Source organism: Salmo salar, chromosome ssa25 (assembly GCF_905237065.1).
Source record: "Salmo salar chromosome ssa25, Ssal_v3.1, whole genome shotgun sequence".
NCBI classification, from domain to species: Eukaryota; Metazoa; Chordata; class Actinopteri; order Salmoniformes; family Salmonidae; genus Salmo; species Salmo salar.
The window spans coordinates 39,357,979-39,418,832 of NC_059466.1; the positions used below are offsets into that span (position 1 = coordinate 39,357,979).

A 60,854-nucleotide genomic window follows, 5' to 3' on the forward strand; every position below is an offset into this window, starting at 1 on the left:
TCTCTCTAGGACAAGGTAACCTTCATCAATATATTCACCTATATTTACCCCCCAAAAAATGTAATGCTAATTAGCTGCTAATATGGCTATAATAAAGAACTACAAATTCCATGATGATCTGGACGGGACTGCCGAACCGAGGCAAAGGGAAGAATCTCTGGATTAACTATCTAATGTTAACAAAATATAGTAATGAATAAATTGGCTACGTTTCTTTAAATGGGAAATTCTGTGAACTGTCTTGTGCAAGTTTTAAATGGACACAAAACCTGTTAGCAAAGGTGTCAGCTAGAGATGACGTGCAGGAGCTTGCAGGGATTTACAGTTTTGTATGTCTACTTTGATGCTAATTAGCATTTTTTTAATCTGCGAGTGAATATAGCCGAATATATTGATAAAAGTCACCTTGTCCAAGAGAGATTTACATGGTTATCAAAACGTCACGCCAGGGTAAGCCTACACAAAACATTTCCCTGTTTTACCGCTAGGTTTTATGGGTGTTATGACACCTCTACTGTGGGGCTCTATAAGGCACAAGATGCAGTGCTGTATCATGAATACAGTCACAGGTAAATGGCGTTATTTGGCCGACACAATAGCGGCCACCGACCACTACCCTAGGGTCTGGCAAATCACTGTTGAAGGTAGTGCACCACATGATGCAGTCCACACCATGTATCATTCACATCATCAGCCCTCATGTGCTGAGAGTTTGGAGCTTCACCAGCTACACTGCCCACCACACCACCATCCTCAACCTCCCTCCACAACCTCCCTCCCAGGTTAGTTTTGGTTACCCTCCCTACTCCCATCCCCAGGACAGGCCTGGGACCCTCCTACCCCCCATGGCTGCCCCAACCCTACAAGAGGAGCCACACCAAGGTCTCCTCTGCACACCCAGAATGGAACATTGGCAGCAACTCTGGTCCCCTGCAGCAGCTCCACTCCTTTGGCGGGAGCTTCATCAGGGTGGACTGAGCTCGGTCAACACTGCTCTCCCAGTTCCCACCCCAGCCACTGCATCCAGCGATTTGAGGGAAGTCTGTCAAATGCTCAGTCTGCTCTGCTCTCACGTGGTTGGCCAGGGACCTTGGAAAAGTCTCAACTCACTCAACAAATAGTTGCAGATGACCCTATGCCTGTTAGCTCTTATGGCAATGAGGTACATTTCATTTATTTAACATTTGTTTAACTAGGCAAGTCAGTTAAGAACAAATTCTTATTTATTGTGTCCATAAACCAGAATACACATTTATTTGTTGCTGGGATTTACCCCCCTCTGCTGCCATGGTGGATGCTATTGGTGCTATATCTGAGTGTTTAACACCTTTTCTGTCTTCTGAGTTGGTCATTTTAGGGGATTTGAATCTGGGTTGGCTATCCCCGGCCTCAGATCAGTGGAAGAGTATATGCATTGATTTTAATCTGACTCAATTAATCTCAAAACCCACATGGCTAAATGTGAAAACCCCTGTTAACTCTTCATTGCTTGATTTCATTCTTACTAATAACCCCCATAAATATTTGTCTAGTAGAGTATTTGCATATGATCTCAGTGATCATTGTCCCATAGTATGTATTAGAGATATGAAACAGCAAAATACTAATCTTGTTTAATTAAGGAGATACATTTTTTTGGTTTTCTGCTCAAGGGGTTTTCCATGCCATTTAGCCACTGTCTCCTGTATTACTGACCCTGAGTTGGATCTAGAACATTTCTCCTTTATATTCATTCCTCTGGCAGATAAACACGCCCCTTTTAAACAATTCCGTGTCAAAGATAGATCTAACCCTGGGTTTTCTTCAGAAATATCTAAGCTCATTCAGTAGAGAAATCAGGCCTGGGCCAAAGCAAGGAAAACTGACTCTGTAGTGGACTTGCAATCTTTCAGACAATTGAGAAACAGATGTACTATCTTGATTATGAAAGCAAAATAAAGCTACTTTTTAAGCGCCATCTTTGACTCTGCTGGTGATCCTTCTACATTCTGGAAAAAAGTAAATGCACTGACAAGTACAAATTCAACTTCTTCCCTGTCTAAGCAAGTTCTGTCTGACTGGCATCATAACTGAGAAGAATGGGATAAGTGATTATTTTTAATAATCATTTTTTATCTCTGTAGGGTTTCTATTTGAGAGAAACGGTGGTGTAGTTGACCCGGGTCAGTCAATCGACTACTCTTCCCTCTGCCAGCCTCTAGCTGACTCGACAGTTAACCTGTCAACTTCTAGTGAAGCTTTGTTTTCATTTCAACAATTTACTATCCGTGATGTATTAGATGCCCTGCTTAAGATTGATGTAAAACAAATGTGCTGATATGCTTGATCCATTTTTGCTGATGCTCTCTGCCCCTCAGATTTTTGAATTATTAACCCATATGTTTAATCTGCCAATTATATCTAGTACTTTCCCCAAGGTTTGGAATGTGACCCATCTACTCTCCCTTCACAAAAGTGGTGACCCTTGTGACCTAAATAATTATCGGCCTATTTCGAAACCTTCTTGCCTAAATACAATTTTACAATCTTTGATTAACTCTCAGCAAAGATCGTTCTTATCTTTGAAAAATATTCTAAATGTACATCAGTCGAGTTTTAGACCAGGTCATAGCACTATCTCTGCTGCATCCCTAGATAATAAATGATGTGGTTAACTGTATGGATAAAAGGCAACATTGTGCTGTCCTCTTCATTGACCTGTCAAAGGCTTTCCATAGTGTTGATCACTCACTGCTAATTCAGAGGCTTTCCTCAATTGACCTGGACCAGGCTGCATGTAACTGGTTTAAAAATTACTTGACAGATAGAACTCAATGTGTATCTACTGATGGTATTAAATCAGGTTTCCTGGATATTAAGAAATGTGTCCTGTAGGCGTCGATTCCAGGTCCTGTACTTTTTACTGGTTACATTAACAATATCGACTTGTCTGTAAAAAAAAAACTGTAACCTGCACTTGTATGCCGATGATACTGTTGTATCTGTTATTGTCCCATGGTTGACCAGGCTCTATCTGAACTACAGCCTGCCTTCATTGTATTATGATACTGTTGTGTCTATTGTCCCCATGGTTGACCAGGCTCTATCTGAACTACAGTCTGCCTTCATTGTATTATGATACTGTTGTATCTGTTATTGTCCCCATGGTTGACCAGGCTCTATCTGAACTACAGTCTGCCTTCATTGTATTATGATACTGTTGTGTCTGTTATTGTCCCATGGTTGACCAGGCTCTATCTGAACTACAGTCTGCCTTCATTGTATTATGATACTGTTGTGTCTATTGTCCCACGGTTGACCAGGCTCTATCTGAACTACAGTCTGCCTTCATTGTATTATGATACTGTTGTGTCTGTTATTGTCCCACGGTTGACCAGGCTCTATCTGAACTACAGTCTGCCTTCATTGTATTATGATACTGTTGTGTCTGTTATTGTCCCCATGGTTGACCAGGCTCTATCTGAACTACAGTCTGCCTTCATTGTATTATGATACTGTTGTGTCTGTTATTGTCCCATGGTTGACCAGGCTCTATCTGAACTACAGTCTGCCTTCATTGTATTATGATACTGTTGTGTCTGTTATTGTCCCATGGTTGACCAGGCTCTATCTGAACTACAGTCTGCCTTCATTGTATTATGATACTGTTGTATCTGTTATTGTCCCACGGTTGACCAGGCTCTATCTGAACTACAGTCTGCCTTCATTGTATTATGATACTGTTGTGTCTATTGTCCCCATGGTTGACCAGGCTCTATCTGAACTACAGTCTGCCTTCATTGTATTATGATACTGTTGTGTCTGTTATTGTCCCCATGGTTGACCAGGCTCTATCTGAACTACAGTCTGCCTTCATTGTATTATGATACTGTTGTGTCTGTTATTGTCCCCATGGTTGACCAGGCTCTATCTGAACTACAGTCTGCCTTCATTGTATTATGATACTGTTGTGTCTGTTATTGTCCCCATGGTTGACCAGGCTCTATCTGAACTACAGTCTGCCTTCATTGTATTATGATACTGTTGTGTCTGTTATTGTCCCCATGGTTGACCAGGCTCTATCTGAACTACAGTCTGCCTTCATTGTATTATGATACTGTTGTGTCTGTTATTGTCCCATGGTTGACCAGGCTCTATCTGAACTACAGCCTGCCTTCATTGTGTAACAGAAAAACTTTATTGACCTGAAATTAGTATTGAATACAGGTAAAACTAAGTATAAGTTGTTCTCTAGAGCGCTTAATTAAAAGTAACTCTGATGATTTTACCATATGTACTCTGGCTGGTGTCCATATTGATCGTGTCTGTGCTTACAGATATCTGGATAGATGAAAAACTCTCTTTTAAAAAGCATATTGACGAGTTAGTTAAGAAGCTGAGAATAAAAATGGGCTTCTATAGAAATAGGTCCTGCCTCTCGCTAAATAGTAGAAAGCAGATTATTCAGTCGACATTCCTATCGGTCCTAGACTATGGCGACATCGATATGAACGCAGCTGCCACTTAATTTAAGCCGTTAGATGCAGTTTATCACACCTCACTGCGCTTTATTACGGGCGACAATTTGAATACTCATCACTGCATTCTCTACCAGAAAGTTGGTTGACCCTCTTTGCAATGTATGAAACCTTTGTGACATCAATGTTTTCATTTATAAAGCCCTTTTACAAAAGGTCCCACATCCGGTCTCAGGCTAACTCTGGAAAATCCTTTGGTCTCTACGGAGTTAGGTAAATCAGCTTTTAGTGTTCTTGCAACTTATTTTTGGAACAATCTTCAAAATGTTCTTAAATGTGATGTTCTGGGGCCTCTAGGGTAATTCAGAAAGACGATTGAGGACCTTATTACTGATGAATGTGTTTGTTTTGGTGCCTCTAGGAAGCTGATTGAGGACCTTATTACTGATGAATGTGTTTCTTTATGACCCTGTTTTTGATGTGTGTATTTTTTGTAATTTATGTAATTCAGGGCTCATCTGTAAAAGAGACCATGGTCTCAGTATGACTCCATGATGAAATAAATGTGAATATATACACACATACAATGCCTTTGGAAAGTATTCCGACCCATTGACTTTTTCCAATTTTTTTAGGTTACAGACTTATACTAAAATTGATTAAATTGTTATTTTTTCTCATCAATCTACACAATGCCCCATAATGACAAAGCAAAAACAGGTTTTTTGAAATGTCATGCCAGTTTATAAAAATACAAATAACAGAAATATCACATTTACAATAGTCTTCAGACCCTTTACTTAGTACTTTGTTGAAGCACCCTTTGCAGCGATTACAGCCTCGTCTTCTTGGGTATGACGCAACGAGCTTGGCACACCTGTATTTGGGGAGTTTCTCCCATTCTTCTCTGCAGATCCTCTCAAGCTCTGTCAGTTTGGATGGGGAGCGTTGCTGCAGCTATTTTCAGGTCTCTCCAGAGATGTTAGATCGGGTTCAAGTCTGGGCTCTGGCTGGGCCACACAAGGACATTCACCCGAGACTTGTCCCAAAGCCACTCCTGTGTTGTCTTGGCTGTGTGCTCAGGTTCGTTGTCCTGTTGGAAGGTGAACCTTCGTCCCAGTCTGAGGTCCTAAGAGCTCTGGAGCAGGTTTTCATCAAGGATCTCTCTGTACTTTGCTCCGTTCATCTTTGCTGAAAACATCCCCACAGCATGATGCTGCCACCATCATGCTTCACCATATGGATGGTGCCAGGTTTCCGACAGACGTGATGCTTGACATTGTAGCCAAAGAGTTAAATCTTGGTTTCATCAGACCAGAGAATCTTGTTTCTCATGGTCTGAGAGTCTTTAGGTGCCCTTTGGCAAACTCCAAACGGGCTGTCATGTGCTTTTTACTGAGGAATGGCTTCCATCTGGCCACTCTACCATAAAGGCCTGATTGGTGGAGTAATGCAGAGAGGGTTGTCCTTCTGGAAGTTTCTCCCATCTCCACAAAGGAACTCTAGAGCCCTGTCAGAGTGACCATCGGGATCTTGGTCACCTCCCTGACCAATGCCCTTTTCCCGCGATTGCTCAGTTTGGCCGGGCGGCCAGCTCTAGGAAGAGTCTTGGTGGTTCCAAACTTCTTCCATTGAAGAACGATGGAGGCCACTGTGTTCTTGTTGACCTTCAATGCTGCAGACATTTTTTGGTACCCTTCCCCAGATCTGTGCTTCGAAACAATCCTGTCTCAGAGCTCTACGGACAATTCCTTCAACCTCATGGCTTGGTTTTTGTTCTGACATGCACTATCAACTGTAGGACCTTCTATAGACAGGTGTGTGCCTTTCCAAATCATGTCCAATCAATTGAATTTACCACAGGTGGACTCCAATCAAGTTGTAGAAACATCTCAAGGATAATCAATGGAAACAGGATGCACCTGAGCTCAATTTCGAGTCTCATAGCAAAGGGTCTGAATACTTATGTAAATAAGGTATCTGTTTTTTTTATACTATTTTAAATTATTCTACAATGTAGAAAATAGTAAAAATATAGAAAAACCCACACACACACACAAACCTACACACACACCCTACCGGTCAAAAGTCAAACACCAGTCTCAACGTCAACAGTGAAGAGCCGACTCCGGGATGCTGGCCTTCTAGGCAGAGTTGCAAAGAAAAAGCCATATCTCAGACAGGCCAATAAAAAGAAAAGATTAAGATGGGCAAAAGAACAGACACTGGACAGAGGAAGTCTGCCTAGAAGGCCAGCATCCCGGAGTCACCTCTTCACTGTTGACGTTGAAACTGGTGTTTTGCGGGTACTATTTAATGAAGCTGCCAGTTGAGGACTTGTGAGGCATCTGTTTCTCAAACTAGACATTCTAATGTACTTGTCCTCTTGCTCAGTTGTACACCGGGGCTTCCCAGTCTTTCTATTCTGGTTAGAGCCAGTTTGCGCTGTTTTGTGAAGGGAGCACTACACAGCGTTGTATGAGATCTTCAGTTTCTTGGCATTTTCTCACATGGAATAGCATTCATTTCTCAGAACAAGAATATACTGACGAGTTTCAGAAGAAAGTTCTTTGTTTCTGGACAATTTGAGCCTGTAATCGAACCCACAATTGCTAATGCTCCAGATATTCAACTAATCTAAAGGCCAGTTTTATTGCTTCTTTCATCAGCACTGAAGTTTTCAGCTGTGCTAACATAATTGCAAAAGGGTTTTCTAATGACCAATTAGCCTTTTAAAATGATCAACTTGGATTAGCTAACACAACGTGCCATTGGAACACAGGAGTGATGGTTGCTTATAATGGACCTCTGGACGTCTATGTAGATATTCCATTAAAAATCAGCCCTTTCCATCAACAATAGTCATTTACAACATTAACAATGTATTTCTGATCAATTTGATGTTATTTTAAATGGACAAATCAATGGGCTTTTCTTTAAAAAATAAGGACATTTCTAAGTGACCCCAAACTTTTCAACGGTAGTGTACATATATAAAGTACCAGTCAAAAGTTTGGACACACCAACTTATTCAAGGGTTTTTCTTTTTAATCACAATTTTATACATTGTAGAATAATAGTGAAGACATCAAAACTATGAAATTACACATCTGGAATCATGTAGTAACCAAAAAAGTGTTACTCAAATTTTATTTTAGATATTAGATTCTTCAAAGTAATCACCATTTGCACACTCTTGACATTCTTTCAACCAGCTTCACCTGGAATGCTTTTCCAACGGTCTTGAAGGAGTTCCCACATATGCTGAGCACTTGTTGACTACTTTTCCCTCACTCTGCGGTCCAACTCATCCCAAACCATCTCAATTGGGTTGAGGTCGGGTGATTGTGGCCAGGTCATCTGATGCAGTACTCCATCACTCTCTTTCTTGGTCAAATAGCCCTTACACAGCCTGGAGGTGCGTTGGGTCATTGTCCTGTTGAAAAACAAATGATAGTCCCACTAAGTGCAAACCAGATGGGATGGCGTGTCGCTGCAGAATGCTGTGGTAGCCATGCTGGTTATGTGTGTGCCTTGAATTCTAAATAAATCAGAGACAGTGTCACCAGCAAAGCACCCTCACACCATCACACCTCCTCCTCCATGGTTCCCGGGGGGAACCACACATGCGGAGATCATCTGTTCACCTACTCTGCGTCCCACAAAGACACGAAGGTTGGAACCAAAAATAGCAAATTTGGACTCATCAGACCAAAGGAGAGATTTCCACCGGTCTAATGTCCATTGCTCATGTTTCTTGGCCCAAGCAAGTCTCTTCTTGTTATTGGTGTCTTTTAGTAGTGGTTTCTTTGCAGCAATTCAACCATGAAGGCCTGATTCACACAGTAATTCTCCTCTGTGAAGTAAAGCATTCATTTGGGCTGCAATTTTTGAGGCTGCTAACTCTAATGAACTTATCCTCTGCAGCAGAGGTAACTCTGGGTCTTCCTTTCCTGTGGCGGTCCTCATGAGAAGAAGTTTCATCATTGCACGTGATGGTTTTTGCGACTGCACTTGATGAAACTTTCAAAGTTCCTGAAATGTTCCGTATTGACTGACCTTCATGTCTTAAAGTAATGATGGACTGTCGTTTCTCTTTGCTTATTTGAGCTGTCCTTGCCATAATATGGACTTGGTCTTTTACCAAATAGGGCTATCTTCTGTATACCACCCCTACCTTGTCACAACACAACTGATTGGCTCAAACGCATTAAGAAGTAAAGAAATTCCACAAATAAACTTTTAACAAGGCACACCTGATAATTGAAATGCATTCCAGGTGACAACCTCATGAACCTGATGGAGAAAATGCTGAGTGACAAGGCAAAGGGTGTCTACTTTGAAGAATCTCAAATATAAAACATATTTTGATTTGTTTATCACTTTTTTGGTTACTACATGATTCCATGTATCTTATTTCATAGTTTTGATGTCTTCACTATTATTCTACAATGTAGAAAATAGTAAAAATAAAGAAACCTTTGAATGAGTAGGTGTGTCCAAACTTTTGACTGGTAACGAACGTTACTATATATATATACAGTTGAAGTCGGAAGTTTACATACACTTAGGTTGGAGTCATTAAAACTCGTTTTTCAACCACTCCACAAATTTCTTGTTAACAAACTATAGTTTTGGCAAGTCGGTTAGGACATCTACTTTGTGCATGACACAAGTGATTTTTGTTTACAGACAGATTATTTCACTTATAATTCACTGTATCACAATTCCAGTGGGTCAGTGAGAGCAATTTCCAAACACCTGAAGGTACCATGTTAATTTCTACAAACATTAGTAAACAAGTATAAACACCATGGGACCACACAGCCATCATACTGCTCAGGAAGGAGACGCATTCTGTCTCCTAGAGATAAATGTACTTTTGGTGCGAAAAATGCAAATCAATCCCAGAACAACAGCAAAGGACCTTGTGAAGATGCTGGAGGAAACAGGTACAAAAGTATCTATATCCACAGTAAAACAAGTCCTATGTCGACATAACCTGAAAGGCCGCTCAGCAAGGAAGAAGCCACTGCTCCAAAACCGCCATAAAAAAAGCCAGACTACGGTTTGCAACTGCACATGGGGACAAAGATCGTACTTTTTGGAGAAATGTCCTCTGGTCTGATGAAACAAAAATAGAACTGTTTGGCCATAATGACCATCGTTATGTTTGGAGGAAAAAGGGGGAGTCTTGCAAGCCGAAGAACACCATCCCAACCGTGAAGGACGGTGGTGGCAGCATCATGTTGTGGGGGTGCTTTGCTGCAGGAGGGACTGGTGCACTTCACAAAATAGATGGCATCATGAGGCAGGAAAATTATGTGGATATGTTGAAGCAACATCTCAAGACATCAGTCACGAAGTTAAAGCTTGGTCGCAAATGGGTCTTCCAAATGGACAATGACCCCAAGCATACTTCAAAAGTTGTGGCAAAATGGCTTAAGGACAACAAAGTCAAGGTATTGGAGTGGCCATCACAATGCCCTGACCTCAATCCTATAGAAAATATGTCAGCAGAACTGAAAAAGCGTGTGCGAGCAAGGAGGCCTACAAACCTGACTCAGTTACACCAGCTCTGTCAGGAGGAATGGGCCAACATTCCCCCAAGTTATTGTGGGAAGCTTGTGGAAGGTTACCCGAAACGTTTGACCCAAGTTTAAATTGTTTAAGGCAATGCTACCAAATACTAATTGAGTGTATGTTAACTTCTGACCCACTGGTAATCTGATGAAAGAAATAAAAGCTGAAATATTTCTCTACTATTATTCTGACATTTCACATTCTTTAAATAAAGTGGTGATCCTAACTGACCTAAGACAGGGAATTTTTACTAGGATTACATTTCAGGAACTGTGACACTGAGTTCAAATGTATTTGGCTAAGGTGTATGTAAACTTCCGACTTCAACTGTATGTTGTAAAGACACTGGGTTTATAAGCGCGGATATCGACTCTGCCGCTTGAGTATGTTTTTGGTGCACAGTCGATAGAGCGCTGGACTCCAGGCTTGAAGGCCGAGGGTTCGAGACCTGCTCATGTCATTACTATATATATATATATATATATATATATATAGATATATAGATATAGCAATCTGTAAAAAAAAATAAAAAACATGTAACTGTTGTGTACGCTCGTTTGTTTGGTGTGCAGGCTGGATAACGTTCTTGTCACTAGCTAGCTAGCCAACTTCAGCTAACTCAGTCAAGTGCAACATTGAACCTGGAATGACAGTACACTAGTTGCATTTACGTTTGTTTCAGCTTTTTCACCTATTGGCATTTATTTGTATATGTCCATGATAATGACGTTGATGCGTGATTTCGACTGGTTCAGAAAAAGTACTCGTGTCATCTGGACACAGTTCATCCTTATCCAGCAGGGGGCAGCCTTCTATATAATTCTGATGTCAAATCTTATTCTGTAGAACACTGCGCGCGCTCTGCAAGGTACGACACTGAGCCGGGGTTCTGCCTTTGTGCACGGACCGCTTTTGGTGAGTAGGCTAGCCAGATTGTCAGCTTTGTAGTATTGATCAAGTCATGTGGAAATAATAAATTCAGTCGGCTCTATTAACATAAGTGGTTGCTCTTTGTTGTAATCTTGTAGCTTCAGTGTCTGGGCAACTTGGTCGTTTTTGACAGGTCGCTAACGTTAGCTAGCTTGCTAGCTACCTAGCGTTCTCTGACCACGCAGTTGTTAGCCTAGCTAACAGCCCTACCTTGATGTAACTAGCGAGCTAGGCTAAAACGACGCCAGTGATTGTTCCTTTGTTCATTTTTGACCTATATATCTCTACTTTGTCTGAAAGCTGATACGATTCATAGTAGGCTAACAAACATCTGACATCTCTTGTTCAATTGGGACTTTTGTCTTTGGCTAACGTTAGCTTTCTTGCTAATTAACGTTAGCTAACAGATAATGGTAATTTGTTAGCGATAGGTGGGGAATTAAATAGCAGAACTTTCAAAATAGTTAACCAACGTTACTGTTAAATTGTATCTTGTAAGACTAAGTAGTTGGATAACTTTCTAAAGGAGAATAACTTAAGCTGGTTAACTAGTTAGCTAGTAGCTGTAGTTTAGTAACCCCTCGAGTTGAGTTTACTACGCCAGATAGTTACATTAGCTAACGAAAATTACTAGCTATCCAACTTTGGTTGTTTGATTTAAAACATCAGTGTGTAGTTATTAGCTAGTTGGCTTAATCGTTGGTCCAACCATTGCATTTCAGAGATAGAAATTCAATCTATAAAATTGTCTCTGACGCTCACTCACCCCCCCATCCCTCAGGAATAGAGTGATTGTGACAGAAGTTTCTAAGCTTTTCATCATGGCGAGTCAGTCGATGGAGATCATGGCCAAAGCGCTGGAGCAGCAAGTGCTGCAGTCAGCCAGGATGGTGGAGGAGCAGTTGGACAAAGAGCTGGGGAAGCTGGAGCGCATGGATGACGACGAGATGGAAAAGCTGAAGGAGAGGAGGATGGAGGCCCTAAAGAAATCCCAGAAACAGAAGCAGGTAGGTGGAAAAGCCTGAGGATCGCAATATGGTGGATGCCTAACAAGCATTTGCTTTAGTCCATCAACTTACACTGTGGACACCTGCTCATCGAACATCTCATTCCAAAATCATGGGCATTAATTTGGAGTTGGTCCCCCCTTTGCTACTATAACAGCCTCCACTCTTCTGTGAAGGCTTTCCACTAGATGTTGGAACTTTGCTGCAGGGACTTGCTTCCATCCAGCCACAAGCATTAGTGAGGTCGGGCACTGATTTTGGGTGATTAGGCCTGACTCGTAGTCGGCTTCCCAATTCATCCCAAAGGTGTTCGATGGGGTTGAGGTCAAGGCTCTGTGCAGGCCAGTCAAGTTCTAATACACCGATCTTGACAAACCATTTCTGTATGGACCTGGCTTTGTGCACGGGGGAGTTCTGCTGAAACAGGAAAGGGCCTTCCCCAAACTGTTGCCACAAAGTTGGAAGCACAGAATCTACGGGGCCGAACCATGAAAAACAGCCCCAGACCATTACCCCGGGCAGCTCGACAAGGGCAGAAATTTGACGTACTGACTTGTTGGAAAGGTGGCATCCTATATGGTGCCATGTTAAGTCACTGAGGTCTTCATTAAGGCCAATGTTTGTCTATGGAGATTGCATGGCAGTGTAGACTATTTTATACACCTATCGCAACAGGTGTGGCTGAAATAGCAGAATCCATATATTTTGAAGCTGTCCACATACTTTTGTGTGTATCATACCAGTAACATCTCATCATAGTGTCTGTGTGCTCTGTCCCATAAGGAGTGGCTGTCTAAAGGGCATGGGGAGTATAAGGAAATCCCCAGTGAGAAAGATTTCTTCCCAGAGGTGAAGGAGAGCAATCGTGTGGTCTGCCATTTCTACAGAGACTCCACCTTCAGGTTGGCAACACAGCAATGTTTCCCCCTCTTCCTGTTTTTCTTGTGCCATTCCAGGCCGCAAACCTTTTTACTGCTGCTAATGAATTGAGCCCCGCTCCGGAGTGAGCTTACCCTCCCAAAATCCCTAAGAAAAGGATTAGAAAGGGATTTATTACCCAGTAAACCTTAATTGCAGCTTCTACCAGGAGCTTAACCCTGCTGTCTCCTCCCCCCTGCCTTATAAAGATGCAAGATCCTGGACAAGCACCTGGTCATCCTGGCCAAGAAGCACCTGGAGACTAAGTTCATCAAGCTGAATGTGGAGAAGGCGCCGTTCCTGACAGAGAGGCTGCGGATCAAGGTGATTCCCACGCTGGCGCTGGTTAAGGACGGGAAGACCAAGGATTACGTGGTGGGATTCACCGACCTGGGGAACACGGACGAGTTCACTACAGAGGTGCTGGAGTGGAGATTGGGCTGCTCTGACGTCATCAACTACAGGTACAGACGGGTGTGATTTCCTACAGATGATCACACCTCTAGCTAGAAAGATGATCCGTCTAGGTATTTCCTGTCAAGCATGAGGCCATTGGTTCATGTGTGAAGGAATAGAAAGCCTTACCTGTTCATGCACAACCACATGCTGATTAGTCTTATTAAATGTATTCTAGATAGCATGCTAGCAAATACCCATAGACTACCAGTCATTGTGCTAACGCTAGTTAGGATGGCTCACAAAACTACCTCTTCAACTTCCTTCATACTGGACAGAGACATAAATGGTGCATATAGACACAAAAGGCCACCTGATTCTGTGGAAGTAGATAAAGAGACTCATTGCCAAAATCTCAAAGTATCCCTTTAAATCCTACATCATAACACCCCTCTACCCTTGTCTTCTCCTCCAGTGGTAACCTAATGGAGCCCCCCACCCTGACACAGAAATCTGGTTCAAAGTTCACCAAGGTGGAGAAGAAGACCATCAGAGGGAGAGGACACGATTCAGACTCTGGTTCTGAAGATGACTAGAAGACTGTCAGCCTTCAACCTCTGTCTCTCAGGGCTAATACCCACAATAACTGGCAGAACCATCTCCTCCAGTTTTATCCATTTCCTTCTCCCCCTTCTGTAATTTCATTATTTATTATAGTCTTCCATGCTTTAGTTTTCCATTTATTTTATGGATGAAATTCTCACTTATTTTGTTTGGACTTTAAATCATATTTTAGTTCATTTATATTTGACTGGCAAGTAAAAGGAGGATTCCTGTCTGAGCCACTGAACTCTTTCTGCTCTCACTGGCTCCCCTTGAAATGGTTCTGTGCAGAAATGTTTGATTTGATTCCAATTTGAAGTCTAAAACCTGACCTTCAGCCATGATGCAGTTACCCTGATCATAACAGATTTGATTCTAATTTATGGACTTGCATTTTTTAACAAAGAACCATCCTTACGAACAGTGAAGCTTGCTACATTAACATCGATCCATGTCATTTGCCTTTGTTGAACCGATGTGTGGGCGAACTCAACCAGCGGTTCAGTAGCAACAACCAAGTGCCAGCTTTATTCCACAACCTCCATCCTCCTTCCAGTCTTGTCAGTGTGTGACGGTAGCACAGGTTTGAGGTTTTCTATAAAAAATTAGCTTGATCTTAATAAAATAAGCTGATCATCACTGGCGCTTTGTTGCATTTCCCTCTGACTTTTGATTCATGTTTTTGTTTGAAATATAAGAGGGGTGGTATAGACAGACAGGTTTCAGTCCAGGTCTAGATTGAACACATGTACAGGGATTTCACTGAGTCATTTGAATTATGGATTTTTGATAGGCCAGACAAACTACTTGTTGACAGCCTTACTGTCCTACATGTTTGAGGTGTCGTATGATCAGCTGTTCAGGTAGGTGTCTGCCACGTCTTCCTCAGTAGGGAGACCATGGGGTGGCTGGATCCTAGACAGACAGAACGAGGGAGGAGAGATGCAAGTGGGATCAATGGTATTCTGGAATGAATGTGGTTATACACTAAACAAAAATATAAATGCAACAATTCCTTAGATTGCACAAAAGGAAATCAATCAATTTAAATTCAGTTGGCCCTAATATGTATTTCACAAGACTGGGAATACAGATAACACATTTTTTTTTTAAAGGGGGCGTGGATCAGAAAACCAACATGGGGTGGTGCGTTATCATGCTGAAACATGAGGTGATTGTGGGGGGTGAATGGCACGACAATGGGCCTCAGTATCTCGTCACAGTATCTGCACTCAAATTGCCATCGATAAAATTGTGTTCTGTAGTTTGCCTGTCCGTACCATAACTCTGTTCACAATGTTGACATCAGCAAACCACTCGCCCACACAACGCCATACACACGGTCTGTCATCTGCCTGGTACAGTTGAAACCTGGATTCATCCATGAAGAGTACACTTCTCCAGCGTGCCAGTGGCCATTGAAGGTGATCATTTGCCCACTGAAGTTGGTTACAACTCTGAACTGCAGGCAGATCAAGACCCTGGTGAGGACGACGAGCAAGCATATGAGCTTCCCTGAGACGCTTTCTGCAGAAATTCTTTGGTTGTGCAAACCCAAAGTTCCATCAGCTGTCCGGTGGCTCATCTCAGAACATCCTACAGGTGAAAAGGCTGGATGTGGAGGTCCTGGGTTGGCATGATTACACGTGGTCTGCATTTGTGAGGCCAGTTGGACGTACTGCCAAATTCTCTAAAAGGCAGTTGAAGGCAGCTTATGGTAGAGAAATTAACATTAAATTCTCTGACAACAGCTCTGGTGGACATTCCTGCAGTCAGCATGCCAATTGCACGCTCCCTCATAACTTGAGACATCTGTGGCATTTTGTGACAAAACTGCACATTTTAGAGTGGCCTTTTATTTGTCCCCAGCACAAGGTGCACCTGTGTAACAATCATGCTGTTTAATCAACTTCATGGTATGCCACACCTGTCAGGTGGATTAATTATCTTGGAAAAGGACAAATGCTCACCAACATGGATATAAACAAATGTGTGCACAAAATTTGAGAGAAGTAACATTTGTGCATATGGAATATTTATGGGACATTTTATTTCAGCTCATGAAACATGGGACCAACACTTCACATGTTGTGTTTATATTTTTGTTCTGTAGTTTTCAGAATCAAATAACCAGAAGGTATACAGCAGCATATACTTCACAGGAATTAAATGTTATGTTAGCCCTACACTAACAAAGTAATAACTTAGGTCTTATCGCACAAGATACTTGATACATTTCAGCTGGTTGTTGACTGAAGGAATGTTCTTGTGAATTACAGGTACACTATGTATGCCTGAGTAGAGAAAGAGCAATGAAAAATCACAGTGGTGGAAAAAGTACCCAATTGTCATATTTCAGTAAAGGATACCTTAATAGAAAATTACTGAAGTAAAGGTCACCCAGTAAAAAAGTACTTGAGTAAAAGTCTAAAAGTATTTGGTTTTAAATATACTTAAGTATCAAAAGTACATGTAATTGTTAAAATATATTCAAGTATAATTTCAAATTCCTTATATTAAGCAAACCAGACAGCACCATTTTCTTTTTTTAATTTATGCATAGGGAAAATGTATGGAGTAAAAAGTACATTATTTTCTTTAGGAATGTAGTGGAATAAAATATGTCAAAAATATAAATAGTAAAGTACAGATACAGTGTATTCAGACCACTTCCCTTTTCCACGTTATGTTACAGCCTTATTCTAAAATGTATTAAATTAAAAAAATGTCCTCAATCTACACACAATACCCCATAAAGACAAAGTGAAAACAGGTCTTTGAATTTTTAGCAAATTTATAAAAATCAAATAAACTTCACATTTACATAAGTATTCAGACCCTTTGCTCTGAGACTTGAAACTGAGCTCAGATGCATCCTGTTTCCATTGATTATCCTTGAGATGTTTCTATACCTTGGGAGTCCAACTGTGGTAAATTCAATTGATTGGACATGATTTGGAAAGGCACACACCTGTCTATATAAGGTCCCACAGTTGACAGTGCATGTCAGAGCAAAAACCAAGCCATGAGGTTGAAGGAATTGTCTGTAGAGCTCAGAGACAGGATTGTGTCAAGGCACAGAACTGGGGAAGGGTACCAAAAAAAAATCTTCAGCATTGAAGGTCCCCAAGAACACATGTCCCTGACATCCTTGGAGAGCTCTTTGGTCTTGGCCATGGTGGAGAGTTTGGAATCTGATTGATTGATTGCTTCTGTGGACAGGTGTCTTTTATACAGGTAACAAACTGAGATTAGGAGCACTCCCTGTAAGAGTGTGCTCCTAATCTCAGCTCGTTACCTTTATAAAAGACACCTGGGAGCCAGAAATCTTTCTGATTGAGAGGGGGTCAAATACTTATGGCAGGACCAGTGGAATAGAGATACAGTGGGGGGGGGGGGGGAGTATTTGATCCCCTGCTGATTTTGTACGTAGGTTTAATGGTAGGTTTAATGGTAGGTTTATTTGAACAGTGAGAGACAGAATAACAACAAAAATATCCAGAAAAACGCATGTCAGAAATGTTATAAATTGATTTGCATTTTAATGAGGAAAATAAGTATTTGACACCTTCTCAATCAGCAAGATTTCTGGCTCTCAGGTGTCTTTTATACAGGTAACGAGCTGAGATTAGGAGCACACTCTTAAAGGGAGTGCTCCTAACCGCAGCTTGCTACCTGTAAAAAAGACACCTGTCCACAGAAGCAATCAATCAATCAGATTCCAAACTCTCCACCATGGCCAAGACCAAAGAGCTCTCCAAGGATGTCAGGGACAAGATTGTAGACCTACACAAGGCTGGAATGGGCTACAAGACCATCGCCAAGCAGCATGGTGAGAAGGTGACAACATTTGGTGCGATTATTCGCAAATGGAAGAAACACAAAAGAACTGTCAATATCCCTCGGCCCGGGGCTCCATGCAAGATCTCACCTCGTGGAGTTGCAATGATCATGAGAACGGTGAGGAATCAGCCCAGGACTATACGGGAGGATCTTGTCAATGATCTCAAGGCAGCTGGGACCATAGTCACCAAGAAAACAATTGGTAACACACTACGCCGTGAAGGACTGAAATCCCGCAGCCCCCGCATGGTCCCCCTGCTCAAGAATACATATACATGCCCGTCTGAAGTTTGCCAATGAACATCTGAATGACTCAGAGGACAACTGGTGAAAGTGTTGTGGTCAGATGAGACCAAAATGGAGCTCTTTGACATCAACTCAACTCGCCGTGTTTGGAGGAGGAGGAATGCTGCCTATGACCCCAAGAACACCATCTCCACCGTCAAACATGGAGGTGGAAACATTATGCTTTGGGGGTGTTTTTCTGCTAAGGGGACAGGACAACTTCACCGCATCAAAGGGATGATGGACGGGGCCATGTACCGTCAAATCTTGGGTGTGAACCTCCTTCCCTCAGCCAGGGCATTGAAAATGGGTCGTGGATGGGTATTCCAGCATGACAATGACCCAAAACACACGGCCAAGGCAACAAAGGAGTGGCTCAAGAAGAAGCACATTAAGGTCCTGGAGTGGCCTAGCCAGTCTCCAGATCTTAATCTCATAGAAAATCTGTGGAGGGAGCTGAAGGTTTGAGTTGCCAAACGTCAGCCTCGAAACCTTAATGACTTGGAGAAGATCTGCAAAGAGGAGTGGGACAAAATCCCTCCTGAGATGTGTGCAAACCTGGTGGCCAACTACAAGAAACATCTGACCTCTGTGATTGCCAACAAGGGTTTTGCCACCAAGTACTAAGTCATGTTTTGCAGAGGGGTCAAATAGTTATTTCCAGTAACATACAGTGCCTTGCAAAAGTATTCATCCCCCTTGCCATTTTTCCTATTTTGTTGCATTACAACCTGTAATTTAAATGTATTGTTATTTGGATTTTATGTAATGGACATACACAAAATAGTCCAAATTGGTGAAGTGAAATGGAAAAAATAACAAAAAAATTCTTAAAAATAAAAAGCGGAAAAGTTATGCATCCATATGTATTCACCCCCTTTGCTATGAAGCCCATAAATAAGATCTGGTGCAACCAATTACCTTCAGAAGTCACATAATTAGTTAGATTGCACACAGGTGGACTTTATTTAACTGTCACATGATCTCAGTACATATACACCTGTTCTGAAAGGCCCCAGAGTCCGCAATACCACTAAGCAAGGGGCACCACCAAGCAAGCGGTACCATGAAGACCAAGGAGCTCTCCAAACAGGTCAGGGACAAAGTTGTGGAGAAGTACAGATCAGGGTTGGGTTATAAAAACATATCAGAAACTTTGAACATCCCACGGAGCACCATTAAATCCATTATTAAAATATGGAAAGAATATGGCACCACAACAAACCTGCTAAGAGAGGGCCACCCAAACTCACGGACCAGGCAAGAAGGGCATTAATCAGAGAGGCAACAAAGAGACCAAAGATAACCCTGGAGGAGCTGCAAAGCTCCACAGCGGTGATTGGAGTATCTGTCCATTGGACCACTTTAAGCCGTGCACTCCACAGAGCTGGGATTTATGGAAGAGTGGCCAGAAAAAAGCAATATTTTAATGAATAAAATAAGGTTTGGTGTTCGCCAAAAGGCATGTTGGAGACACCCCAAACATATGGAAGATAACATTTGGTGTTCGCCAAAAGGCATGTTGGAGACACCCCAAACATATGGAAGAAGGAACTCTGGTCAGATGAGACTAAAATTGAGCTTTTTGGCCATCAACGAAAACGCTGTGTCTGGCGAAAAAGCAACAACCCACATCATCTCGAGAACACCATCCCCACAGTGAAGCGTGGTAGCAGCATCATCCTGTGGGGATGTTTTTCATCGGCAGGGACTGAGAACCTGGTCAGAATTGAAGGAATGATGGATGGCGCTAAATACAGGGAAATTCTTGAGGGGAAACCTGTTTCAGTCTTCCAGAGATTTGAGACTGGGACAGAGGTTCACCTTCCAGCAAGACAATGACCCTAAACATACTGCTAAAGCAACACTCAGAGTGGTTTAAGGGGAAACATTTAAATGTCTTGGAATGGCCTAGTCAAAGCCCTGACCTCAATCCAACTGAGAATCTGTGGTATGACTTGAAGATTGCTGTACACCAGCGGAACCCATCCAATTTGAAGGATCTGGAACAGTTTTGCCTTGAAGAATGGGCAAAAATCCCAGTAGCTAGATGTGAAAAGCTTATAGAGACATACCCCAAGAGTCTTGCAGCTGTAATTGCTGCAAAGGTAGCGCTACAAAGTATTGACTTTTGGGGGGTAAATAGTTATGCACGCTCAAGTTTTCAGTTTTTTTGGTCTTATTTCTTGTTTGTTCCACAGAAAAAAATATTTTGCATCTTCAAAATGGTAGGCATGTTGTGTAAATCAAATGATACAACCCCCCAAAAAATCTATTTTAATTCCAGGTTGTAAGGCAACAAAATAGGAAAAATGCCAAGGGGGGTGAATACTTTCACAAGCCACTGTATATATCTTGTGGCTCCATTTGTGTTCTTTAGGGCTGTTGCACAGTTATAAACCTATTCCCAATGCCAAGTCTCTCATGAGTTGTTTCCCTGATCCACTTGTGTGTTTTGTGTGTGTGTGAGAGTGTGTGTGTGTGTGTGTGTGTGTGTGTGTGTGTGTGTGTGTGTGTGTGTGTGTGTGTTTTGTGTGTGTGTTGCAGGGGGATAATTCCTCCCAGTAGACCAGTGCCCTGTCAGAGCTCAAGCAGAGTCTACAGAACCAAGGTGTGTGTCTGTTATGGTGTGTGTGTCTGCCAGGGTGTGTGTTGGACCTCCAGTACTCCACTTTTCACATTGGGAGATCAGGTATACCATACATTTCAATCAATCAATTTCCACACCCAGGACGCACGTGCATGGCTTGGCAATATAGCCTAGCATCAGTGGCTTAGGTCGAATTAGCTCTTTAATGGGCCATTTGGCACATGCACATTATATAATCTTTGCTTTAATGTTGGTTATAAACATGATCATGATCCCCTAAGGTTTGACAATGGATGGATCATCAAGATAGGAAGAGGACTGGATTACTTTAAGAAACCAAAGATCAGACTTCAACCATGGATCGTTCTCTCCTCTTTGTTCAGTCTTCAATTTATGTAGTCACTGATACTGACCGATCAAATCATACATCAAAGAAAAGATATAGGAACCAAGGAATAATAATCCAGTCAGTCTTTGTTCAAAGTCAGTATTTAAACAGCATTTTTCCTATTTTTCTCTCCCATAGGGTGGTTTCTCCATCGTCTACTGTAAATATGACCTGAGGCAGTGCCAGGAGACCACAGTGGATATCTTTCACACCAAGCACACTAAGACACTATGACACCTAAAGAACTGGAGTACATGGCTATGCTCCAATGAACACACTAGTATACCACTTAGAATGCATGCTCAATTCATTACTCCACTCTAAGTGATATGCAACTGTGGATATGCCTGTTGAAACCGTCTCTCTCTCTCTCTCTTATAAAATAAACACCAAGTGCATTTTTAGGTTTACAGTGATCAATCATAAAGTTTGGTCTGGCCAAGCCGGGCTGTTGTTTGGGGGTCCTGTTGTTTGGGGGTCCTTGCTAATTACGTGTATCAAGAACATTGTTATTTCACTTTGACCAGAATGTCACGACTTCCACCGAGGTCGGTCCCTCTCCTTGTTCGGGCGGCGTTCGGCGGTCGACGTCACCGGTCTTCTCGCCATCGCTGAGCCATCTTTCATTTTCCATTGGTTTTGTCTTTATTTTCTACACACCTGGTTTTCATTCCCCAATTCCATGTTCATGTATTTAACCCTCTGTTTCCCCCATGTTTGTTGTGCGTGATTGTTTATATGTTCATTTAGGTTCATGATGGCTGGTATTTCGACGGGTGCTGTTTTCACCCGTGCGTAATATATTTACCGTTTGTATTTGGTCAAGTGTATTTGTTTACCTTGTGCCTTTATTTTTTTAGTAAAGTACGTTGCTCACTCATTTCGCTCTCCTGCACCTGACTTGATGCACCAGCTACACTCACCTTTTGACACAGAATGGTTCATGGTGGACCCGAAAGTTAGTTTGGTCATTTTGGGGTAACATCTATGAGCTGTACTTTTAACTTGTGTCTGTTCTTAACCCGTTTTTTTTATTTTATTTTTTATATTCATATTCATTAAAAGTGTACGTATAATTTAGAATTTTCCGAGTTTCTTGAAACTGATTGTTCTTGTCAATTTGTGAAAGTACATGGCGCCAGCTAGTGGACATTGAAGTTCGTTCACTTTATAATAATCCTAAAATATTATAATTACATTTACATTTACATTTAAGTATATGGTATTTTAGATTAATGGGTAGCCAAAATACAATCCCTAGGCTTTAACGTATCGTAATTTAATACCCTTAACACTTTAATTATTTCATTATTTACACTAGTGGTTTGACTGGTGGATTTGATCCGTTTGAATTGTAAAGTCTGTCTGTAATGCCTTTTTCGTTACGTCGGACCCAAGTGAGACTAGCTGCTGCCATTTGGGATCCTAATAAATGAACAAAACACACTTTATTAAATGTTTTTGTCCTCGACGCTCTGATTAGACGTTATCTTTTCAGTAGAGGAAGGGTTAAAATCCTTGCGTTAGGACTGGATGATAGTAAACCTCCGACAGAGGACAGCAGTGGTAGCTCGACAGCGGTACTATATTCCATATCCTCGAAGTGTAGGTAGCCTACGTTACGAACTGACAGCTGTGAGCTCCCATCCACGCTCCGGAATAATATGACATTTGGATAATTCTCCTTCAACATTAGCTACGTTGGTACAGTAAGTATTATAACATGTTTCGTTGCCATAATATATCAATTCATTAACTCTGTAAAGAAAAACGTACTTTGTCACAAACTGTATGTATTCATCCTATTCATATAGACTACAGAATAGTCATCCCCAGAAGAATGACCTTCTCGGGTTTCATGACTTTACCACTACCATATGGGTGACTTTCAGCAAGGGGAGCTGAACAGTCTAGACATTGATCTCAATTTGCATTCATGAAAACTCGTAGAAATGTCAAAGTAAAATGAGCAATAAAGACTGTTAGACTTGTAGTACATAGCCAACATATATCATTACTTCATTTAATATGTGTATATTGGGGAGGGGGAAGGGGGGGGGGGGGGGTGTAGTTTCACGCTCGACTCTTCATTAGAAAACATTTGTTTGAATTAAATAAATATCCGCATGAGTTCCCGCAGGGATCGGATTAAAATCTATCTATAATCGGCCTTAATCTCGATATATGCGGTCCTCATCTGGGTTCTGCAATGAAGAGAATATCATCCCACTGAAAATACCGCAAATCTTTGAATGACAGATGAGAGTCATCGTTGACTTTGATCAGGGAGAGAGAGCAGGGGCAATGACGGTTTACATTAATTTTCTCTGCTCCTCGACAGGTCAATGGATAGGGGATCATGTTCTTTCTGTATATGAAGTAGCCGACAGTCTCTCTGTAGCCGACAGTCTCTCAGTAGTCTAAAGTCTCTCAGTAGTCTACAGTCTCTCAGTAGTCTACAGTCTCTCAGTAGTCTACAGTCTCTCAGTAGCCTACAGTCTCTCAGTAACCAACAGTCTCTCAGTAGTCTACAGTCTCTCAGTAACCAACAGTCTCTCAGTAGCCTACGGTCTCTCAGTAGCCTACGGTCTCTCAGTAGCCTACGGTCTCTCAGTAGCCTACGGTCTCTCAGTAGCCTACGGTCTCTCAGTAGCCGACGGTCTCTCAGTAACCGACAGTCTCTCAGTAACCGACAGTCTCTCAGTAGCCGACAGTCTCTCAGTAGCCGACAGTCTCTCAGTAGCCTACCGTCTCTCAGTAGCCTACCGTCTCTCAGTAGCCTACCGTCTCTCAGTAGCCTACAGTCTCTCAGTAGCCAACAGTCTCTCAGTAGCCTACAGTCTCTCAGTAGCCTACCGTCTCTCAGTAGCCGACAGTCTCTCAGTAGCCTACAGTCTCTCAGTAACCTACAGTCTCTCAGTAGCCTACAGTCTCTCAGTAGCCTACCGTCTCTCAGTAGCCTACCGTCTCTCAGTAGCCTACCGTCTCTCAGTAGCCTACAGTCTCTCAGTAGCCTACAGTCTCTCAGTAGCCTACCGTCTCTCAGTAGCCTACCGTCTCTCAGTAGCCTACCGTCTCTCAGTAGCCTACCGTCTCTCAGTAGCCTACAGTCTCTCAGTAGCCGACAGTCTCTCAGTAGCCGACAGTCTCTCAGTAGCCGACAGTCTCTCAGTAACCTACAGTCTCTCAGTAACCTACAGTCTCTCCGTAGCTGACAGTCTCTCAGCCTACATTCTCTCAGTAGCCTACAGTCTCTCAGTAGCCGACAGTCTCTCAGTAGCCTACAGTCTCTCAGTAGCCTACCGTCTCTCAGTAGCCTACCGTCTCTCAGTAGCCTACCGTCTCTCAGTAGCCTACCGTCTCTCAGTAGCCTACAGTCTCTCAGTAGCCGACAGTCTCTCAGTAGCCGACAGTCTCTCAGTAGCCGACAGTCTCTCAGTAACCTACAGTCTCTCAGTAACCTACAGTCTCTCCGTAGCTGACAGTCTCTCAGCCTACATTCTCTCAGTAGCCTACAGTCTCTCAGTAGCCGACAGTCTCTCAGTAGCCGACAGTCTCTCAGTAGCCGACAGTCTCTCAGTAGCCGACAGTCTCTCAGTAGCCGACAGTCTCTCAGTAGCCTACAGTCTCTCAGTAGCCTACAGTCTCTCAGTAGCCTACCGTCTCTCAGTAGCCTACCGTCTCTCAGTAGCCTACAGTCTCTCAGTAGCCTACAGTCTCTCAGTAGCCTACAGTCTCTCAGTAGCCTACAGTCTCTCAGTAACATATGCCCTAGATGAGATGCAAAATAGGTAATTCTATAGGAGGTAATTTATGATCACAATGGCAGATTTGCTTCATTCACGTGATCTACTACCAAGATGTGGCCCACTCCACCCACCATGGTGTAGTTCATTTTCTTTCTGACAGCCAATACACCTAAATGCTTAGTAAATCAAATGGAGATTAGAAAAGTATGTTGCTGGATGTCAGATCCAGTATTATCAGTTAATTGGGATGATACAGTAGACTGTGGAGTGATGGACCATGATTCAGTAGACTATGGAGTGATGGACGATGATACAGTAGACTGTGGAGTGATGGACGATGATACAGTAGACTGTGGAGTGATGGACGATGATACAGTAGACTGTGGAGTGATGGACCATGATACAGTAGACTGTGGAGTGATGGACGATGATACAGTAGACTGTGGAGTGATGGACGATGATACAGTAGACTGTGGAGTGATGGACCATGATACAGTAGACTGTGGAGTGATGGACCATGATACAGTAGACTGTGGAGTGATGGACCATGATACAGTAGACTGTGGAGTGATGGACCATGATACAGTAGACTGTGGAGTGATGGACCATGATACAGTAGACTGTGGAGTGATGGACCATGATACAGTAGACTGTGGAGTGATGGACCATGATACAGTAGACTGTGGAGTGATGGACCATGATACAGTAGACTGTGGAGTGATGGACGATGATACAGTAGACTGTGGAGTGATGGACCATGATACAGTAGACTGTGGAGTGATGGACCATGATACAGTAGACTGTGGAGTGATGGACCATGATACAGTAGACTGTGGAGTGATGGACCATGATACAGTAGACTGTGGAGTGATGGACGATGATACAGTAGACTGTGGAGTGATGGACGATGTTACAGTAGACTGTGGAGTGATGGACCATGATACAGTAGACTGTGGAGTGATGGACCAGATACAGTAGACTGTGGAGTGATGGACCATGATACAGTAGACTGTGGAGTGATGGACGATGATACAGTAGACTGTGGAGTGATGGACGATGATACAGTAGACTGTGGAGTGATGGACCATGATACAGTAGACTGTGGAGTGATGGACCAGATACAGTAGACTGTGGAGTGATGGACCATGATACAGTAGACTGTGGAGTGATGGACCATGATACTGTGGAGTGATGGACCATGATACAGTAGACTGTGGAGTGATGGACGATGATACAGTAGACTGTGGAGTGATGGACGATGTTACAGTAGACTGTGGAGTGATGGACGATGATACAGTAGACTGTGGAGTGATGGACAATGATACAGTAGACTGTGGAGTGATGGACGATGATACAGTAGACTGTGGAGTGATGGACCATGATACAGTAGACTGTGGAGTGATGGACCATGATACAGTAGACTGTGGAGTGATGGACCTTGATACAGTAGACTGTGGAGTGATGGACCATGATACAGTAGACTGTGGAGTGATGGACCATGATACAGTAGACTGTGGAGTGATGGACCTTGATACAGTAGACTGTGGAGTGATGGACCATGATACAGTAGACTGCGGAGTGATGGACGATGATAGATCTGGGTCTGGGATGTTGGAAGTGGTCCAAATATCACAGCTGAGAGTTCATCCTGGTGGGAGCAGAGTGAAACAGAGAGGGATTTACTCACCATATGACTCTGGACAACGCAGATCAGAGGAGGCTGGGGGGAGGAGCTATAGGAGGACGGGATCATTGTTATGGCTGGATTGGAATAAATGGAACGGAGTCAAACGTAGTTTCCATATGTGTAATGTGTTTGATACCGTTCCATTTATTCCATTTCACCCATTATAATTAGCCCATCCTCCAATAGGTCATCCCACCAGCCTCCTCTGACGCAGATGTAGTGTAAGCTATATTTCTGGACCAAGCTGTTCACCAAACCATCCAGAAACCATCCAGAAACAGAGAATAGCTAGGTAATAATATAGAATACCTCTCCTCTCCTTTCCTTCCCTCGCATCTCCTCTCATCGCCTCGCCTCGCCTTGCCTTGCCTCTTCTCCCAACACAGTGGCTTGGCCACTCACTAATATGGCCTGTGCTTACTGTAACAGTAACTGACACACTAGACCAAACAGTTTTATCACGTCCAAAAGATCACACATGCAGGAGTTCTGAGTGACTGAGCATGGACATGCAAATCCCCATCACATCCATTTATTGTCCCAGCTATAACACCAGTTCCAGCCGGTTAAATCTCCCACAAGCTCCATTGTTCATTTACATTTCTGCACCTGTAGAAGTTATATCAATAACCCCTAGCAAATGAGGTGGGGCATGAGGTGGGGCATGAGGTGGGACATGAGGTGGGACATGAGGTGGGGCATGAGGTGGGGCATGAGGTGTTGATGATTCTAGAGCAGTGAACTTCAAACTCAGCTGAAAGCGCCTCATTGTTAACAGTTAACAACGCCTTCAACAACTCTCCATATCCATACACACACTCACACAAACACCTCTTCGACACACCCCCCTTTGTCTGAGTGCATTGTGGTCTAGTGGTGGTAATGTGTAAATGAGTCCATCAGCAGTAGTGCCTGTCCTCTTTCCAACTATCTTACACTCCACCTGAGCTCAAAGGTTTATTGGCACTAAGACTTTTACCTTGACCTAGTCGTGAAGAACACACTCCTTCTCCATATGTACCTGGATGAATCACTGTTTACAACTTATAGCACATAGTCAAATGGAACACCAAGATATATTAAGTTAACGTACGCGTGCACACATGCACGCACAAATGAACGCACACCCACAAACGCACCTCTTCGACACACGCGCCTGTGTCTGTGCAATGTGGCCTAGTGGTGATAATGTGTAAATGATTCCATCTGCAGTAGTGCCTGTCCTCTTTCCAGCTGCAGCTGTATGTATTACTATCTGTCCTCGTTTCTGGGCCTAAAATCAGGTTAGTCTTTCATAAGGAGCTTAGCGCAGTGGGCCACAGTGTGTTACTGATGTAATAGAGTCTCTGTCTGCTCTCTCTCTCTCATTCTCTCTCTGTCTTTCCTTCTCTCCCCACTCTGCTCTATTTTCTCTCTTTTTGCATATGCTGACCCCGGCATGGATTGACCTTCTCTGTCCCTGCATTTCTCTTTGTTCTTACTGTCTCGCTCCCTCCCTCTCTCTCTTTTATTCTCCCTCTCTCCTTTCACTATGTCCTTATTGTCAGTCTCTCCCTCCCTCCCTTGGGGCGGCAGGTAGCCTAGTGGTTAGAGCGTTGGGCCAGTATCCGAAAGGTTGCTAGATCGATTCCCGAGCTGACAAGGTAAAAGTCTGTCGTTCTGCCCCTAAACAAGGCAGTTAACCCACTGTTCCCCAGTAGGCCGTCATTGTAAATAAGAATTTGTTCTTAACTGACTTGCCTAGTTAAATAAAAATAAAGCAGATGTGGAGGACAGAAGCCTGAGTTTTTTTAAGAAAGGACAAAGAATCCGCTGAGAGGGGAACACAATGCCCCAAGGGATGGTGGGAGGGAGGGATGGCTACAGTGCAGTAAGGGGACTGGTAGTACTGGGTTAGTAAACCCAGAATGTTAGTCCTTGGGCAGAATTGGTTTAGCAACACAGCATTATTTTAAGTATAAAACCTTTAGATGGAGGTGTATTATACAAAGCACTTATTTCTGAAAAGTGGCTTCAAGACTATGTTGTCGCAGCATATTGATTTTGGATTACTGTGTCTAATTGACATGCAACAATATGTACACTGTACAGAATGTACAACATCATTTGTGTAAATACTGTGTCTGCAATTAGCCTATATTCTGTGTGTGTCTGTGTGCTTATTTGATCAATATGTGAACACAGTGCTTGTTTATACACTGTGTCTCAGCTAAATTTTGTGTCGCTGGGCCTGGTACATTGGAAATGGGTGATTAATCTGTTGTTGTGGGATTATGGGGCTGTGAAATTGTACAGGGATCGCTATGCAATGTCAATAATCTTTCAGATTATTACCTGTTTCTGGTGCCGCTTTCCTCTGGCTCATTAGATGGCACTCTGAGGAGCTACATGGTGTCTTTAGACACCATTTCTCTCAGGGGCCTTGTGGTACGGATATAGGATCTTACATCATTTGATCACCCAGAAATGCAAACTTGTACTGTATTCAGGGTTTACAAAGGTTAGTAATTTCTACTTTAACATTTCATTTTGACTTCATTTGCACTAACCAAAAATGTATCAACCCCTAAAAAAATGTAAAACAATTATAATACACACAATAATTCACATTTCCTGTTGTTGCAGGATTATTTTCCTGCTTTGAGAAACTGGTCAAATTAAGATCCTACACCTGTATCGCTAGTTGTTCCACATTTGAATCTAACTCTATTTTACACAGTGTATGCAGGCAGCAGCTGTTACAGTGGAGGTGTTCACTGTTTTCCAGTCTGTCTTGAATAGCAACCTATTCCCTAAAGCAGCCCTAATCTAGTGCACCAGATTCTAATAATTAGCTGGTTGATAAACTGAATCAGGTTAGTTACAACTGGGGTTGAAAAGAAAACCTACAGAAGAATAGCTCTCCGGGAACAGGGTTGAAGACCCCTGCCCTAAAGGATATTAAGGGTGACACATTTCCTAGGACTATGCAACAGTGTTTTTAGACTTTCTTTTTTTTACCTTTATTTAACTAGGCAAGTCAGTAAAGAACAAATTCTTATTTACAATGATGGCCTACCGGGGAACAGTGGGTTAACTGCCTAGTTCAGGGGCAGAACAACAGATTTTTACCTTGTCAGCTTGGGGATTGAATCTAGCAACCATTCGGTTACTGGCTCAACGCTCTAACCACTAGGCTACCTGCCGCCCCATAGTCTTCATGAGTTGAGTTGACCTAAGTCTCAAAGGGGACTCAGGAGCAGGCTGAACTTTGCATGTTGCTCCACAGCCTCATGCTGTCTGGCTTATCAGCCTCTGGCCATCAACTAGCAGCTCACATTGTAGACTTCAATACTTCAAAGGCAGAGCCAGGTTATATGGCTGTAATGACCACAGTGGGTGTGCGTTCATACGTGCGTGCGTACGGTAACTTAATATATCTTGGTGTTCCATTTGTCTATCTGCTACTTACCTTTGTGCTCAGGTGGGGTGTGAGATCGTGTTCTGTTCAGGTAGAATGGACATTCTGTTAGATATAACAGATCTGCATCTCTCTTTCTCCTCTGACTGCTGGCTTCTCTCCCTATCTGCTTTCATTTGTTGGTCTGTCTGTATCTATGCTTTATTGTTTTATCTATTCATCCCTTTCTTTCTCTCTCTTTATTCCTCCTGCAGCTGTTGAAAGGAAGGAGTGATGGAGTCTTTCCCAGGAGATGGGGAGGGCAGCCTTGATGACCTTACAGGAGGTGAGGCACTCTGGAAAATGTGCATGATGTTTAGAGACCATGTAAAAGCTGAGTTAGTATACACTAAGTGTGTATCTATCTCTGTCAATCATCTATTCGTGGGTTAGAGAGGGTTAGAGAGGGTTAGAGAGGGTTAGAGAGGGTTAGTGTGTGTTAGTGTGGGTTAGTGTGGGTTAGTGTGGGTTAGTGTGGGTTAGAGTGGGTTAGTGTGGGTTAGTGTGGGTTAGTGTGTGTTTGTGGGTTAGTGTGGGTTAGTGTGTGTTAGAGTGGGTTAGAGTGGGTTAGTGTGGGTTAGTGTGGGTTAGTGTGGGTTAGTGTGGGTTAGTGTGGGTTAGAGTGTGTTAGAGTGGGTTAGTGTGGGTTAGAGTGAATAGCGGTAGCTATTTTGTTTCCTGCCGCTTCAATTGAAGGGTGTTGCGCTACTCTTTTGCGGTAAAACAATTTTGCGGTTATTATTAGGACGACAGCTAATGTTGGCTTCAACTTGGCATTCCATACAAATCTATCCATTAAAAAGGGGAACTGGTCACTTTCTCATGATAGAAACGGCGATAGTGAGATTCAAATGGTGAGATTAATGCTACCGCTATTCACTGCTTTATGATGTCTACCTGCGTAGGCCACATAGGCTACAGAAAAATCGCCATGCATCCAAACTATTTAGTCAGGCAATGTCCACATTATTCTCACATATTTCAGAATGTAATAATCATTTGAATATCGATGCATTGGCAAGGCCCAAAAAATGCATTATTCTTAAAGTGATAATGGCAGGTTTCCATCCAATGAATGAAAGACGTTCATGCTAATATTCGAAAATCTGCATAAACCATCCAATATTCATAAAATCGGCACATTTTAAGATTTAAATGTATCACCTTGTACTTTCCCTTCCCTGCGATGTTCATCATCAGTTCTTTCATCTGTAGCCTGATAAACTGTATGCTTCCCCGACGAGTCGTAGTGGGAGTTCATCATCAGTTCTTTCATCTGTAGCCTGATAAACTGTATGCTTCCCCGACGAGTCGTAGCGGGTGTTCATCATCAGTTCTTTCATCTGTAGCCTGATAAACTGTATGCTTCCCCGACGAGTCGTAGTGGGAGTTCATCATCAGTTCTTTCATCTGTAGCCTGATAAACTGTATGCTTCCCCGACGAGTCGTAGTGGGAGTTCATCATCAGTTCTTTCATCTGTAGCCTGATAAACTGTATGCTTCCCCGACGAGTCGTAGTGGGAGTTCATCATCAGTTCTTTCATCTGTAGCCTGATAAACTGTATGCTTCCCCGACGAGTCGTAGTGGGAGTTCATCATCAGTTCTTTCATCTGTAGCCTGACAAACTGTATGCTTCCCCGACGAGTCGTAGTGGGAGTTCATCATCAGTTCTTTCATCTGTAGCCTAACAAACTGTATGCTTCCCCGATGAGTCGTAGCGGGAGTTCATCATCAGTTCTTTCATCTGTAGCCTGATAAACTGTATGCTTCCCCGACGAGTCGTAGTGGGAGTTCATCATCAGTTCTTTCATCTGTAGCCTGATAAACTGTATGCTTCCCCGACGAGTCGTAGTGGGAGTTCATCATCAGTTCTTTCATCTGTAGCCTGATAAACTGTATGCTTCCCCGACGAGTCGTAGTGGGAGTTCATCATCAGTTCTTTCATCTGTAGCCTGATAAACTGTATGCTTCCCCGACGAGTCGTAGCGGGAGTTCATCATCAGTTCTTTCATCTGTAGCCTAATAAACTGTATGCTTCCCCGACGAGTCGTAGTGGGAGTTCATCATCAGTTCTTTCATCTGTAGCCTAACAAACTGTATGCTTCCCCGACGAGTCGTAGCGGGAGTTCATCATCAGTTCTTTCATCTGTAGCCTAATAAACTGTATGCTTCCCCGACGAGTCGTAGCGGGAGGACCACACACCATGTCATCGCGGGACTCCAAGTCTACTTTGATATGATGGTTGTGATATCAATATTTGCGCATAAAAGCATTTCCACCAACATTTCTCGCATAATTAATTTTACCGGCACAAAAAGATCCCACCTTGTATAGTGTATTTTGTTTTGTCGACATTTGGAAAGTTTAAAGAAATATGTGCTGTTTCCATTACATTTGTTTATTCAAGATTTAGGCTACTTTACTCACATAAAAAGGTTGGATGGAAACCTGGTTAGTGTCACACATTGACCCTATTATTTATAGAAAGACCCATCTGTATTGTTTTACCAGGTAAGTTGACTGAGAACACATTCTCATTTACAGCAACAACCTGGGGAATAGTTACAGGGGAGAGGAGGGGGATGAATGAGCCAATTGTAAACTGGGGATGATTAGGTGGCCATGATGGTATGAGGGCCAGATTGGGAATTTAGCCAGGACACTGGGGTTAACACCCCTACTCTTGCGATAAGTGCCATGGGATCTTTAATGACCTCAGAGAGTCAGGACACCCGTTTAACGTCCCATCCGAAAGACAGCACCCTACACAGGGCAGTGCCAATCACTGCCCTGGGGCATTGGGATATCTTTTTAGACCAGAGGAAAGAGTGCCTCCTACTGGCCCTCCAACACCACTTCCAGCAGCATCTGGTCTCCCATCCAGGGACTGACCAGGACCAACCTTGCTTAGCTTCAGAAGCAAGCCAGCAGTGGGATGCAGGGTGGTATGCTGCTGTATGCGTGCTGTCATGACCTGTGTCCCCTAGGAAAGAGGAAGTCTAAACTGAAGACCCTGAAGATGCGTCTGTTTGGGAGGACCAAGCGAGAGACCAAATTCAGCCAGTCTGCTAGTGATGTCACTGAGGCGGAGGCGCTAGGCTCAGCGGAGAATCTGTAAGTCTGTGTGTATGTGGGGGAGTTGGTGTGTGTGCAGTGGTGGAAAAAGTACTCAATTGTCATACTTAAGTAAAAGTAAAGATACCTTAATAGAAAATAAAAGCAAAAGTCACCCAGTAAAAGTTAAAAAAAAGTATCTGGTTTTAAAATGTACTTAAGTACAATGGTGGAAAAAATACTCAATTGTCATACTTAAGGAAAAGGAAATGCTACACATCAAATTCCTTAATTAGACTGTACAATTTTCTTGTCGTTTTTATTTTTTTATTTACGGACAGACAGGGACACTCAGACATAATTTACAAATGCAGTATTTGTGTTTAGTGAGTCTGCCAGTTCAGAGGCAGTAGGGCTGGCAACGTATTATATTGATAGGTGTGTGAATTGGTCGATATTGCTGTCCTGACCAAGCATTCTAAATGTAGCATGTACTTTTTGGTGTAATACATTACTTAGATAATGGTCTGAATACTTATGTATGAGACTCGAAATTGAGCTCAGGTGCATCCTGTTTCCATTGATCATCCTTGAGATGTTTCTACAACTTGATCCAACTGTGTTAAAGTCAATTTATTGGAAAGGATTTGGAAAGGCACACACCTGTCTATATAAGGTCCCACAGTTGACAGTGCATGTCAGAGCAAAAACCAAGCCATAAGGTCGAAGGAATTGTCCGTAGAGCTACGAGACAGGATTGTGTCGAGGCACAGATCTGGAGAAGGGTACCAAAACATTTCTGCAGCATTGAAGGTACCCAAGAACACAGTGGCCTTCATAATTCTTAAATGGAATAAGTTTGGAACCACCAACACTCTTCCTAGAGCTGGCCGCACGGCCAAACTGAGCAATCGGGGGAGAAGGGCCTTGGTCAGGGAGGTGACCAAGAACCCGATGGTCACTCTGACAGAGCTCTAGAGTTCCTCTGTGGAGATGGAAGAACCTTCCAGAAGGACAACCATCTCTGCAGCACTCCACCAATCACACGGTAGAGTGGCCAGACGGAAGCCACTCCTCAGTAAAAGGCACATGACAGCCCGTTTGGAGTTTGCCAAAAGGCACCTAAAGACTCTCAGACCATTAGAATCAAGATTTTCTGGTCTGATGAAACCAATATTCAACTCTTTGGCCTGAATGCAAAGTGTCATGTCTGTCGGAAACCTGGCACCATCCCTACAGTGAAGCATGGTGGTGGCAGCATCATGCTGTGGGGGTGTTAGTCAGGATCGAGGAAAAGATGAACGGCACAAAGAACAGAGAGGTCCTTGATGAAAACCTCGTCCAGAGCACTCAGGACCTCAGACTGGGGCAAAGGTTCACCTTCCAACAGGACAACGACCCTAAGCACACAGGCAAGACAATGCAGGACTGGCTTCGGGACAAATCTCTGAATGTCCTTGAGTGGCACAGGCAGAGCCCGGACTTGAACCCGATTGAACATCTCTGGAGAGACCTGAAAATAGCTGTGCAGCAACGCTCCCCATCCAAACTGACAGAGCTTGAGAGGATCTGCAGAGAAGAACGGGAAAAACTCCCCAAATACAGGTGTACCAAGCTTTCAGCGTCATACCCAAGAAGACTCAAGGTTGGAATTGCTGCCAAAGGTGCTTCAACAAAGTACAGAGTAAAGGGTCTGAATACTTATGTAAATGTGATATTTCAGTTTTTATTTTTAATAAATTAGCAACAATTTCTAAAAACCTGTTTTTGCTTTGTCTTAGAATAAGGCTGTAACTTAATAAAACGTGGAAAAGGTCAAAGGGTCTTAATACTTTTAGAAGGCACTGTATTTTCTTTAGGAATTTAGTGGTGTAAAAGTAAAAGTTGTCAAAAATCTAAATATTAAAAGTACAGATACCCCCAAAAACTACTTAAGCAGTACTTTTAAGTATTTTTACTTAACTACTTTACACCACTGTGTGTGAATGCATGTGTGTTTACAAATGTAGCATTGATTCAATGATATCCATATTCCCTCCTCTCTCCATCCCTCTACCAGGTGTTCAGTCGTTTTGGGATCACGAGCTTTGTCACATGACAGTATCTTCCTGCCCAACCAGGATCTGTCTAGTCCGGAGCAGCCCAGAGTTCTATCCCAGGAGAACGTCCAAGGCAGGATCAAAGAACTGCAGGTGAGTCTGCATTCCATGGAGAACCCTCGATCTAGAGACCTGCATATGCATCTAAAGGTCCAAACCCCATTCAAAAGGAGTCCCACACCTCAAAGTAAACCCCATTGACCAGGGTGTCAAACTCATTTTGCTCCAGGGGTCTTCAACGAGGTCTGGAGGCCGCACTGAAAATGTGTTATATTTTCTTGCTGTCAAGATGAGCAAAAGATAGTTCTCTATCCATCGTTTTTGGAATTTTCGATACTCCATGAATTTCTAGCTTTAATTTGGGTGATTATCGAGCTGGGCACATCAATAAACTGTATAAATGTATGTACATTATAATTTCTACACAGTTTTGATTTGGTTTTAGCCATATATATCTACAGTGCCAGTGAAAAGTTGAAACACCTACTCATTCCAAGGTTTTTATTTATTTTTACTATTTACTACATTGTCGTATAATAGTGAAGACATCAAAACTATGAAATAACACGTGGAATCATGTAGTAACCAAAAAAGTGTTAAACAAATCAAAATATATTTGAGATTCTTCAAAGTAGACAAACTTTGCCTTGAAGACAGCTTTACACACTCTTGGCATTCTCTGAACCAGCTTCATGAGATAGTCACCTGGAATGCATTTTAATTAACAGGTGTGCCTTGTTGAAAGTTAATTTGTGGAATTTCTTTCCTTAATGTGTTTGAGCCAATCAGTTGTGTTGTGACAAGGTAGGGGTAGTATACAGAAGAGCCCTATTTGGTAAAAGACCAAGTACATATTATGTCAAGAACAGCTCAAATAAGCAAAGCGAAACGACAGTCCATCATTACTTTAAGACATGAAGGTCAGTCAATCCAGAAAATTTCATGAACTTTGAAAGTTTTTTCAAGTGCAGTCGCAAAAACCATCAAGCGCTATGATGAAACTGGCTCTCATAAGGACCGCCACAGGAAAGGAACACCCAGAGTTACCTCTGCTGCAGAGGATAAGTTCATTTAAATTAACTGCACCTCAAATTGCAGCCCAAATAAATGCTTCACAGAGTTCAAGTAACAGATACATCTCAACATCAACTGTTCAGAGGAGACTGCGTGAATCAGGCCTTCATGGTTTAATTGCTGCAAAGAAACCACTACTAAAGAACACCAATAAAAATAAGATAATTACTTGGGCCAAGAAGCACGAGCAATGGACATTAGACCAGTGGAAATCTGTCCTTTGGTCTGATGAATTCAAATGTTCAATTTTTGTTCCCACCTTCGTGTCTTTGTGAGACGCAGAGTAGGTGAACGGATGATCCCACTGTGAAGCATGGAAGAGGTGTGATGGTATGGGTGTGCTTTGCTGGTGACACTGTCAGTGATTTATTTAGAATTCAAGGCACACTTAACCAGCATGGCTCCCTCAGGATTCTGCAGCGATACACCATCCCATCTGGTTTGAGCTTAGTGGGACTATCATTTGTTTTTCAACAGGACAATGACCCAACAAACCTCCAGGGTGTGTAAGGGCTATTTGACCAAGAAGGCGAGTGATGGAGTGCTGCATGAAATGACCTGACTTCTACAATCACTGACCTCAACCCAATTGAGATGGTTTGGGATGAGTTGGACCCCAGAGTGAAGGAAAAGCAGCCAACAAGTGCTCAGCATATGTGGGAACTCCTTCAAGACTGTTGGAAAAGCATTCTAGGTGAAGCTGATTGAGAGAATGCCAAGAGTGTGCAAAGCTGTCATCAAGGCAAAGTGTGGCTACTTTGAAGAATCTCAAATATAAAATATATTTTGATTTGTTTAACACTTTTTTGGTTACTACATGATTCCATATGTGTTATTTCATCGTGTTGATGTCTTCACTATTATTCTACAATGTAGAAAATAGTAAAAATAAAGGAAAACCCTTGAATGAGTTGGTGTTCTAAAACTTTTGACCAGTAGTGTGTGTGTGTATATATATATATATATATATATATATATATATATATATATATATATATATATATATATATATATATATATTTTATTTTTTTTTGAATGGATTGGACCCCCATGGCATAGACCCTCATTCTTCTGTGTAAATCAGGAATTGATGTCAATGGGTTACCAAGTGGATCTCAAGCGAGGTGTCTGTATTTTTTCTGATTGGCCAGATGAAGCTGCTGCAGCAGAACATGCATCTAGGCCCACCCCCACTGGTTCTGCCAATTAAACATCCCGAGGACCTGGGGGGCAGCTCAGAGGACGATGGTCTGCCCCACAGCCCCCCCGAAATCTCCATAGGCAACAACAGAGCCCCCAGGGGGTTATCTTACAAGGTCAGCCCATCACCCACCTGTATCAGGCACTCTCTCCATCCGATCTCCAACCTCCACAAATTCCATACCCTTAACAAACCCTCCATACCTCACATTTCTCTAATTGAATAAGTAATTATGTTTATATTCCAGCAGTGCAGAAACAGTAGTTAAACATTTCATTCCTCATCAGCCATTGTGCATCACCCAAACCCTTCCCTTTTCCTCCACAGTTCCCTGCCCCTCCCAGGCACCATAGCTCTCTGAGTTTAGCAGGAACAGGAAGTGAGAAGGAAGTGCAGGTTATACCTTTTCCTGTTTGCGTGTCACTCACTATATCACTTGATATCAACTATGAGTTGTCATAGATCCAGATGTTTATCCTGTGTTTTATTTGTTCATAGGCCTCCTCCCAACCCTTGTCCCGTCCCCTCTCCCCCGTGCCCAAACCTCTTACCAACTCCGTGCCCCCCACCCCATCTGCCCCCCACTCTGTCTTCTCCCCTGCCTTGGACTTCAGCACCCCAGCCCAGTTCACCCCCTGCCTGGATAACTCTGCCGCCCGCCACCGCATGTCCATCAAACCCAGGAACCAGAGAGCCAGCGCCAAGAACAAAAGGCTGAACATGGTGAGTCCTGCCTGAGCATACCAACACCACATGGGGCTCTGCCTCTGGATCTCACACATACAGAGGAAGGCTCAGGAAATATCACAATGCTAACTGGATACACTTGCTCTATGATCAGTTTCTCGCTCCCTTGCTCTCTCTCTCGCTCTCTCAATTTCAATTTAAGGGCTTTATTGGCATGGGAAACATATGTTTACATTGCCAAAGCAAGTGAAATAGATAAACAAACAATTTTAAAAATTAACAGTAAACATTACACACAAAAGTTCCAAAATAATAAAGACATTTCAAATGTCATATTATGTGAAAATAGTTAAAGTACAAAAGGGAAAATGAATAAACATAAATACGGGTTGTATTTACAATGGTGTTTGTTCTTCACTGGTTGCCCTTTTCTTGTGGTAACAGGTCACAAATCTTGCTGCTGTGATGGCACACTGTGGTATTTCACCCAATAGATACAGTTGAAGTCGGAAGTTTACATACACCTCAGCCAAATACATTTAAACTCAGTTTTTCACAATTCCTGACATTTAATCCTAGTAAAAATTCTCTATCTTAGGTCAATTAGGATCACCACTTTATTATAAGAATGTGAAATGTCAGAATAATAGTAGAGAGAAGGATTTATTTCAGCTTTTATTTCTTTCATCACATTCCCAGTGGGTCAGAAGTTTACATACACTCAATTAGTATTTGGTAGCATTGCCTTTAAATTGTTTAACTTGGGTCAAACGTTTTGGGTAGCCTCCCACAATAAATTGGGTGAATTTTGGCCCATTCCTCCTGACAGAGCTGGTGTAACTGAGTCAGGTTTGTAGGCCTCCTTGCTCGCACACACTTTTTCAGTTCTGCCCACAACTTTTCTATATGATTGAGGTCAGGGCTTTGTGATGACCACTCCAATACCATGACTTTGTTGTCCTTAAACCATTTTGTCACAACTTTGGAAATATGCTTGGGGTCATTGTCCATTTGGAAGACCCATTTGCGACCAAGCTTTAACTTCCTGACTGATGTCTTGAGATGTTGCTTTGCGAGGCTTAACACACTTAAATGTTTTACTCACGTTGGCTGCAGTGAAGGAGAGCCCGCAGGTTTTGTTAGCGGGCCGTGTCGGTGGCACTGTATTGTCCTCAAAGTGAGCAAAGAAGTTGTTTAGTTTGTCTGGGAGCAAGACATCGTGGTCCGCGACGGGGCTGATTTTCTTTTTGTAGTCCGTGATTGACTGTAGACCCTGCCACATACCTCTCGTGTCTGAGCCGTTGAATTGCGACTCTACTTTGTCTCTATACTGACGCTTAGCTTGTTTGATTGCCTTGCAGAGGGAATAGCTACACTGTTTGTATTCGGTCATGTTTCCGGTCACCTTGCCCTGATTAAAAGCAGTGGTTCGCACTTTCAGTTTTGCGCGAATGCTACCATCAATCCACGGTTTCTGGTTGGGCAAGGTTTTAATAGTCACTGTGGGTACAACATCACCGATGCACTTGCTAATAAACTCGCTCACTGAATCAGCGTATTCATCAATGTTATTGTCCGACGCTATCCGGAACATATCCCAGTCCATGTGATCGAAGCAATCTTGAAGCGTGTATTCCGATTGGTCGGACCAGCATTGAACAGACCTGAGCACGGGCGTTTCCTCTTTTAGTTTCTGTCTATAGGCTGGGAGCAACAAAATGGAGTTGTGGTCAGATTTTCCGAAAGGAGGGCGGTGGAGGGCTTTGTATGCATCGCAGAAGTTAGAGTAACAATGATCCAGGGTTTTACCAGCCCAGGTCACGCATTCGATATGCTGATAAAATTTAGGAAGCCTTGTTTTCAGATTAGCCTTTTTAAAATCCCCAGCTACAATAAATGCAGCCTCAGGATATGGTTTCCAGTTTACATAGAGTCCAATGAAGTTCTTTCAGGGCCGTCGATGTGTCTGCTTGGGGGGGATATACATGACTGTGATTATAATCGAAGAGAATTCTCTTGGTAGATAATGCGGTCGGCATTTGATTGTGAGGAATTCTAGGTCAGGTGAACAAAAGGACTTGAGTTTCTCCCCCGCCCTTCTCCTTACCAGAGAGATGTTTGTTTCTGTCGGCGTGATGCGTGAAGAAACCAGGTGGCTGTACTGCCTCTGGTAACGTATCCCGAGTGAGCCATGTTTCTGTGAAACAAAGAACGTTACAATCTCTGATGTCTCTCTGGAAGGCAACCCTTGCTTGGATTTCGTCTACCTTGTTGTCAAGAGACTGGACATTGGCGAGTAGTATGCTCGGGAGCGGTGTGCGATGTGCCCGTCTATGGAGCGTGACCAGAAGACCGCTCCATCTGCCCCTTCTGCGGCGCCGTTGTTTTGGGTCGCCGGCTGGCATCCGATCCATTGTCCTGGGTGGTGGACCAAACAGAGGATCCACCTCGGGAAAGTCATATTCCTGGTCGTAATGTTGGTAAGTTGACGTTGCTCTTATATCCAATAGTTCCTCCCGGATGTATGGAATAAAACTTAAGATTTCCTGGGGTAACAATGTAAGAAATAATACATAAAAAAAACTAAATACTGCATAGTTTCCTAGGAACGCGAAGCGAGGCTGCCATCTCTGTCGGCGCCGGAAGTTGAGATACCAGACTTGTGGAGGTCTACAATTTTTTTTCTGATGTCTTGGCTAATTTCTTTTGATTTTCCCATGATGTCAAGCAAAGAGGCACTGAGTTTGAAGGTAGGCCTTGAAAAACATCCACAGGCACACCTCCAATTGAGTCAAATGATGTCAATTAGCCTATCAGAAGCTTCTAAAGCCATGACATAATTTTCTGGAATTTTCCAAGCTGTTTAAAGGCACAGTCAACTTAGTGTACGTAATCTTCTGACCCACTGGAATTGTGATACAGTGAATTATAAGTGAAATAATCTGTCTGTAAACAATTGTTGGAAAAATTACTTGTCATGCACAAAGTAGATGTCCTAACCGACTTGCCAAAACTATAGTTTGTTAACAAGGAATTTGTGGAGTGGTTGAAAAACAAGTTTTAATGACTCCAACCTAAGTGTATGTAAACTTCCGACTTCAACTGTATGGGAGTTTATCAAAATTGGGTTTGTTTTCTAATTCTTTGTGGGTCTGTGTAATCTGAGGGAAATATGTCTCTAATATGGTCATACGTTTGGCAGGAGGTTAGGAAGTGCAGCTCAGTTTCCACCTTGAAGAGGGTGGGTGGGGCTTAAGCTGCATTCCTGTCTCACCCCACGGCCCTGTGGGAAGAAATGTGTGTGTTTTTGCTCATTTTAACCACATACTTGTTGTTTGTGTACATAGATTCTATAATGTCGTATGTTATTCCCCCAACACCACTTTCCATCAATTTGTATAGCAGACCCTCATGCCAAATTGAGTCAAAAGCTTTTTTAAATCAACAAAGCATTAAATCAAAACAAATTGCATTTCTCACATGCTCCGAATACAATAGGTGTAAACCTTACAGTGAAATGCTTACTTACAAGGCCTTAACCAGCAATGCAGTTTTAAGAAAAAACATGTTAAAGTATTTTCTAAAATAAACTGATGTAAATATTAAATAAAAAATATGATTTGTTATTTTATTAAGGAGCAACAATAAAATAACAGTAGCGAGGCTATATACAGGGGTTACCGGTACAGAGTCAATGTGCAGGGGCACCGGTTAGTCGAGGTATTTGAGGTAATATGTACATGTAGGTTGAGGTAAAGTGACTATGCATGGAAAATAAACAGAGTAGCAGCAGCGTAGAAATGGGGGGTGGGGATAATGCAAATAGTCTGGGTAACCATTTGATTATCTGTTCAGGAGTCTTATGGGTTGGGGGTAGAAGCTGTTAAAAGGCCTTTTGAACTTTGACTTGGTGCTCCGGTACCGCTTGCCGTGCGGTAGCAGAGAAAACAGTCTATGACTAGGGTGGCTGGAGTCTTTGGCAATTTTTTTGGCCTTCCTCTGACACCACCTTGTAAATAGACCCTGGATGGCAGGAAGCTTGGCCCCAGTGATGTACTGGGCTGTACACACTACCCTCTGTAGTGCCTTGCTGTTGGAGGCCGAGCAGTTGCCATACCAGGAAGAAGACTGTGTTTTGGTTTGTTTCTTTGTCAAATAGGGTGTGCAGGGTGAATACGTGGTCTGTCGTACGGTAATTTGGTAAAAATCCAATTTGACATTTGCTCAGTACATTGTTTTCACTGAGGAAATGTACAAGTCTGCTGTTAATGATAATGCGGAGGATTTTCCCCAGGTTGCTGTTGACGCATATCCCACGGAAGTTATTGGGGTCAAATATGTCTCCACTTTTGTGGATTGGGGTTATGTTTCACTATATTGGATCACTCCAATATATTGGTATCACTTCGCGACAGAGGGATACATCCGAGGTGAGGATTTACAGATTTACTCCCGTGTACACCTGTGTCACGGCTGGGGTCTGCCCCCATATATACACACCCCATGGCCGCGACACACGTTCTCATTCATTTTCTCGGCGGACGTCCATATGGTTTGAGGTACAAACTTTCTGAAGATCGCTTGGTAAGTCACTGGTAAGTGTAATATCTTGCATGGAAGTATACTCACTGGCTGTTTGCAGCCTGGTGCAGCTGGCCACATGGCCAGCCCCTCCTCTTGAGTGCTCCACTCGCTGCGCACGGTTGATATGTATCTTCCACCCATGGTTTGTTGTACTTGTGTTTTGTTAGCGTTACACTACGACTCTGTGTGCATCCATTAGTATGGTGGTTCTTGCTGCCACAAACTGTAATTTACCGAACACAACTTGCCGACTGGCTTGTTCTATGTGTGTGTTGTGAATTGCGTTAACATGCTGCTCCCCACGCCATAGGCGCGGGTTCTCTGCTAATTACCCTGCAGGGTTTTTTTCTTGTTCTTTCCCCTGCAGAGTGTAAGAGTATCGTGGTGGGCTTCCACTACGTTGAGACATTAACTTTGGAGTTCCTTAATGGAGTTACTCCATTATACAGTGCTTTTTTTACTGCTTGGATATTAAAGGTAATATTGCAGTAACAAAAAAAAATATTAAAAAAATACATATAAATCAAATCCATTACCTGGTTGCTGTGTTTTTGGCTGCCTGTTTTTCCCACAGGGGTCTTCCCCTGTGTTTGCAGAGGTACTGGGTAATTTATCCCTCACCGGCTTCCTATTCCTCCAAGCAGGTTACGACATAAGCTCTCCCAGGGCATCGGACTCCTGCTCCGTGGCCTTGCTGGCTTGGATGTATACCCTGTATACCTCGGAGAGGGCGATGGAGCGCCCTACTGGATGCCTGTTTTGTGTGGTGTTCTCAGAACGCCTGCGCCTGGCGCGATTGGAGGCCATGCGCAAGTGGGTCGGCCAGGCTTGGGCTCAGACTGGGGACGAGTTCCCTCCCTCAGGAGTGGTGCACAGCGAGCTGTTAGTCCCTCTACTGGGCCCAGTACCCCTCCCAGGAAGCGTGGCCAGAGCCACTGCAGGCCTCTCTACTGGGCCCTTCTGATGCCAGTCCTGGACGGGAGCATGAGTCAGATCGCTGGGACCACCTTGAACAGAGGGCGCATGCCCTGCATCAGGAGGTTGATAGCTTCGATGGTGGCAATAGCTGTTCCCCGTTGGCCAGGCTGTTCCTGGGGGACGATACTGGCACTGTTCACTGTGAGTGGGGCTACCAGGCTGACAGGCCATCAGAAGCCGGCAGCGGGGCTTCATTGCCCCCAGCGGCTCGAGAGGATATGAGGAGCCTACTCACTCGGGTAGCCACTGCACTGGACAACAAACTGGTGGACAGTGATGACTCTCCATCTGTCCCCATCTCTGCTGAGTTCCGCGAGGCCTTGCAGGAGAGCTGGGCCTCTGCCAGGGGGAGCTTCCGACTCACAGCAGAGACTAGACCATGGAGTTATGTTGCGTGCGTGGAGTCACTCGGGCCTCTGGGAGTACCCGACTATGGACACCATGACACCTTGGCTGAGCTTATGCCTTCCCATTGTGAAAGGTGTGATGGTGTCAACCGTCACTGCCATAGGGACGTGCCTGGGGGTGCCAGATGCTCGGCGCGCCAGAGGCGAGGCGGGCCCCAGCAGGACCCATAACACACCCTTCCCCGGCCTCGGCCGCTTCTCCCGGTCTCAAAGGGCAAAGTGGGAGGAGGGTGTGGAGACCCCCTGGGTGTTTGCCAAAGTGCTCTAGGGTTACCAACTCCAATTACAGTTCTGGCCACCGTCCTTCAGGGGCCTTCATGTCACCACAGTGGCCCCTGAAGAAAACCCTGCGGCTGGAGATCTCCTCACTCCTGGATAAGGGTGCCATGTGCAGGATCGAGACATCAGAACGGCTAGGTGGGTTCTACTCCACTTATTGTAGTCCCAAAAAGAAACAGAGGGTTTCGACCGATTCTGGACCTCCGCAACCGTAATGGGTACTTAGGTTCCACATGCTGTCCACAGCCCGCGTGGTTTGTGACACTGGACCTGAGGGATGCGTACTTCCATGTTCCTGTTCACCCAGCTCATTGGCAGTACCTCCGATTTGCTTTCGAAGGGACGGCTTACGAATTCATGGTTCTTCCCTCCAGCCTCTCCTTGGCACCCTGCACTTTCACAAAGTGCATGGACGCTGTCCTGGCACCTAAAACATCACGAGGATTGTTGATCCTCAATTACCTGGACGATTGGCTGATTTGTACCCCAACCAGGACCCAGGTCCTGTCAGACAGAGACATGCTCCTGACCCAAATCGGCGGGATGGGCATTACTGTAAACGACAAGAAGAGTCATCTGATGCCCACCCAGAGGGTGAGAGAACTGGATTCAGTCCTCATGAAAGCACGCCTGCCCACCAGAAGGGTTCAGGCGATCTTATCTTTCCTCGACCACTTTCGGCAGGGGCAGGTGGTATCCGCCCTGACCTGCCAATGCCTGTTGGGCTTGCTGACGGCAGCCTCTTTGCTGATTCCCCTGGGCCTGCTCCATCTCCGGCCTCTTCAGCAGTGGTTCAACTCCCACCGGCTGCACCCGAAGCGCCACCGTCACCGCCAGCTGTGGGTGACCACACAGTGCCTCATTGTTGAGGTGGCGGTGTCGCTCCTTTTTCTTAGATGGGGTGGAGATGCTGAGGATGTGCCGTCAGGAGCTGGTCAGCACAGACGCTTCCCAGATCGGCTGGGGGGTGTGACCAAGGGCAGGTCAGCCAGCGACTGTTGGATACCCCCTCGGAGCAGCAGGTACATCAATACACTAGAGTTCTGAGCTGTACTGCTGGCTCTGCGGTCTTTCCTTCCACATCTGAAGGGAAGACATGTCCTGGTGAGAACGGACAACACCACAGTGGTGGCTTACATCAACCATCAGGGTGGCCTGAGGTCCCACCGCCTCCATCTGATGACACGGGAGCTCCTTCGCTGGGCTCAGGGACATCTAGCGTCTCTACGCGCAGCACATGTACCTGGCATCCTGAATGTGGCAGCGGATATGCTCTCGAGGGAGGGCCTGCCATCTTGGGACTGAAGCCTACAGCCCCAGGTCGTGCAGCACCTGTGGGACAAGTTTGGGACCTGTTTGCCTCCCTAGGCAATACACACTGCCCCCTGTGGTACTCCATGTACAACAGGGCCTCTGGGCTTGGTAGCTCGGGCTCACGATTGGCCAGGGCTGGAGCTTTACGCATTCCCCCATCTTTTTCCTCTGATCCAGGATGTGCTGGACAGGACCAGGATGGCGGAGCATCGTCTGCTCCTGGGTGCCCCATACTGGCCCATACGACCCTGGTTCAGCCTTCTCCTGTCCCTGTTGTCTGGGACACCTTGGCAACTGCCCCTGAGACCCAACCTGCCGGGGGAACTCTGTGGCGTCCGAGACTGCACTGCCTCAGTCTGTGGGCTTGGCTGCTGAACGGCACCAATGGTCCATGTTTGGACTACAGGAGGGCGTAATAAACACCATGCAGAGCACAAGGGCACCGGCTACAACCGCAGCATACCAGTTGCACTGGCGGTTGTTCTGCTCTTGGTGCACTGGTATTGAGGTTGTGCACGAGTCATGCAGGGTGCAGTATGTCCTCCACCTGCAGTCTGGCTTGGATGAGGGCTTGGCAGCCTCTACACTGAGAGGGTATTTGCCGCAATATCTGCCTTCCATGTGGGGTGGATGGACAGGCCGGTGGGGCGCTATCCCTTGTTCTCCAGGTTTATGAACTGCATCCAGCTAGGACCCGCTCAATGGCGAGCTGGGATCTGGATGTGGTCTTGGCAGCTTTGGCAAAGCCGCCTTTCAAACAGTTGGAGTCTGCCTCCCTGAAACACCTCTCTATGAAGGTGGTTTTCTTGGTAGCGATTACTTCCATGAAGAGGTTGGGTGAGCTCCATGCTTTTTCGGTAAATTCTGAGTGCTACCGGATGGACCCGGTGGGAGGAGTATATCTCTCCGCCCCAACCATTCATTCCTCCCGAAGGTTCTGCTTACAACCCCCCGGCAGTGGTAGGGGAGTCTGGGCCTCCCTCCGGTATCACCTCCCCTTCCGGGGACTGTGCCGGGGCCCTCCTTCCACATTGACGGCCCCTGCGTCTCGGTCCCGCGCTGGGACTTTGCCGTTGGCTGGCCAGGTCCCTGTAGCACCGACTAATCTGGTACGGGTATACCAATATATTGAAGTGATCCAATATAGTGAAACATAACGAAGGTTACGTATGTAACCACGGTTATGTGAGCTATATGGATCACTCCAATCATCTACGGCGCTAGAGGCGCCTCAAAAATGATGTAGAGAACGTGTGTCGCGGCCATGCGGTCTATATATAGGCGCGGACCCAAGCCGTGACACAGGTGTACACGGGAGTAAATCTGTAAATCCTCACCTCGGATGTATCCCTCTGCCGAGGACTGATACAAATATATTGGAGTGATCCATATAGCTCACACAACCGTAGTTACATACGTAACCTTCGTTATCAGTCCTTGGTTCCAAATATTGGGGAAGATGCTATAGCTAAGGATGATGTTAAAGTGTTTAAGTCTAGCCAATTGGAATTTGTGCTCTGTATATTATAATAGGTGATCCTAAGATTTGTATTTGATCATGTGTATGTTTGTGCTGTTTGTTCTTTGCTATAGGGCCAAAAAGATTGGAGAAGTTGTTTATCCATACATCTCTATTTTCGATAGATAACTCTTCCTGTTGTTGTTTGTTTAGTGTTGTCCAATTTTCCCAGAAGTGGTTAGTCTATTGATTCTTTAATTACATTGAGCTGATTTCTGACGTGCTGTTCCTTCTTTTTCCATAGTGTATTTCTGTGTAGTTTTAGTGATACTCTCTCTCTCAATTTAAGGGGCTTAGTTGGCATGGGAGACATATGTTTACATTGCCAAAGCAAGTGAAATAGATAATAAACTAAAGTGAAATAAACAGTAAACATTACACTCACAAAAGAATAAAGACATTTCAAATGTCATTTTATGTCTATATACGGTGTACGGTGTTGTAATGATGTGCCAATAGTTAAAGTACAAAAGGGAAAATAAATACACATACATATGGGTTGTATTTACAATGGTGTTTGTTCTTCACTGGTTGCCCTTTTCTTGTGGCAACAGGTCACAAATCTTACTGCTGTGATGGCACACTGTGGTATTTCACCCAATAGACATGGGAGTTTATCAAAATTGGATTTGTTTTCGAATTCTTTGTGGGTTTGTGTAATCTGAGGGAAATATGTGTCTCTAATATACATTTGGCAGGAGGTTAGGAAGTGCAGCTCAGTTTCCACCTCATTTTGTGGGCAGTGTGCACCAGGTCTGCCTTCAGCGGCCTTTCTCAATAGCAAGGCTATGCTCACTGAGTCTGCACAGTCAAATATTTCCTTAATTTTGGGTCAGTCACAGTGGTCTCTCAGATCGTTCACAGCTTTGTGGAAGTTACCTGTCACGCTGATGTTTAGGCTGAGGTATTTATAGTTTTTTCTGTGCATTAGGGCAACGGTGTCTAGATGGAATTTGTATTCATGGTCTTGGTTACTGGACCTTTTTTGGAACACCATTATTCTTGTCTTACTGAGATTTACTGTCAGGGCCCAGGTCTGACAGAATCTCTCTCGTTCTCGCTCTCTCTCCAGACTGAGTCGAGACCACGCTCAGAGAGTCTCAACAACTTTAACCAACCCTTGATAGAAGAAGAGGAAGGGCCTGCCATTACCGGGGGGGAGAACACGTTTACGCTGTCACTCTACCCTGATCCTAAAGGTGCAACAAGGGGGGTCGACCACCCCCACTGCACCCCCAGAGTTGACACCCCTAAAGTCGAGTTCCACAGAGGTTGAGGGGTCCCCCAAAAAAACCCACCCTCCCCTGCAAGCCCTCCCCACAAGAGCAGCCCCATCCTGGGGTTCCAGTTGTCTCCCCTGCCCCTGTGACCCGCCAGCTACCTGGAGCTAAACAGCCACAGCCCTCATCTGTGACCACAGTGCAGGACCTGAGATACACTCCACAACAACAGACCCTGAACCAGTCCCTGAGAGACCCCAAGCCCCTAGACCCATCTCAAACCAAGAGGGATGTCCTGAGCAAGAGTGGGGTAACGGATTCTACCTCCAGCACCGAGGGAAGCCCCAAAGACGAACCACTCCTTGCTGCCAGGCCCACAGCTAGCCTGACCTCAGTGGTGACTCTCAGAACGTCCTCTCTGAGGAGCAAGTCAGAGGCTAGGGCTGGTGGTCAGAGTACCACACAGCCACCTGCAGGCCAGGAGGACACAGGTCAGGCAGAGCCAATGTCTACTGGAGGAGCTCCGAAGCCAGGCTCCGGGCCCTTCCTGTTCTCCATCAACTCAGCCAAGGGGCGAGAAACACCCAGGATGGGAAGTGGTGGTTTCTTGGTAGTAGTGGAGCAGGCTGGGGATGGGGCGAAGAGGAAGGGGAGGGAGGAGGGGACAGAGGTAAAGTTGACCCCCTCAAACGCCAGCCAGAGGGGGCAGGAGCAGCAGAGGGGCAGGCAGGAGAGGGACAAGCCCAAAGAAGAGGAGTTGACTGCCATCGATATGGGGGGGAAAGTCTCGGAAGGGGAGGAGGAGGAGGAGGAGGAGAGCGGTGAGGGAGTGGAGGATGCAGTGGAAGCAAAGGAGGAGACAGAGGTAGATGGAAAAATTGCATTTGGCGTGAACCTTCGCTCCATCTCTCTCTCTCCGAGGGTACAGGCAGAGGCAACCACCAACCAATCAGATCTCAAGATAAATCGTCACAGTGCAGAGGTGGGCGCTCTCCTTCTTGCCCCTTATACTCCCTCCTCAAAACCCACCGGGTTTGAGGGGCTTCGGGACACCCCTCCAACCAGGGCTAACTCCATGCCCAAAAAGCTCTATACAAACAACTGGGATGCCCCCACAACACTGTCGTCACCCAGGGGAATGGCTGGCTCCCTCAGAGAAGCAGGTGAGACCCGCTCTGTGAAATGGATGAATATTCAGCCATGTGGGTAAATAATGAACATGATATACAGGAAGTCATGTGTTTACTGGATAGGGATGTCAGTGCTGGACTTTGTCCCCAGCTACACTTCTACAGAATATACAATCTCTATGTTATCAGGGCAGTTAACCAATGAAGGAGATATGCTGCACTAGAATAAGAATGACAGGCTACACCGGAATGATAGACTGTTACTGTGCTGGTTAAAACACCACCAGTGCTGTTTGATCATGTGAATGTGTCTAACCCCCTGTTTCCTCCCTTAGATACAGCAACCCCCGCCCACTCTACCCCCTCACCTCTCATTAAAGAGGACCAAACCCTGCCTGGCCTACCCATAGACGCCCAGGCTACCTCCTCAGCCCCTCAGAACCCCCCGACTGCCCCCCAGGCGGCACCCCAGGCTGCCGTATCGTGGATGAGCATGGCATGGGGGAAGACCAGGGGCCTCCAGCAGCTCTTCACCAGCAGTTTGCCCAGAGAGTTCACCGGCATGCAGTCCCCAACTCAACCGCAGGTTCAGACCACAACGCAACCACACACACCGTCACTGGCTAGGATTGTGATGCAAACTCAGAGACAGAATGCAACACAACCACAAACGACAACGCCACCACAGGCTCAGACCACAACACAACCACAATCACAGACCACAATGCAACCCCTGACTGCTAAACTACTGCAGTCACAGAATGCAGTGCAACCACCACAGACAGCAGCACAAGCCCCCACACAGACCACAAAACTACCAGTGACACAGACCACAATGCCACCACAGGCTCAGACCACAAAGCTACCAGTGACACAGACCACAAAACACCTGCAGACCACCAAAACACCACAGACACAGAACGCAACACAACCACAAACAATGACACAACAATCAACACAGAACTCAAAACCATCAACACAGACGTCCAACCAAATCAACAGTCGAGCAGCACAACCAACCGCTACTCAACCGCTAGCCCAGTCTACACAACGCTCCGTGTCTCAGGTGACCCCACAGTCCAGCCGACGAGCAAACCAGCCCACCCTGTGCTCCACTCCACAGACCCAAGCCCAAATAACACTACGGATCGCCCCAATGGGTGCAACTTCCACTCAGCCACCGGCCCCATCTACCCTCTCGTCAAGCCCACGCTCCACACCCAGCCAGCCCCCTTGGAGCGCACAAGGTCTCAACCCTATCCCCCAGCCCAAACCAGCCTTAGCTCCAACAACAACCCCAGTCCAACTCCTAGTGAGAGGTGAGAAGTTCCCTAGCGACCACAGGAATAGTGAGGGGGCGGCTGTGTCAACAGAGGAGAGGGTGGACCGGGACAGGCCATTGACTGTGGGAGGGACGGCAGCCTTTTTGGAGAAACGGGCAGAGTGGACCCCTCCTGCTGGAAGCAAGGTAACATCCCTGCTCTCTCTCACACATCATCTGAGAACAGAGGTGTCAATCAAATAGAGTTTCAGTTCACTCTCACTCCTCCCCAATACAGGTAGAGCTCAGGAGAACCAGAACCCCACCTGAGTCTCAGCCCACGGCTGAATTGGCTGCTCCTCCCAAAGCCACAACTATTCACAGAGACGCTAAAGATGCTAAACTCGACAGGAGGCCAGGTAGAGCGATGTTAACACATTGGATGGTTGAAATAGTGACTGATTTATATGTTATAGTAGCCATTAAGATAGTGTCCTATTCATTTCTATGGTCATCCTAACAGCCTCTGTGTTCCCCTCTTAGAATCGAGCCCAACCATAGTGGCAGGCAGACTTGCAGACCGAGAGGACAAATGGCTGAGGAAAAACATGCCAACTTCATTGTCTCCTTCATCATCACCTTCGTTATCATCCCCCTTGCAGACCATTTCTGACAGCGGGGGTCAGCCATCTTGGATGGAACTGGCCAAGAGGAAGTCAATGGCCTGGAATGACAAGACCATGGACTGATAGAATGAGAAAGAAAGAAAGAAAAGAAAGAGAGCGTCAGGGGGATATGTACTGTATATAGGGAGATAAAAAGAGAGAAGGGGGAGTTCCTTATTTGAATGCACTTATTGCTAATTGCTCTGGACAAGAGCTCCTTTGTAAGTTGTGAGAGTGACAGAGGGAAAGAAACATCAACAATGGTAGTGATGGGAATGTAGAGAGACTGAATGACAAAGTGAGATGTTGAGTTCATTGAAGTGGAATTTAATTGACCTTGGAAGCAACAGCTATTGGTCGAAACATGCTTCCCTTGAATGTACAGACGTGCTGTGTTTGCGAAACAACGTTTGTACTTCATGTTTCTTGTATGGGATAACTATGAAGCTGATTGGTTTTCTGTCAGTAAGTTCTTATCTTTTGAGTTTTGATCCAAACATATTTTTTTCCCCAAAGTCTGGGCTTATGTTGGAGATGGAAATAATATTGTTTGAATTATCTATGAATGCTTCATCAGAAATAAATCATTTATATGATACAGTAGTTGTAATAAATGTTGATATATCGGTGTGTTTTCTGTCAATAAGACAGTTGTCTGTCATTGTATTTTTGCTGACTATACAAACAGAGTATTAAAAGTACCCTGTCTGTGAACTCACTCCCCACAGGTGTCTCAGGTGGAGTCGGGATATGCAAAAAAAAACATTTCCAATAGGACAAATATAATCACACACAAAATGATTTAAGCATTTAATATCAAAACTATTTTGGTTATTCAAAGACAATGTAGGACTTCAGAAAGCTGCACAGAAATATAAAATGTGTCAAACCACATTTAAAGCAGCATGTATGACTAGTTCTGGCCTGGGAGAATTTCAGAACGGAGGGCGACATTCTCCCAGTCATTACGTGCTGTACCAGGGGGTGGCGCTGTGGCAATTCTTGTCTACCCCTTGCGCAACTAGTGTCTCCGCCTATCGCTCTCTGCTTACAATACGAAAACACACATACATGATTCACTAAACAGACAACTTCTCAAAGTTTTATGAAGACATACCATCTTTCCCAGGTATTATTTGGCGCTACACTCTTAGGAACTCTTGGGCTGTCGCGTCCAACGACCCCGTGTCCGAGTAGGAGGTCGCCCCCGTTGTGCTAGTGGACAACAGCGGGCTTTGGAAACCGGCATAACCGCACTTGGTGTTACAAGATGGTGCGGAGAAGCCCAAAGAAAGCGTCAAATCGAAAACCAAGGATGCAGCGCCCGTGTCCTCTGCGTCCAGGGTGTTCTCCTATCAGATGGAGGAGATGCCAGTGCCCCCTCACCAGGAGACGGCGAGGACCGCCAGATACATGGCCCACTACAGCGGCTGAGGATATCTCACCACCATCAAGACAAGGTACAGTACTACATTACAATTGCTCCATGAAGCACATTATCACTCAACATTTAGTATCATGTGTTGTGTTCAGATAACAGCCAGGTATAGCCTGTGTATAACAATATTTTGTGTCCACAGATAAAGGGCCTTCCTTTTGGGAATATCTTCTCGACAGGAGTCCTCTATTTCTACGTCACCCTGATGGACTGTAGCAGACCTGAGAAGCTTCCCATTCGCCTCGCTCACTTTCTCAGAGGCAGAGGGAGACTAATGCAGGTAGAATGGAGAGTGTGTAGTGGGTTGTGATACAACCTGTGATCGAACCAGGGTCTGTAGTGACACCTCTAGCACTGAGATGCAGAGCCTTAGACCGCTGCGCCACTTGGGAGCTCTTGGGTCCCCATCCAGTAATACATTGAAGTGGCACATTAAGGCTTGCTGCGTGTATGTCTGTGTTATGGTTCAACATTGTTATGTCTCCCCAGGCAGCAGATGTATGATCCTGAGGACCCTCGCTGTGCCAGACTGACTCTGACAGGCAAGATGGTGGAGGTGGAGTTCGCCAAGAAGGCCATGTTCTCCAGGTGTGTGCGCAGGGCACACTAATTGTTCGTCCTCCCTGAACATGTTTTGAGTGTCTGTCCAATTGTCTCTACATATGTGCAATGTGTGTGAGCCTTTGTACTTAGCATACCTGTCTGCGTGTTTATTGAGTAAAATGCTCTTGCTCGTCGACACCCTGTGATGAAGAAATGGCCAGTGGGACACAACTGGTTCTTGATGAAGCTGCAGCTAACCCAGGTCTGGCTCCAGGATTGGGTCGGAGGAGTGTCACTCATCCCCCTGGAAGACTACTTCAAAGCCACACCCTACTGAGAGGAACTTCATCCACAATGTATATGAAATCTGCTACACCGTGTCAGATACAACACACGGTACCAATACAAGACTGGTGCCTCCCTGTATGGCACAGCAGCTGTCATCACATTCATCACCACAAACACAACATAATGGGAGGCTCTAGAACCTTCAAACTCAACTCTGGACCTAGATGCCAGTTCCACTGTGTTTTTTCATTGTTGCCCTCTAATCAGGGACTGATTTACACCTGGGATACCAGGTGGGTGCAATTAATTCTCAGATGGAACAGAAAAGGGTAAGAGTTGAATAGCCCTGCTCTAGAAGCTTTTGTTCTGGAATATTTTGAAGTGAGATGGGAAATATGAAGAGGGTTTAGACCTTCTCTAGGCAGAGTGTGGTCTTACCATGGCTCATGCAGAGTAACAACAAATGTAAGATGTCATCCAGTTCAAGGGAAAGCTTCAGAATGTGAATATACAGACGTAGATATAGATGCCTTTAAGCAGACACTGGAGATTGTTAAATGTACAGAATGATTTACTTGCTTTGCAGATGTTGTTTATCCAATGCTACCACAAAGCTTTTTCACATAATCTTCTGTCCAACAGCTAGACAATGACAAACCAAAAACCTAGCTAAAACAGGCTCATGTCTGGTGGACAATAGATTGACTCTGATCTTGAGTTGTCAAGTCACATTTCTATTTTCTGCATAGGTCAAATAATGGACATGTTTTCCCAGTCTTTCAATCGCGGTATTGATGCAGTAGCCTAAAGCTGATAAAGTGTTATGATTTTTCATTTTTATAATTGAACCACTGTCAATGTAGGTATGCTCCTAATTATGCACCGATCAAAATGCCTTTTTCTATATTAACTGCTTTTCAAAAAGTATTTTGGTTGCACTTGCAGGCTATTCTTTGATTGCTGAAATCTCGTGTTTCCAGTACGTCCACACTAGTCGCGGCGTTGAGTTTAATTGGCTACACATTATTAAAACAATTTTAGTCTTTGGTAAATAAATACTGGACCGATTCAGTCCAAACTGCATACAGTATTTCTAATTTTGTTGTCAATGTATTTGTTAATTTGTCAAACAGTATTTTGGGATTTTGGTGCTGAAGAGAGTGGGCTCCAGAGTGGCGCAGCGGTCTACATCTCAGTGCTAGAGGCATCACTACAGACCCTGGTTCGATTCCAGGCTGTATCACAACCAGCCGTGATGGGGAGTAGGGTTGCACATTTTGGGGAGTATTCAGAGGTGGACATTTTCCGTGGGAATTAACGGAAATATATGCAAATTAATATTAATACCATTTAAATATAGATGTTTTTTGCATTGGATATATTTACCATATCATATGGAGACAGAAACATAAACCTTTTACCTTATCATAAGTAGACATAATTGCAAATGATTAAATCCTTCCAATAGAAATTTAAAAAACGATTTAGTTACGAATTGAACTTTAATTAAATGAGTTGACTCTTCACATGGGATGATTTCACTGAACAACAAAAGAAAGGGAATATTGAATGATCCCCAGTGATCCATCGCATCTCCCAAAAACGTTTTCAACATACATCTGTAAAATGATAGTCTAGAAACTAAAGCTTTGGTTGTCTTCCTCTCAGGCTTCCATGTCTTCTCCCTGGACCTCCTCAATGTCCACCTCTTGAACATCAGACTCTGAGGCCTCATCTTCACTGTCACTTTCCAACCTTGTCAGGCTCAAAAAGCCTCAAATTTGCCAGGATGGCTACCAATTTTTCAACCCATGTATTGGTCAGCCTGTTGCGTGCTTTGGTGTGCGTGTTCCCAAACAAGGACCAGTTGCGCTCTGAGGCGGCTGATGTTGCTGGGATTTGGAGGATGATGGAGGCAACAGGGGAAAGAGCCTCAGATCCACAAAGTCCCTTCCACCAGGTGGCTGATGAGATATGTTGGCACGACTGCCATATTGTATCTCCATCCCAAAACCCTTGCTTGGAAGTGTACATCGCCAGACTGCCAAGAACCTCGACCTCATCCAGGCCAAGGTAGTGAGACACGGTAGTGATGACACCATAGGCCTTGTTGATCTCTGCACCAGACAGGATGCTCTTGCCAGCATACTTGGGGTCCAACATGTACGCTGCGGCGTATATGGGCTTCAGGCAGAAGTCTTCACGCTTTTTGATGTATTTCAGAACTGCAGTTTCCTCTGCTTGGAGCAACAGTGAAGTGGGCAGGGCAGTACGGATTTCTTCTCTTACATCTGCAAGCAGAGTCTGAACATCAGACAGAATGGCATTGTCTCCCTCAATACGTGCAATGACTACTGCTATAGGTTTCAGGCTGCTTACCACTCTCTCCCAAAGTACATCATCCAGGAGGATCCTCCTGATGGGGCTGTCCACATGGCCATTTCTTGGAGAGACTCCTTCCCCTCCAGGAGACTGTCAAACATGATGACAACACCACCCCAACGGGTGTTGCTGGGCAGCTTCAATGTAGTGCTCTTATTCTTCTCACTTTGCTTGGTGAGGTAGATTGCTGCTATAACTTGATGACCCTTCACATACCTAACCATTTCCTTGGCTCTCTTGTAGTGTATCCATTGTTTTCAGTGCCATGATGTCCTTGAGGAGTAGATTTAATGCATGAGCAGCACAGCCAATGGGTGTGATGTGAGGGTAGGACTCCTCCACTTTAGACCAAGCAGCCTTCATGTTCGCAGCATTTCCTGTCACCAGTGCAAATACCTTCTGTGGTCCAAGGTCATTGATGACTGCCTTCAGCTCATCTGCAATGTAGAGACTGGTGTGTCTGTTGTCCCTTGTGTCTGTGCTCTTATAGAATACTGGTTGAGGGGTGGAGATGATGTAGTTAATTATTCCTTGCCCACAAACATTCGTCCACCCATCAGAGATGATTGCAATACAGACTGCTTTCGCTATGATTTGCTTGACCTTCACTTGAACTCTGCATCCAGCAAATTAGTAGATAAAGCATGTCTGGTTGGAGGTGTGTATGCTGAGCAAAGAACATTCAGAAATCTCTTCCAATACACATGGTCTTTGAGCATCAGAGGTGAACCAGTTGCATACACAGCTCGAGCAAGACATTCCAGGAGGACCATGAGCTGTTGCTATCGATAAGGTGTCTGATTCATCATTTTCACCTCAAATAGAAGTATAGGGACTTTTGTCAGAGGTTGTGAGTGCTGAGGGAACTTTATGCACTTGGCCAGATTATTCTGCATCATTGTTGCATTCTTCACATATGATTTGGTTTGTATTTGCAAATGTACACAGCTTTCCTTCTACATTAGCTGCAGTGAAATGTCTCCACACATCACATAGTGCCCGTGGCATTTTCCTGTAAAGATTAGGAAAAATATTGTAAAAAAATCCCAAATACAATTCCATGTACAGATAAGTATTTAAGCAGTTAGATTAAACAACTCCTTTGTAAGATAAATGTTTTAAAATGAAACATGTATGGAAACAGGTGAATTAACACTCCTCAGTTAGCAGGCTCAAGCAAGCTAAAACCCACATGGCAGCAAAAACTAGCAGAAATTGTTAACAAGTTAGAAATGATTTAAACACACTTTGCTGTGGGCTACTATTTACTAGTTAACAAAAAATAATGTATGTCATGTAAAATATATTCACCCCACCCAGCATTGTAATCAAAACTTACCAGAAAGCATGTAGTCGTTGGCTCAGACAGTGTAGTAGTGTGGGCTCAATAGCATCTCATTAGTGTGCAAGATCTTGAGAATCCGCTGTACATGTGATGGAAGAGTGCACTGTGCACGCAGAGGGTTTAACCAAAATATGCCACAAGACCTATAATTGCCTTGTGTATCCCACAAAAAAGGTTCACTGTTAAGCTAAAATATTTGATGAATTTTAGCAAAATTACCCAAATTCCAGGGCTTAACTTCCCATGGAAAATTTCCGGAATAATTCTGGAAATTTACCGGAAAGTTTCCGATCCTTTGTGTAACCGATGTGAAATGGCTAGTTAGATGCTTCGGGGGGTGTCAGTTGTTGATGTGTGCAAGGGTCCCTGGTTCGAGCCCAGGTTGGGGCGAAGAGAGGGACGGAACCTACACTGTTACATTTGCAACCCTAATTGGGTGTCCCATAGGGCGGTGCACAATTGGCCCAGCGTCATCCGGGTTAGGGATTGGCTGGAGTAGGCCGTCATTGTAAATAAGCATTTCTTCTTAACTGACTTTCTTAGTTAAATAAAGGTTGAATAAAACATTTTTTAAAGAGTGGTGTGTGTTTTACTAGCTCGAGCATCCCATAAATTCTGCACAGCGCAGGTGCGTGTTGACGGTTAATACTTGGCAACCAATGGTGTCAAAAATGGTTGACAGATGTTTGGGAGACCAGTGCAGTGATTATTCCTTTGAAAACCGTAATTTGGCCACCTTCGAGAATAAATGCATTTCAGACAACAGTTTAGGGCATCAGGTAGCCTAGTGGTTAGAGCGTTGGTCCAGTAACCAAAAGGTTGCCGGATCAAATCCCCGAGCTGATAAGGTAAAAAAGAAAATCTGTCATTCTGCCCCTGAACAAGGCAGTTAACCCACTGTTCACCGGTAAGCCATCATTGTTGATAAGACTTTGTTCTTAACTGACTTGCCTAGTTAAATAAAAAATACCAGAGGGTAAGTGTGGCAAATGTAGTTTTTAATGGTTGTACTGTAATTTAGATTGCAGGTATCAAGTAATTAGATAACTAGCCAGCAGGTTCCGACTCTACCTTATGCTTGTTTACACTGAGCTGCGCTGGTGTCGGAACGCAATCATGGTTACATTACGACACAATGGAGCTGGCTTGAGGTATGGGTCAGAAAACATACCTCAATGCAGGGATGGGATCCCAGATAGCAAAAAATGTGATCCCGCTTGCTATTTGCCGTAGCCTTTATGTCCAAGGCTATACATTTCTACTACAAGTGGGCAAATGGCAAAGTTCAAGACCTGGGCCCAGATTCACAAAACCTTCTTAAGAAAAATTGCACTCATGAACTATCTTATGAGCTTATTATTTTTATTAAGACGCTTCTTAAGTTTATGCATAAGAAGTGTTTTGTGAATCTGGGGCCAGATTTGCATCTCTGTCGGATAGCCTCCACTCATAAGCCCTTGCTTGGCAGGCTGCTTTTGCACCTGTGTTACACCTAATGCTTTAGTTTAAGTAGATTAATGATATATTGACTATGGCCAAAAATAGCCTACATTTTTGCCATTGATTTAATATACTATATAATTGAGGCAATACAAACGGTTCCTTTCTAAGAATAAATGTCACTCACGAAACCGCTGTACCCACTTGAAGAAAAGTGTTGATCACTACGTACCTCTTAAACACCACAGAAGTAGCCAAAAAGCCTCAACAGGAAGTTATTTGTTACCATCTTCTATCGAGTTTACAAACCAAAGAAATTCCACAGGCTTTTGGAACAAAATTATTATTATTTTACACAACTAAACATTTGGAAATACCAAACAATAACACACTAGCAGCACCCATTCAGTCGGTTATGGATAGATGGAGCACCAATTCACTATCCTGGATTTTGAATCATGCATGGAGTGGCTCATTTGCAGGAGACAATAGACCCCGTTTGCTAGATAGCTTAGCTGGTGTTTTTATTTTTTTATTTATCAAGTTAAACCTAGTTTATATTCTGTTAATTTACCAGATTGGAATGCAAAGTCAGTTTGCTCAAGTAACTAACATTTACTGCTTTTCTTCATTTGTGAGTAGTGTTACTTGTGTAATGTTAACGTCAATGAGGACAATAACGCTAGATTGCCTAACTAGTTAACGTTACTTGCTAACGTTAGCGAGCTTAACTAGCTAGCTAGCTAGCTAGAAACATAAACTTGGCTGTTGCTAGCTAGCTAAATTATGGTAAATGCGGTTAAGTTGGGTAGTTTGCCATCTGGCCAGTAATGGCCAGCCCCAGCATCGTATTCACCACAGCACCATGTGGATGTGATAGCCATGGAGGTATGTAACGTTACATTCACTTGCCCAGATAAGACTGCCTATCTGTTCTTGCACAGTATTTACTTCATTTCAATGTAAGTAACGTTATTGTTTCAAACAGGGACAGGAGTGAAGCATTACGACGGGCCAACTGTGCCATGTTTGGGCTGCAGACATGAAGGTAATAACATAAACTGTTACCAACTTAAATGTAAATACTTATTGGAAATATCTGCCATCTATCTTTAGACTGTCACAATAAACGTATATAAAATATAGGGGGTGGGGGAGGGAAATATGTTAACATAGTGTGTAATTTCTAATAATTCTCTTGCATTTTGTAGCTTAGGTTTCTGTCTGTAATGGGGCCAAGGACCTGAAGTGGACAGTGTGGCGGATGCTACCTTGTATTCTGTCAGTCTTGCCACAACCTGGACAGGGGATAAGGCCTGTTTCAGGGACTGGTTTCTGAAGACTGTTATTCACCGTAAGTTGTGTTACTTGTTTTCTCTACTTTTTAAGAATATTCTTAAACTCGTAACTACAGGTGCGATTCAAATGTAACTCAATGTTCTTACTTTGTGTATAGGAGCCATTCGGAAGAACCATGCAATCCGGCATGCCACAGATGAGGGGGTCCAGATTCAGGTCACCCGTTACCTGAAAGGGGCCTCCGGTTGGAGGCGGCGCACAGGGATTCGCTGCAGTGAGGGTCAACATCAAGTCTCGGACAACCTGTCTCAAAGCCTGCTTCTACCCCACCAAACCACAAGACTGTTCCAACAGCCTGGGCTGACTACTGCACTCAACCACACACTTAACAGTTATTCATATTCTGTACACACTGAAATCCGTTTTGTCTACCGGACCAATGCAATAGTTCTGTCACCTTACTGCACTACTAATGTATATACATTTTACATTACATTTACGTCATTTAGCAGACGCTCTTATCCAGAGCGACTTACAAATTGGTGCATTCACCTTATGATATCCAGTGGAACAACCACTTTACAATAGTACATCTATATCTTTTTGGGGGGGAGGGGGGGTTAGAAGGATTACTTAATCCTATCCCAGGTATTCCTTAAAGAGGTGGGGTTTCAGGTGTCTCCGGAAGGTGGTGATTGACTCCGCTGTCCTGGCGTCGTGAGGGAGCTTGTTCCACCATTGGGGTGCCAGAGCAGCGAACACTTTTGACT

General features: G+C 44.2%; 3 protein-coding genes and 2 long non-coding RNA genes across 7 annotated transcripts; all 5 read left to right on the forward strand.

Annotated features, from left to right (window-relative positions):
- The first annotated feature begins 10,844 nt into the window (after positions 1-10,844).
- On the forward strand, positions 10,845-14,533 carry LOC106586783 (thioredoxin domain-containing protein 9). Its single transcript, XM_014174409.2, has 5 exons — positions 10,845-10,955; positions 11,752-11,977; positions 12,761-12,879; positions 13,105-13,359; positions 13,767-14,533. The coding sequence occupies exons 2-5, from the start codon at positions 11,792-11,794 to the stop codon at positions 13,885-13,887; spliced, it is 681 nt and encodes a 226-aa protein (XP_014029884.1). The 5' UTR covers positions 10,845-10,955; positions 11,752-11,791; the 3' UTR covers positions 13,888-14,533.
- Positions 14,534-22,380: 7,847 nt separating this feature from the next.
- Positions 22,381-48,392, forward strand: LOC123723803 (CRACD-like protein). Of its 3 annotated transcripts, none has more exons than XM_014174404.2 (8): positions 22,382-22,709; positions 30,091-30,161; positions 32,865-32,991; positions 34,991-35,123; positions 37,256-37,420; positions 37,633-37,701; positions 37,804-38,028; positions 48,146-48,392. In XM_014174404.2, exons 2-8 carry the CDS (start codon positions 30,110-30,112, stop codon positions 48,347-48,349), a joined length of 975 nt encoding a protein of 324 aa, XP_014029879.2. In that variant the 5' UTR covers positions 22,382-22,709; positions 30,091-30,109; the 3' UTR covers positions 48,350-48,392. The 3 variants fall into 3 exon arrangements, with proteins under 3 accessions (XP_014029882.2, XP_014029879.2, XP_014029880.2); XM_014174405.2 differs by lacking the exon at positions 22,382-22,709 and adding an exon at positions 29,839-29,927; XM_014174407.2 differs by lacking the exon at positions 37,633-37,701 and having other exon boundaries at positions 22,381-22,709.
- Positions 48,361-51,975, forward strand: LOC106586782 (proteoglycan 4). Its single transcript, XM_045707284.1, has 4 exons — positions 48,361-49,456; positions 49,759-50,891; positions 50,983-51,103; positions 51,228-51,975. Exons 1-4 carry the CDS (start codon positions 48,799-48,801, stop codon positions 51,431-51,433), a joined length of 2,118 nt encoding a protein of 705 aa, XP_045563240.1. The 5' UTR covers positions 48,361-48,798; the 3' UTR covers positions 51,434-51,975.
- A 296-nt stretch (positions 51,976-52,271) lies between these two features.
- LOC106586744 (uncharacterized) lies at positions 52,272-54,715 on the forward strand. The gene is made up of 3 exons (XR_001324244.2): positions 52,272-52,809; positions 52,930-53,067; positions 53,277-54,715. It is a non-coding gene; the product is annotated as an uncharacterized lncRNA (long non-coding RNA).
- A 4,636-nt stretch (positions 54,716-59,351) lies between these two features.
- LOC106586743 (uncharacterized) lies at positions 59,352-60,633 on the forward strand. The gene is made up of 4 exons (XR_001324243.2): positions 59,352-59,673; positions 59,774-59,833; positions 59,997-60,139; positions 60,242-60,633. It is a non-coding gene; the product is annotated as an uncharacterized lncRNA (long non-coding RNA).
- The last annotated feature ends 221 nt before the right edge of the window (positions 60,634-60,854 follow it).

Coding starts and splice junctions, on each gene's coding strand:
- LOC106586782 (XM_045707284.1), top strand. CDS start 48,799: ATGTCTACTGGAGGAGCTCCGAAGCCAGGCTCCGGGCCCTTCCTGTTC. Junction 50,892..50,982: donor CCCCTCCTGCTGGAAGCAAG/GTAACATCCCTG, acceptor TCCCCAATACAG/GTAGAGCTCAGGAGAACCAG. Junction 51,104..51,227: donor TAAACTCGACAGGAGGCCAG/GTAGAGCGATGT, acceptor TTCCCCTCTTAG/AATCGAGCCCAACCATAGTG.
- LOC106586783 (XM_014174409.2), top strand. CDS start 11,792: ATGGCGAGTCAGTCGATGGAGATCATGGCCAAAGCGCTGGAGCAGCAA. Junction 11,978..12,760: donor AATCCCAGAAACAGAAGCAG/GTAGGTGGAAAA, acceptor CTGTCCCATAAG/GAGTGGCTGTCTAAAGGGCA. Junction 13,360..13,766: donor TCTGACGTCATCAACTACAG/GTACAGACGGGT, acceptor CTTCTCCTCCAG/TGGTAACCTAATGGAGCCCC.
- LOC123723803 (XM_014174404.2), top strand. CDS start 30,110: ATGGAGTCTTTCCCAGGAGATGGGGAGGGCAGCCTTGATGACCTTACA. Junction 37,421..37,632: donor CCAGGGGGTTATCTTACAAG/GTCAGCCCATCA, acceptor TTTCCTCCACAG/TTCCCTGCCCCTCCCAGGCA. Junction 37,702..37,803: donor GAAGTGAGAAGGAAGTGCAG/GTTATACCTTTT, acceptor ATTTGTTCATAG/GCCTCCTCCCAACCCTTGTC.